Genomic DNA, 59,989 nt, shown 5'->3' with positions numbered 1-59,989 from the left:
GGCAAATGATAATTTTGAGCAAATTGATGCTACCTTGAGACCTGGCTATACCACATAATTTAAGGGCTCACACCGTCAAATGTCATCTCCGATTCACCTCTCATCATTTTCTAGATCATGGCAGATCCTTCAATTTCTTTTCTTCTCTTCATAGCTTGTTTCAATTCTCGGCAAATCCTCACAACATTATTTCAATCTTCCAATGTTGCTTATGTTGGTTGAGGATTGTTAGAAAACTTTCTAACAGCTGATAATTCTTGGCAGCCCTTAAAAACACTGTTAGTATCGCCACTTACCAATACTGAATCATGCCTTATCTTCTTTTATGGGAGAAAACGATGAACATGAATTCTCCTCTTATTTCTTCTTCGATTTCTTCTTCGAACGGTGCAGCAAATAAGCACCAATAAGGGAGTTTCTTCGCTCTGGTTGAAGCTTCAGTCTTTTTCATGTTTTTCAGTCTAGGCATGTATCTTCTCTCTACTTTTGCATTTTAATTACTGCACTGTTGAAGGACAAATCATAGATGATGTGAGACTACTATATTCCTTCTTGGATTTTCCCCTTTGCAGATCCACAAATAGATTCCTGCCCGAGAGAGCTCTGCTACGTTGAAATCTTTGACTGTGCCTCATATTTTTTCAGACCAGGGTCTGGCTCTATCAACCTACTAAGATGTTTTCTTGCCTTGCTGAACTGGAATTGAGCTTATAATCGAAGGTTAACTTCAAAGCAGACTAATGGCACCATTGCTACAGGAGGCTAAGTAGTCGTTCGGGTTCCATTAGCTATGTGGAGGCGAATGAACACTTAACAGTACAAGCTGGACAAGAACTATAGTTGTCATTAAGGTTAATACTGAAGCATTTGCTGCTGTTGTTCATGACTGAAAAGGAGAGGCAGCTTCAATTGTACGTGGACAAGCAGTTTCCCACAGAAGACTGTGCAGACATTCTCTTTCCATTGATGCTCAACACTTGTTCGAGCAGATTTGAGTCTAGCTATTTCACCTTTGATGCTCTCAACCTTAATTCATATGAGCCTCTATCTAAACACATTTCTTCACTTCCATCAATTCCTTTTTCTTCAAATCACGCGCAACACAGCTTGTGCGGGGGCACCTACCCTTTCAACCCGCGTAACATGTAGTAATCTATATGACGAACTTCACCCTATCGAGGGGTGACAATATGCGTCGTAACTCTATGTTATGATTGGGAAAACAAGAAATCTTTGATTTTTCCCAAAACTTCTACAATGAAATTTTTCTGAGGACGGCCATCTAGGTCACCCACAAGTCTTGAGTTTCCAGATGCTTCAAAGAAGGGTTTGCTTCGGATGCAACAACAATAACCACATAACACTTAAAAGACAGGCTCTATTCATTTACGTGGAGACAGGGCTAGTGTTTTCTATCTGGTCTCAAAAGGGTCTCATATCTGCCCATGACGTTCTTCGTAATAAAGATAGATATGGGTCCTGTTGCAAGGAATGCGTAAGGTCGTATACCACCATTTTCAAGCAGGCACTCAGATATTTGAGTGGGTGTTTCACGCATTTAAACCACTGACCAATTAGTCTTAGAGTTTAAATCGCTAATTCCCCACTTAACTTAAGGCTTAGTTGTTTTGTGTGTGCTTTTCAAAAATAAATACAGGTGATGCCATGAAACAAATTCTATAAATGCAGGGAAAAAAATATTAACAAAAAAGATAAAATGCAAAAAACTTAAACACATCAAATTACACAAAGCTTAGTCCAATAATGTTAGAAAAACAGTACCCTTCCCCAGTGGAGTCGCCTTTCCTGTCGCACCCCACAAAAAATCCTAAAAGTGCCTGGGCATCGACTCGCCGTAGCGATTTTCTCATTGCGTATGTTTGCCTTGAATTGTTCGTTGGAGTCGCCACCTAGTAAATTATTTCGGGCTAGCTTAGGAAACCGGATTGTTACTGGCTTGTCAGATGAATTCAGCGATGTAAGGACTGGTTGTGGTTTAGGGAAGGTATTAGCACCCCTAACGCACCCTACCTGAGGTAAGCTGCTTCGTGGCCTATTTGACGTGTTAAAGAAGTTTTAATAATTGTCTTTCATCGGAAATTAGAAATATCACTTACGCTATAAGTTAATAATTCTTAACCGTCGATCTCCGTTCAAATAATATTAAATTCTTCTTTAACTATATTTGCAATTTTATCATAAAAATATATACAAATAAAAAATAAAACAAAATACAAGGCACCACATACACTCTTCACTATTTTATTTTTGTTTCTTTCTTTTCTTTCTTTTCTTTTACATCCATATTACATAAATATAAATACAAAAAAAAATCAAAAACTAAACAAATTACATTAAACAATTCTAAAACTACAACACAGTCCCTAAATAGTCCAAGAAGTGCAGGGAGGGAAGTCCATTTAGAACCGCAAAATTAGGAACAGTGCTCGGAAGGCTGCTAGGCGCTGAACAGTTCTTTTGCATTGGACATATGCGCTCACGCGCATCACGCGCGGCGCATGGATTCACGCGCCGCCGCCGAGAACGCCGAAAAAAAAAAAAAAAAAAAAAAAAAAAAAAATAAAAAAAAAAGAAAAAAAAAAAAAAAAAAAAAAAAAAAAAAACGGTTGGCCGGGATTACTGCTTCCCCTCTTCCTTTTCCCTCCCCGCAGACAGTAAGAAAACCACATCATCTACAACAAAAACAAACGCACAAACAGTCGATTTTAAGCTTTTATTTCTTTGTTTTCGGATCTGATTTTTGTTCTTTCTTCTCCGATCTGCTGCTTCCTCTTCTTCTTCAGATCGTCTTCCCTGTACTGGCGACGACTGCTGGAGCGAGGCCGGAGCAGCGGGTGGGCGCCGTGGCTTGGGGATCAAAAAAAATCGAAAGGAGGAAGTATAGGAACTGCTGCGGTTGGCTTCGGTGGGCGCGGCTCCTGGGTTTCGTCTTACTTCTCTCTCTGCTTCGGGTGGCAGATCGGTGGCTTGCTGGTGGAGAGGCGGCACGGTGAGAGAAAGAAGGATAGTGAAGTTGTTGCTGGAGGCCGATTCTGTTACTCGGGTTCTGATCCGGTCTACGGCGGGCGCGTCTGGCCAGTTGCCTCCATGGTCGGGTCCGTTTGTTGACCCGGAGCAGGGAGGCCCTCCCGAAGGGTCGGCTGTAATCTGACAAGATATCTTTAGAATATATATAAGCGCACACATGGATCATATCTGGGAGGAGGATATGGCCGTCTTAGCTATTATCCGTGGGGATGAGGGAGGGAGATCAACGGTGGCCCTAGACTTCTAACCCAGACCACCGGTCTCGGTTAGGAAAGGAGCGGACCGAGAGAGAAGAAGAGGGGTTGTCCTGGCGGCCGGTTGAGAGAAAAAGAAAAATCAGAAGGTGGGGGGTGTTTGGCCGGGTTCTTTGTGAGGAAAAAAAAAATGGCCGGGGAGATATGGGTACGAGAGGCTTACAGGAGAACGATTGAGGGTCGGTTCGAGAAGGTCTGTGTGGGGAGCAAAAAAAAAATTCAATGTGGGGCGCACGGCGGCTGCGTGCAAGTTTCAGAGAAGAACACTAGGGAAAAAATTTTAAAACCAGGAGGGAGCGCCGCCGGCCCCCTTTTTTTTAGTGGCTAGAAAGAGTTGTTTTAGGGTTTTTGTATTTTTCTGAATGTGTCAAAATTGACATCCCCCTCCCCTTTTGTGTGAGTTAAAGACCAGTTATTTATAGCAAAACAAGCGTTGCCAAGTTTTTCAACTTGGTCCCTCAACTTCTTTTTTTTTTGTAAATTTTTGATTTTTTTCTTATTTTTTTGTATTTTTTGAAAACGAGCAATATCAACGTCGACTCAACGAGGAAAATCAATGTTTTTTTAAAAGACGCGTGAAAAGTCGAACGCGTTTTGAAAATCTTTTTAACAATTTAAATTCTTTTTTTTAGACGGCCGTTGAAAATGCTAAAATGACGAAAATATATTAAAAAACATATTTTTTGGATTTTCTTGTTTTTCTCAATTTTTTTGGATTTTTGAAAATATATCAAAACATGGCGTCAAAAATTGTGGTAGCAACAGTTATAATAGTTTTAACTTTGTTCACTTGTTAAGAACACGACCATGCTTTGGAGAAGAAAGTAAGCCCAACTTCCAAGTTAATAAAATACTTGCTCTAATCTAAAAGCTACTTCAATTTTAAGTGATCGTCCTAAATAAATAAGTTAATGAAGAAAGTATTGAGATGTGAACAGGAAATTAAAAGGTGGAACGTATCTTTAAAAATCCAATCCTAGTCTCTCGACAAAAGAAATTTCTTCCCAGGCTTTTTTTTAAAAAAAAAAAACAATTCTGTCCAAGCTTATTTAGCACAAAAAGAAAACGAATGAAAACATATGATGCAGCCTGGTAGGGCTCGACTTCTGTTCTTTTTCTCACACTAAAGACTGGAGAAACAAAAGTTGTTCCTTATATGCTTCTTTTTAATTTTACTTGCACTTTGAGCATGGAACAATCCAAATCTTTATATCTGCTAAAGGCATTTCACATGTTATTAGTATAATTGCTGTCTGCAAATTTTGAAACATGTATACATTCTTAACACTTATTCTACATTTTGAACTTCAACAATAAAGTCCAAAATGTAAGTACACATGAAATTGATTTATTCAGAGGGTTAGATGGTATATTTGGATTAGAAATGTTTTGGATATCTTTCAATCTGTTTGGAATTGTGATAGCGGACTGCCCGGTTAAAAAATACTTTTTATTTATAAATACATCAAAATAATATTTTTTTTTAGTTTTTTAAAATCAGCATATCAAAACAATTTTAAAAAATATATAAAAAAGTTTAGCAAAAAAAAAAAAAAATTGAATTTTGAAGGAATGCGGTTTCAATCACATTCCCAAACGTGCTCTTAACTTAATATTTTATACTTTGTGTTATGTAAGAATTTGGGCTTGTTTGATTTATTTATTTATTATTATTTTTATGTAAAAAAAACACTTTTGCGATTGTGTTTTTTTTTTGCTAGATTTCCATTAGTTTAATGTTCTCTCTAACTTTATTTAATTACACACGTTTATTTTTTTTAAAAAAAAAACCCTACTTTTTTGAACTGCGTAGAATCACTTGGGATTTCTTAATAATTATTATTCTATAATTATTTGTGCATCATGGAAAATGGTAATCAGCCATCATAAATGAGATAATATTAATTATAAGAAGTTAAGTTTCAATTTGCAAGCTGTATGCAGTATTTGATAAAGTGATCAAAAGTTGTAAATGTTTTTATCTTACAAATTATTTGATGTAAACAAAATCTCTTTTTGATCTTGAACATGTTTATCTATTTCATAAATATATTTTATTAAACTTTTTATGTTATCTAATTATTAACAAATATGTATTTGACGGTTGAGAAACTCATGCTTCATGCTTCAATTATTCATGTGTTTTGGTTTCATTTCTAGCATTTTATAGTGTTTGATATTATTGTAGTGGTTATTTTTTAAAATGTTTTTCATTTAAAAAGTATTAAAATTAATATTTTTTTATTTTTTAAATTTTTTTTTATTATTATTAGCACATTAAAAATGATTTTTAAAATATATAATTTTAAACAAAAAAATTATTTTTTTATCAAACAGTGTTTTGAGCTCCGTTTCCTAACACTTCCAAATTTATTATGTTGCTTTTCAGCTTTTAGATTTACGATTGGAACAATGATAGTGCTTGCAGAAAAATCGGGGTACATGCATGTCCTGGTGATCATGATTCATGAAGCAACCATAGGTAGTGTGGAATTTAGAATGCAGCAATAGATACCGATGGTTAAAAAAAAAAACACAGCCCAAATATTGTGCTTGGCTCATATGGCTGGAATTTCAGCCCTAAACTCCACCCATACCTGATGTTGGTTTGGTATGTCTAATCATACCTGGTATATCCTTTTATATATTTTTTTAGGTTATTATAAGCCATGCAAACAAATTTTTTATTTATATAATTTTTCTACAAACACCAGATTTTTGTGTATAAAGCAGGCATTATTAATATTTTTACACCGTTTATTATCAACATCTTCATCAATAACATGCATGATATAATAACAATATATCAACTTATTAAATAGACATGGTATCGCTAGCAAACCAGTTCTCTTCTCTTTGAGGGACATCTTCACAATCAAGTATCAGATCAATTTCTCCACCAATAAAAACAATTTCTCCCACTATGTTTTTACTCCATGTGATTTTTTTATTTTCATAGAGATGTTTCAACAGGCTCTGAACCACATAATGGTGTGATCCTTTACCATAACTATATCGTTAACAGCAATAGTAAACAAGAAGGCTAGTTCCGAATTGGTTTGTAGCTTAATTATGCATTGTGGAAAATTAATCAAGGTTAGATGCCTTATGGTTCTTAATTATACTCTCTAACAAATTAAAGTTCATATTTAGTACTCGAGAAAAATAATAAATTTAAATAACACCACACTTCCTAAAACTTAAAGATACATGCATCATACATTTGCTATTAGCATATATACTTGAATTCTGCATGAAATTTGATTGGACATAAACTATTTGAAATAATGTAAAACATAACATTAAATAATTTTTTTAAAAATAATTCTTTAATATAATATCAATCGATAATCTCAATAGCAAAATAGTTATAAGTTTGAATCCTAATACCTCTATTTTTTATAATTAAATTAGAAAAAATAAATATAAAATAATTAATGAATCTATATAAGTTTCAAGTTCAAATTTAAAAAAAATCACTTAAAAAAAGATATATTAGAGATGAATAATATAAAATCATTTCTAAGATTTAATAATATAAAAATTATTTCTAGAACTTAACTTAGTATATATAGAAAGGGTGGAGGATAAGAATTTAGCAATTGTGCAATTAAAGAGAAAGCCCATGTAGACGTGCTCTTTTATTTTTGTGCTAAATAAGATTGGTCAGATTAATTTAGTTTAAATTTTGCCTTTTTTCAATCAAAATTTGTCAGAGAAAAGTAAAAAGCGCCTTAGTAAAACAAAATGAAAGCAAGTTTCTTTGATTCCCTATTCAATGCAAATAGCATTAGTAAAATAATTAAGTAAATAAGACAATTATCATGTACAAAGCAGTAAAAAAAATATCTCAATTTAAAAAATTTAATTATTAATATTCATTCGCCTTTGTATATAAAAATTTAATATATATTATATTAAAAAATCATTTCAATTCCAGTTTAAATTGCCTAATTAAAATTTTAATTAATTATTTTATATTACTATTTAACATGTAACATGCAATTTTAATTCTCCAAACACACCCTTGGAACTGATTTTTTGTTTTTTTAATTTTCCGTAACAAGAAATGAGTAACGAAGCATTGACATTTTTGTTTATATTTTTACATAACAGCAAATGAGCAAGGAAGATAAGAAATGGTCCAATGCATTTATCTATCAAAACGACCATTGACCAGCTTTAGACGACAAAATTTGCTCCACCTCCAAGTAAAGCTAAAATACTTGTTCCAAAATTGCAGCTACTTCAATATCAAGCTATAGCTTTCTAGAGTCTTTTTTGTAATATTATATATAATCGTATCCTATTGTTCATTGCTGCGTTAATTAATGAAGTAGAAAAGTACTGTTAGCAATGTCCGACAGTACTGATAGCAATGATCCTGCTTCCTCTGAAAATTGTCAGTTGCTGATACAGATAATGAATGCTGAGGCAGAAAGGGACCACTTTCATTGATGACAACCAACGGAAAGGGCGACATTTCCCGAAGGTTCCATTAACGTTTCGTGATATTCAACAAAACAGCGATTGTTACCATCCATCGGTGGTCTCCATTGGTCCCTATCACCATGGGAAGGAAAAACTAAGGAAATGGAGAAGCTCAAGGTTACATACGCTCGTCAGTTCGCATTACATAATGAAAAACCCATTGAGCAAATATACAGAGAGGTGGAAGCAGTGGCAAGCAATGTAAAAGATTGCTATCCCGCAGAAAGACGCAGTGAAAAAATCTCAACGACGAGCAATTTGCCGTGACATGATGTTTCTTGATGGTTGCTTCATTGTCCAATTCCTCTTCTGCCTCTATTCAGCAGCCTTGAAAAATCTGGAGGATGAGTCGACACGATGCTGCTTTGGTAACGAAGGACTTGTTCTTACTCGAGAACCAACTCCCTTTTTGAAGTTCTCACCAAATTTGGATGAGTTTCAGATACCCGGGATCCAAAACTCAGATGAAAATTCTTACAGCTTTCTGCGATCAAGTTTCGTTGACTTTCCTGCTGGAACAGAGCTCAAGGAAAAGATAACAAAATTTTTTTGCGTGAATTGCCAAGATCATTAACGATAGGAAATTCCCAAGGTCCCGCACCTGATCAGCCTGCAGCCCATCTTCTTGAACTTTTACATATGCGATTTTGCTCTGGAACGAATGTACCAGAACACTCTGAGAAGAGTTCGTTCAAGAACGATTCTCAAATGAACTGGTATCGTTATCATCCCGCTGAGGAGCTTAGGTGACGCGGAACAATAAGTAAAAAGAATTAAAGCAAGAAAAGAAAGAAGCTTTAAAGAAGAAAGAAGCTAAAGAAGAGGAGGAGAGGGGTTGGAGATGTGCAAATCTGCATTTTTTTCATTTATTCAAAAGTCCCTTAACATTTAGAAAAGTAGGGTATTTATACTAAAACCCTAACTACAATAAGCAATTGGGCTTATAGCCCACTAAATAAAATACTTAACAATAATTAAATCAAGCCCAACAAAATAAAGACAAATTAATTAAAACTCAATCTAAAAGTTCATATAAATTAAGCCCAAAACATAAAATTTAAAGCCCGATCTCTTAATTTGTTTGGGCTATCCTCCATCGTCTATGATCATTCGCGTGCATAAATAATGTTTCCGGTTCAGGTCCCCATCAATTCTCCCGGGGTTGGAAGAACTCGACCCGTCGAGTAATAGGATCAAGGCAACTCCGATAATGCTCTCAAAGATAAGTATCAAGTTGCTTGTGATGTATCTCTGATAATCCAAGTATAGTCTGAATCTGGTTCGTCGAGTCCCATCTACTAGGATTTGCTGAAGTTCACCATTCCCTGGTAAAAGCAACTTGTTGCATTTCAAAGTAGCATTAATATGTTCCTTTTTGTGCCAAAGATTATGGATAATGAGGTAGGGGGGTATCAAAAGGAGCATCAGGGGTAGGCTGTATTTTATAAATACTGAGGTCTTTCATGTTTCAAAGTAGAGCTAATATCAAAGTTTAATTTCAAAATTTAATGACATAATTATTTGATGTAATCATTTGCAACACTTTGAATGGTCTAGCACTACTTACTTGCAATTTATGATCAGTTTCCAAAGGACACCGTTCAGGTCTAATCTGTATCATGAAATAATCTCCAACATTAAGTGCATCATGATATTTAAGAAAATTCAGCTTCGAAATTTGTATTGTTTCATTACTTGTTTTTGAATTTGTTTCATTGATCTCCAATGTGCAAATTTATGAACTCTACATTGTAATGACTCTGCTAACTTAGACATCCTATCATGAGGAGATATGGGAAGGTGTTCATCGGCTCCTCAAGTTTTGTAACTATGAACACTAAATGATGAGCGGTGTGGAATGAGACAAACATTGTTTTGAAACTTGTGTAGACATATGGTATGGACACAATCAAGTAAAACTAGGATTATCTTCATCTTCCTCATAAAGTGCATGTGGTAAGGGTCAAGAAACTCAACATGTTGCTCTAAACTTATGATGTGCTGAGACACCAAGCATGTGTGGGTGAGGAATCAGATAATTCAGGAGGACTAATATCATGAGACTCTTCTAAGACCATACTTATCTCTATAGGTGATTCCACTGAAGAGTTCTTTAAAATTTCCTCCACCATTAAAGCAGACTTATCAGACTCTTTCTTAACTTCATTCTCAAGCTCATTGGGACTCATTGTGTTGGGTCCCTCTTCTTGCACATCCTCGTCATCTAGGTCACCAAAATCCTCAAGATTAGGCTCATACACTTCAACACTACAATATTCCTCTTTACATAGATCCTTATATTTTTGGATGACTAAAGGTTTAGAGGTACAATCTAAAGAGATATGACCAAAACCTAGACAATTAGTACACTTGACCATAGAACTCACTTTAGACACTTCATTAACAACTCGTTTGCCTTTATCTTTCTTGTAAGGTTGTGAGTTACTAGGATTAGGTCTCTTCGTGGGGTGGCAGCAACTAACAAAGAATCACTAACTTCTGAATTGGCGACCTAATAGGGATACTATAAGAGTCCTGACGATTTTTCTACTGATTCTTTGTGACCAACTTGTAATTCTTTAGTTAAGGTATAAGCTTGGTCAAGGGTAGATACACCTTGAAATACAACTTCTCTTTCTAAGATCATCATTTAAGCCTCTACAAAATCTACGCAAAGTCATGGCTTCATTCTCTCTTATGGCACATCTAATCATGTAATTTCATTAAATTGCCGTTATATATTCATTGATAGACTTATTCCCTTGTCTTAGATTGTTCCATTGGTCTAAGAGTTTTATTTCTATAAGATTGGGTAGGTACTTTTCCTTGAAGTTTTTGTTTCATTTTGATCCAATCAGTTATAGGAGGTTTACCTCTCATCTCTAAACAATCCTCAGCATCTCTCCAATAAATTTTTGGCTTTATCAATGAGTTTCATCTTAGCAAATCTAACTCTCTTATTATCAGACAAATTATGCCACTCAAAGAATTAATCCATATCACGAATCCACATATCAAATATCCAAGGGTTCATGTACGACCGTTCAAAAGTGGGGCGCTTCTATTTTTTTTGTTAGGACTCAAGACTCGCTCATCAAAGTCATCATGTTTTAGAGTAAACCTAAATGATGGTCATATTGGTGTCGCTCAGAGTGATCTTGTCCATAATGATTATTTCTTGTGATATTTATTGGTCTTTGAGTACCTTATTTTGAAAACTCTCTTTGGGGCTCAATTTCTTGTAAACATGTTGATCACCTAAGTTTGCCGTTCCTTTGAAATGCATCCATCAGGGTATCACTAAAGGATGAGTCTACAGTAAGTGTAAACTTGAGCTTAGACACTAGGATGATCGTGACACAAATGCATGCAATACTAACTTATAAATGGAATTGAGATCACAAATGGTTCTTGCATGTAAAATCACAATACAAAAATAAAGCTATTTTTTTTTTTATCTTTTTTTTTTAAATGTGGAAATTAATCAAGAACAAATTACACTAATAAAATTGTAAGCATGTAATACTAGATTTTTTTTTTTGTAAATGATTAAACAAACACAATGTCACAAGCGAGAACTTATAATTATCAAATAGAACAAGCATATTAGCTATCACTAATGAAAGAGGTTGATGAACATAATTAACAATAAAAATGGTAGGTGAGATTTTTTTTTTTTGGCCACAAAAAGAAATATTAATGATAATTTCGAATACTAAATGCAAATACCAAAGAAGTAAAAATCAACAAACCAAAAAGTAGAGTAATTTACCGACCAAGATTCAAATTGTCGAATTCGATTGCGGATGGACCTCAGATGACATGGCAATTGGGGTTGACATTGCTGCTCATGCTGATGTGAGGCGGACAATGATGTGGCTGCTCAATGCCTGTTGTGGCGGGCTGACGTGGATTTAGAGGGCTAACGTGGTGGGTTGATTAATTTCCCCTCCAATGCCTTCTGTGCTGCAATGTTGAGTTTCCTTTGTCTCTGCAATTTCTCGGTTACTGTTGTGCTGGCGACGGGGACGTAACAGATTGACGGCGACGACTATTGCGGCCACTAGAGGTGGTGGTTGCCACTGGCCATTTTTTTACTGTTCCGTCTTTGTTGCCGAAGAATGAAGATCTCTTTTGTTGCTACAATTTCGCTCTATTGCTGGTGAGCTCAGATGCGGCAGACGACTGGTTGTGGTTGTTGTCACTAATGGGTCTGCTGTGGAGGCCTGTGGCGAGTTTACTGGTGGTGCGAGAATGGTGGCTGATGGGCAGAGTCGTCGATGGCGTGAAGAGAGGCCTGTTGTAGGAGGTGATGCGATTTTGTCTGATGTCGATGTTGTAGAGAGCTGTCGTGGTTTTTGGTTGGCTATTGGGGATGCCCCAATCTGCTCTCTCATGAGGATGGAAGTGTTGCCCTGCCGTGTGGCTGTTTTTTGATTGATTGAACAGTGTACAATGTTGATTGTCAAACCTGGTGTCAGCTGTTGCTGGTGGAGGCCATGTACAGTGCCAAAGCTGAACAGTGACAGAGTTCGGTGGCTGTTTTGCTGTGGAGAGAATGAAACAGTGCCTGATCTGGTTTTTTTTTTCTTCCCGGCGGCTGCGGTGTAGAGGTGTGATTTAGTACGTAGAGGAAATTGAACAGTAACTTTTTTTTTCGATTAACAATAACCTTTTTTTTTTTTTATATGTTTCGATGATAGATTAATCTTAGGGTTTAAACATAACACATGGATCGATTAATTTGTAAGAACAATTAAAAGCCGTGCTTCTGATACCAAATTTGACGCCGGAACAATAAGTTAAAAAGAATTAAAGCAAGAAAAAAAGAAGCTTTTAAAGAAGAAAGAAGCTAAAGAAGAGGAGGAGAGGGGTTGGAGATGTGCAAATCTGCATTTTTTTCATTCATTCAAAAGTCCCTTAACATTTAGAAAAGTAGGGTATTTATACTAAAACCCTAACTACAATAAGCAATTGGGCTTATAGCCCACTAAACAAAATACTTAACAATAATTAAATCAAGCCCAACAAAATAAAAACAAATTAATAAAACTCATCTAAAAGTTCATATAAATTAAGCCCAAAACATAAGTTAAAGCCCGATCTCTTAATTGTTTGGGCTATCCTTCATCGTCTATGATCATTCGCGTGCATAAATAATGTTTCCGGTTCAGTGTCCCATCATTAGGAATATTGGCATCCATTTTAAGCCAAGCAAGACTGGTCTTTTCACCGATGTCCAGTTCAAACGGAGATGGTTGATCACTCGAAGTCTCTATATTCCTCCATTAAGAATTAGATAACTCTTTCGTACCAAGTCCTTGCTTTTAAACTTGGTGGCCTATGAAGCATGCCATGTTGCATCCAATGAATCTCGGGTCACTTCTTACGTATGCTTCATGGATTCATTGATTGATACCCAAAGAGACGTGCAGGTGCTGCGATCGAAGGGCATACTCCTCAACACTCTAGGAAGTGATGAACAAGCCGCAGAACTCTTCAACCAGATAGCCAGCCATTTGAAACCCGATCCTTATGCTTACATTCAAGTTAAATCCAGCATTGAAAAGGAGCACAGGAAAGTCCTAAAGAAATGGGTAGCCATGTGGCTGCGAGTTTATTTTAATAGTCCATGGACCTTTTATTGCAATTTGTTGCTTGCCACTTTTACCATCATACTAACTGCCATTCAGACCTATTATAGCAGTATTCCCTCCTCAAGGATCGCGTGATAGCTCCAAGTGCAAACCCTGAGTTCCATGTGCTAAAGGTATCAGTTTCAAAGAATAATTTGTGTGTGCTTGTTAGATTCCTTGCAGTTTAGAGTGTGGATTGCTTTGTTCATCAAACTTGAATTGAGCTATTGTCTTTATTTGGTTATGAGATTATATTAGACTGTTTTACTCTTTGATAAATTTGTCTTGTATTTCCATTTCTATCATAATAAAATCAAACTTTCTTTTCATCGCTCATTCTCATGATGTTGTTGCTCATGTTGAATTCAAGGTACAGGAAAATATGAAATCAAACGTTAGATTATAATTGTAAAAGAAATTGGGATCAAAGTAGAAAAGAAATTAAGAATTTAAGGATAAAAATATAAGGAATGGAAGTTTGAAAGGTATACTCTTGAACTTTGTTTCTAACATTAGGTTGAAGCATCGCACAAAATGTTCTGAAACATCCCAAACTAACATAGAAACCAAGTTGTGAAAGAAAAAGGTTTGCCAGGAACATCAACTTCTTTGGGCAGCGATGAAGAAGTGCTCAACTCTTGAAACACGATAAACGAATAGGCAGTCCGAGGTCTGTAAGCAGTGAAAACTATGTCCTGAGTGATTCAGGCCTGTCGAGAAGAAATCTAGCAAACACCCATCAACTTTCCTTGCTGTAGTTGGTGCAACGCTGGTTGATTTTTTCTTGGGTTCCATTCAGACTTCCTATGCCTGTTAAAGTCTTGTAACCCTACAGAGAAGCCATTAATTTTGGCATAAGTCCTTTCTTGAGCCCAGCAAGCATTTGATTACATTTTCATCGTAGAATTAGAAAATGTTTGTGGTCAGAGTGTGTTTCATTCTGGCTCTGGGAACCAATCGTTGTATATCTGAAGATCGATCCGATTTTCTCAAAGTTGATGATGTTCTTTCCTGTTATTTATCAATGACAAATTAATGCAATTATATGTAACTGGGTTTATAATTTCAATCCATTAAACTTCCATAATCTTCCAAATCATCATCTCCATCGCAACCATATTTATTTTACATCCAAAATATGCCTAACAATTAACGTGGTGAACTGAACAAGGTTGCAGTCATAATTTCCACTTCACAATCATCCTTTATCCACAGTTAAAGATGTAACAGACAAGTTTTAAGGTAGCAATGCTACCTCCAGTAAAGAGATAGTTCAAGTTCAAGGAGGCATGGATTCCCTGCCATCATAAACTTATTAATAGAGACAATCCACTTGAGTTCAAATTTAACATATTATCCCTGCTTTTTTACATAGTTTAAAATAGCATTGATGCATCCCTTTCCATGCATTAGCGAAATTGTCTTGGAAGAAATGACCTGTGTGTTTCAGGCATTATTATTAACTGAAATTCAAAGCGCGAGTTTGTAAAAGGCTACTAAACCAATGAGAGGATGAATGGATGGTTATCAAAGTACAGTGTTCTGATCTGAATTAATTCTATACAAGGGAGGGCAAATCAATATAACATTTACATTTTACAGAATGTAAATTTTATTTTATTTTCTTGGGAATAGTTAGCAATAAGAGGGTCACGTCGGCTATCTAGTTAGCTGGACATAAAAAAGGGATGTTCTGACTTAATTAGTTAAACGCCCAATCCAAATAAGGAGGTCGCGTTACCGCCATAAGCAGGAGTCCCACTTAAACTATTGTGCTCTCAAAATTTTTTGGGGCTAAACAATTTCGACTCCCATGTTCAATATCGTGGATCGATGGAATCCTAAACTTATCTATGTAATATAAGAAACCACACGCAGCCCTCTGTCTAAAAGTTGTGGGTAAAAAAAAAAAAATTATAATATATAACAAAAAAAGTATGTTAGTTTCTTTACAATGTGTTATTAGTGTTATATAGGTTTATGCCAAACCATTCTCTTGAACAATTGGGTAAGAGATTTCCATGTAGGTCAAAAACTGGGATAAACAAATTACAAAAAACAAAAAACCAATAAGCTTTTACTCTCTTTTTTAATAATAATCAATTGATTTATTAAAAAAAACAGTTATTTAGATAATAGTGAATAAGCATTTACTCTAGTATGTAGATTCCAAAAGAAGCAAAATTGGAGTAACTTACTCGGTACAAAAAAGAAAAGACACATTTTTATGGAATATAAGAAGTACATATTAATAGCTAGCTTGCCTCTCTGTTTGCTCACTTTATTTTAAAGATTAAAGACATATAATAATTGAAGTATTCCTGCCAATCTTTGTCCCCTCCCACGCATTTCACAAGCTAGTCTGCAAAACTCAAATGATTACACTAACACACACACGAGATGGTTTTCCCCATGCTAAACGCAAATTTCATCTGCAAGATATATATACTATTTACCTGAATGATGATTTCATATTTCTGTTCTTAAGACCAATATTCCGAACGCTAATGTATATATTAAGTCTGTTTGAATCTTCAATTAAGTTTTAGTTGTGTCTGTTCATTAATTTGTTCTGTTTTCTCAAGTACAAAACATGAACTTAAAAGAAGTTAGAGAAAGTACAAAAAATGTAATTAAAGCATGTAAGTTGGATTTCCACATAAGCAATTCAATGAACTGTGGGGTAACTTGTTACATTATCATATCCATCATAAATATTATATATTTTTTATCGTGCTTCCAACATTCAAAAAATTATTAAAAGAAAAATAATTTATTTTATAGAAAAAATATTCTCTTTTTTGATAAACTCAAATAAAAAAAAAGTAACTCATTTTTTCAAAAAAAAAATTAGAAAAACAAAATTGCAAAATAAATTTAACATAAATGTCATGATGAAACATCCTCAATATGCCCTAATATTTGTCAATCATATTAAAGGTCATATGATTTAAATGATTTTTCGAAAAATTTAAAAAAATGATATGAATTTTAAAAATAATAAACATTACATAAAATTTAATATGATATATCAATTAGTGCATTTTAATTCAAATAAATAGAATTCGGAGCATTAGACACCTCTTATGAAGTCTTTCCCCTCTTCGTATACTCTTGTCAATACTATGTTAACTCATTAAACACAATTGAACTCTTATTTATATTTTTTCTGAGAAGAAAATTAGTCTCTCTGCTCAAAACATTAATGTGGTCCTTAAAAAAAAAAATTAAAAAAAAAAAAAAAACAATTACCTTCCAAATTTTTTTCTAAATGATCCACATGTCATTTCAGATTATTCATTGCTGATCGCATGTCATTTCAAAAACATAACCCAACTCTTTACTGACCATATTGTTATATCAAGATTAATCTATTACTGTAAATAAAAAGATTGAGATTGAATTATGTTTTATTTTAAGGAAAACAAAAAACTAAAATCTAATCGAATTGAAATAGAAAAGTTGACATTTATCAACAACCAAAAAATACAAGAAATTGCCTTTAACATTCCTTGATGCAGCCAGTCGCCCAGAATTTTTCAATTATTTAAAATATCTAGATTTATTTATTTTTATATTTTAAAAAATGTTTTTTAAAAAAATTAAATTAATTAAATTTTAAATTATTTTTTATATATATATTTTTAGATTATTTTGATTGCACTGATATTTAAAAATTATTTTTAAAAAATAAAAAAATATTATTTTAATATTTTTTAAAATAAAAAATATTTTAAAAAATAACTGTAATTACATTTCTAACTGTCCTCTAAATAAAGGCATGATGATTTGCCTTGAATAGTTTGTGAGATGGATTAAGCAAATATTTTTTTAGACAAGTGAAAAAACATTGAGAGTGGGTTGCGCTATAGATTAAAAGATATTTATAATTTTTTATTTTGATCAATCAATAAACTCAAATTTTAATAATAAAAGATTCTCGAGGGATAGTGTCAAAGCTACTTGCTCTAATCCATTCCATTATGGCAGGAAAGCACTAATAATATAACGTCCGTCCGCTCAAAAATGCTAACTTTATATTGGTTATGATAGTTTTAACTTTGTTCACTTGTTAAGGAACATGACCATGCTTTGGAGAAGAAAGTAAGCCCAACTTCCAAGTTAACATAAAATACTTGTTCTAATCTAAAAGCTACTTCAATTTAAGTGATCGTCCTAAATAAATATATATATTGATAGTAACTAAAATAAGTTAAAAAAGAAGAAAGTATTGAATGTGAACAGGAAATTAAAAGGTGGAACGTATCTTTAAGAATTCCAATCCTAGTCTCTTCTCTCGACAAAAGGAATTTGTCTTCCCAGGCTTTTTTTTTTTTTTTAAAAAAAAAAAAAAAAAAAAAAAACAATTCTGTACAAGCTTATTTAGCACAAAAAGAAAACGAATGAAAACATATGTTTGCAGCCTGGTAGGGCTCGACTTCTCTTCTTTTTGTCACACTTAAAGACTGGAGAAACAAAAGTTTGTTCCTTATATGTTCTTTAATTTTTTTCTTTGCACTTTGAGCATGGAACAATCCAAATCTTTATCTCTTGCTAAAGGCATTTCACATGTTATTAGTATAATTGCTGTCTGCAAATTTTTTGAAACATATATATATATATATATATATATATATATATATATATATATCTTAAAACTTTATCTACATTTTGAACTGCGTACAATTACTTGGTGTTTTCTTAATAATTATTATTCTAATAATCTTCATTGCAATAATATACATAACAACCCTGGCATGATATATATCAACCAATAAGCAGACATGGTATCGCTAGCAAACCAGTTCTTTCTCCTGAGGCGCATCTCCACAACCAAGGGATCAACAACCATGTTCTTCCACTATATATATTTGACTCTGTGTGATACACACACACACACTTGAATTCTGTATGAAATTGGTCAGACCTAAACTATGAAATAATGTTTAAAAAGTAACATAAAATGATTTTTTTAAATCTCACCTAATATTTTTAATTTTTTTTAAATTAAAATAATTTTTTAATATAACAGATCAGTTGATAATACAAAATAATCATAAGTTTTGAATTCCAATATATACCTTTAATTTTTATAATTAAATTAGAAAAAGTAAATATAAGAATAATGATTATGTGTGAATTTCAAATTCAAATAAAAAAAATCACTTAAAGAAAATATATTACAGAATAATATAAAATTATTTCTAAAACTTAGTAATATAAAAATTAATTTTTTTTCTAGAACTTTACCTCATATTTATAGAAAGTGTGTGTTAAAGAATTAATTAATTCAACTTAAAAGTTTTAAATTATTAGGTGGGATCTCAAGACATGATTTATATTATTTTTTAATACATCCTTTAAGTAAAAAAATTTAAGCTTGAAATTTATACAAACTTATATTATATCGTGATTAATTTTTATTAAATAAATAGGAATGATAAGATTCGAATTCGACTGCTTGATTATTAAAACTCTCACATTATGTTAAAAAATTAATTTAATTTAAAAATTTAAACTGAGATGTTAGATGAAGTTTTTAATATATGATTTATATTATGTTTTTTAAATAATATAGAGGATAAGAATTTTAGCAATTGTATAGTATGTATAGATAAAGTGTGAGGACAAAAAGTGACAACGTACAGCTTATCCTGATTTTAGTTTTCTATGCTGAACGAGAATTGCATGTTGAGAGATAAAAATGCTTTTGTTATATAAAGAGTGCAATAAAGAGAGAGCCCACTTTTATTTTTGTGCTAAATAAGATTGGTCAGAATTTAGTTAGATTTTGCCTTTTTAATTTTTTATCAAAATTTGTCGGAGAAAAGTACAAAGCGCCTTGATTGAAAATATAAGAAACAAAATGCAAGCCAGTTACTTGAGACAATGTACAAATAATTTAAAAGTTATTTTAATTTAAAAAATTTAAACCGTTAAATTTAAAACTTTTATACGCTTCATTGTTAAAAAAATAATATAATATTATATCAAAAAATCATTTCAATTTAAAATTTTAAAATTATTAATTAAAAATTTAATTAATTTATTTTATATTACTATTTAACATGGACATGCAATTTTAATTACTCCAAACACACGCTTGGAAATTAATTTTTTTGTTTTTTATTTTCCGTAACAACAAATGAGTAACGAAAACATTGGCATTTTTGTTTATATTTTCCATAACACCAAATGAGTAAGGAAGAAATAAAGAAATGGTCCCATGAAATTTTTGTCTAAAAAGTTCTTAAACGGAACCTAAAGCAAACAGTGCACATGGTCACTGTAGTTATTAAGGGACATACATAGATATAAAATATTATTTAAATTCTAGTGAAATTAAAAATAATTCTTTGACACGGTCATCAGTTTGTATTTATTTCCTCCATTCTTCTAAATAAATAAGTGAATTAAAAAAAAATAGACTTAAGGTGGTTCTCATGATATGATATATATATATATGCTAAATTTTTTAAGTTTTAAAAAACGTTCATTTCATAAAAGTGTGTTGGAAAAAAAATTAATAAAAAAAATCACTGCTGAATTAGCTCTTAAGATATTTATGGGTATAATTGGGTGCCTTGATTATTTCCCAACACCATATGTGGGTTACGTGCTATAGTACTGCTATGGAGGCTTTAATGGTGGGAAAAGTTTATATAGAATTCGAAAAAGTAACTATATATAAATACCTATGTCATTGACTAGTAAGATACATTCAATGAAGATAGTGAAAGCGAAAAAAAAAACATTTTTAATGAAGAAAGTATTGATAATTACTTAAAGAATAATATAAAATTTCTTCTTATTCGTGAAACTTATTATATGGAAAAAAGAAATGAGCCATTAAATTCTTCAAATGACTGTAAGTGAGTTATTCATGCGAGTTAGAGTTGATAGAAGGAAGTCGGCAGAGAAGAGGAGAGACGTTTTTGCCAAAGGTAAAACCAACGGCAGCTTTGTAATTATGTTTTTGTATGTTAGAGGTCGACAATATATGCATTTATCTTTCAAAACGACCATTGATAAGCTTTAGACGACAAAGTTTGCTCGACCTCCAAGTAAAGCTAAAATACTTGTTCCAAAATTGCAGCTACTTCAATATCAAGCTATAGCTTTTCTAGAGTCTTTGTTGTAATATTATATAATCGTATCCTATTGTTTATGTGCGTTAATTAATGAAGTAGAGAAGTACTGTTAGCAATGTCCGACAGTAGTTGTTAACAATGAATGCTTCCTCCTAAAACATGAGTGGCTGATAGAGATAATGAATGCTGACGCGGGAAAGACCACTCATGATGACAACCAACGGAAAGGGCCAGCTTTCCCAAGGGTTCCATCAACGTTTCGTCAAATTCAACAAAACAGCGATTGTTACGATCCATCGGTGGTCTCCATTGGTCCCTATCACCATGGGAATACAAAACTAAAGGAAATGGAGAAGCTCAAGGAGACATACGCTCGCGAGTTCGTCAAAGATAGTAAAAAACTCATTGCTGACATAGACAGTGAGGTGGAAGCAGTGCTAAGAATTGCAAAAAAATTATATCCAGAAGACGCAAGAGGAAACTTCAACGACGAGCAATTAGCCAAGATGATGTTTCTTGATGGCTGCTTCATTCTCCAATTCATGCACTGTCTGAATGGTGAAAATGAAGATTTGAAGATGTCAGAACAACAAATTTTTCTCGTGAAACGAGACTTGTTATTATTGGAGAACCAACTTCCTTTTGAAGTCTTGATTTCATTGGGGAAAAAGAGGTATGAGAATCCAAGTGATTTAAATAAAATCATCAATAATTTTCTCTCTCTTCATATCCGCTCGTCCAGTAAACCAATTCCAACATGGGTCCGGATAGCCTTAACTTCATTACGGCCGGTTATGATCCTAATCTTATTACCTTTATATTTTATAAGCGTTTCTTGTTATGTTTATTTATCGTATAGCTCGAAATATCAATATTTAAAAGCCTTCCTAAGCGAACGGAGTGTGTCTTTGGATTGGTCACCACCACCACCTAGAGAGGAGAAGTCAGGGACAAGAGATGATGAGGCTGATGATGAGCCTCAGCCTGCCCATCCACCACCAACTAGAAAGGAGAAGTCAGGGAAAAGAGATGATGAGCGTCAGCCTGCCCATCTTCTCGAACTTTTATATTACAAATCCATGTATCACTATTCCAAAAGCAACCATAAAAAGGCAGCGAAAGGAAGTCGGGGTCATTGCTTGTATTATTCTGCCAAGAGTCTTAAAAAGGTGGGAATCCTTTTTGGGGCGAGATGGACTGGTGCTGTCACCGATGTCAAATTCAAGTCATCAATTTTCTGGGGAACACTGAAAGTTCCTCCAATTATCATAGATGAGTCAGCCAAGTCCCTGCTCTTAAACTTGGTGGCCTATGAAACATCTGCTGCTCTTGATCAACTTTGGGTCAGTTCATACATATGCTTCATGGATTCTTTGATTGACGATGCTAAAGATGTGAAGGAGCTGCGGTCTAATGGCATAATTATCAATTATCTCGGAGCCGATCAGAAAGTCGCAAATCTCTTCAATGATATGGGAAGATCCATACACGATACTGCTGCTTATAATGATATCAAAATGGAAATTAATAAGCAGTGTGAGAGCACAGTGAAAAGATGGGTGTATGAGTGGAAGAGAACTTATTTTAGTAATCCCTGGACCATTATTACAGTTCTTGCTGCATCTTTCGGATTGGCACTTACTGCCACTCAGACCTATTATACAAGATACCCACCCAAGTAAATGATTACTGCAAATGCTTCATCTCTTCAATAATGCCGTGTACAATTTGATCTATTGGTGTTTGAGTCTATTTCCTCCAATAGATATTTGTTAGTTTTGAATTTCCTTGAGAGAAAATTAAATAAACTAGAGAGAGAAACTTTCTTGAATTTTCAATTTCAAATAAAATAGTTTTAACTTTGTAATATCTTCTTCCGCTTTTTCTTATTTTATTCGCATATTACAACTTCTAGTTACATTTCTTTTATCTTTTTTTTCTTTCTATTATCAATGATCAACTAATCCATTTATCAAAAGCGTCTTTTCCTATTAATTTTTTTTTTCTTATATCTTTTAAGTTTTAAAACATGTATATCAATATAACTATTATTTTATTATATTCATTTTATAATTCTCTAACACCACTATTAACATAACAACAACAAGTATAATGCGTTGATATTTTAAAAAAATTAAATTTAGTTTTGTTTTAAATTAATATTTTTTATATATATTTTTAAATTATTTTAATGTATTGATATTAAAAATTATTTTTAAAAAATAAAAATATTATTTTAATATTTTTCAAAATAAAAAGTATTTTTAAAAATAACTGCAATTATATTATTAAAGACTCTCTAAAAATGGTATGGTGATTTGCCTTGAATAGTTTGTGAGATGGACTAAGTAAATATTTTTTAGACAAGTGAAAAAAATACTACATTGAGAGTGGGTTGCGCTATACATAAAAAAATATTATAATTTTTTATTTGAATATCAATCAATAAAGTCAAATTTTAATAAAAGATTATCGAGGGATAGTGTCAAGCTACTTGTTCTAATCCATTCCATTATGGCAGGAAAGCACTAATAATATAACCTCCGTCCAAAATGCTAACTTTATATTGGTTATGATAGTTTTAACTTTGTTCTCTTGTTAAGAACACGACCATGCTTTGGAGAAGAAAGTAAGCCCAACTTCCAAGTTAATAAAATAATTGCTCTAATCTAAAAGCTACTTCAATTTTAAGTGATCGTCCCTAAATAATATATATATATATATATATATATATATATAGTAAATAAATAAGTTAAATAAAAAAGTATTGAGATGTGAACAGGAAAAGGGTGGAACGTCTCTTTAAATCCAATCCTTGTCTCTCGACAAAGGAATTTCTTCCCAAGCTTTTTTTTTTAAAAAAAAAGTTCTGTCCAAGCTTATTTAGCACAAAAAGAAAACGAATGAAAACATATGGTTGCAGCCTGGTAGGCCTCGACTTCTATTCTTTTTCTCACACTAAAGACTGGATAGAAACAAAAGTTTGTTCCTTATATGTTCTTTTAATTTTCTTGCACTTTGAGCATGGAACAATCCAAATCTTTATCTCTGCTAAAGGCATTTCACATGTTATTAGTATAATTGCTGACTGCAAATTTTGAAATATATATATATATATATATATATATATATATATATATAGAATAATAATTATTAAGAAATCCCAAGTAAGTGTACGCAGTTCAAAACGTAGATAAGTTTTAAGAATATATATATATATATTCTTAAAACTTATCTACGTTTTGAACTGCGTACACTTACTTGGGATTTCTTAATAATTATTATTCTATAATCTTCATCAATAATATACATCACAACCCTGGCATGATATATCAACCAATAAGCAGGCATGGTATCGCTAGCAAACCAGTTCTTAATTTCTCTTGAGGGCCATCTCCACAACCAAGGATCAACAACCAATTTCTCCACTATATTTAACTCCGTGTGATTTTTATTTTTATTTTCGTAGAGATATTCAACAGGCTCTGAACCTACGTAATGGTGTGATCCTTTACCATGACTATATCGTTAACACCAATAGTAAACAAGAAGGCTAGCTAGCTCCAAATTGGTTGTAGCAGTTAGGAAAGAAGAATCGTATGTAGCTTAATTATGCATGTGGAAATCAAGGTTAGATGCTTTTGGTTCTTTAATTAATTATACTGTCTAATAAAGTTAAAGTTCATATTTTTAATACTCGAGAAAAATAATAATTTAAATAACACACACTCCTAAAACTTAAAGATCCATCATACATTTAATATTAGCGCGCTCGCGCACCCCACTTGAAATGGTCAGGCCTAAACTATGAATTAATGTTAAAAAGTAACATAAAATGATATCTCATCTAATATTTCAATTTTTAAAATTAAAATAATTCTTTAATTTAACATCAGTTGATAATATAAAATAATTATAAGTTTGAATCCCAATATATAACTCTAATTTTTATAATTAAATTATAAAAAGTAAATATAAAAAATAATGATTCTATGTGAATCTCGAATTCAAATAAAAAATCACTTAAAAAAGTATATTATAGAATAATAAAATCATTTCTAAGACTTAGTAATATAAAATTATTTCTAAAACTTTACCTAATATATATATAAAGTGTGTTTTAAAGAATTAATCAATTCCACTTAAAAGTTTAAATTGTTAGGTGGGGTACATGTCTCAAGTCTTGATTTATATTATTCTTTAACACACTCTTTTAAGTGAAAAAATTTGAACTTGAAACTTATACAGACTTATATTACGTTGTGCTTAATTTTTATCAAATAAATAAAAATGATAAGATTCGAATCCGTGACCACTTGGTTATTAAGACTTTAATACTATGTTAAAAAATAAATTCAACCCAAAAATTTAAATTGAACTGTTAGATGAGGTCTTAAACTATAATTTATATTAATTTATAATAATATAGAGGATAATAATTTTGCAATTGTATAGTATGTATAGATATTTATAAAAAGAATTAATATAAAATCACAACTCAAGCTCTCTTAAGATATTTATGGGTATAATTGGGTGCCTTGATTATGTCCCAACACCATATGTGGGTTACGTGCTATAGTACTGCTATGGAGGCTTTAATGGTGAGAAAAGTTTATAGAATTCGGAAAGTAACTATATATAAATACCTATGTCATGACTAGTAAGATACATTCAATGAAGATAGTGAAAGCGAAAAAAAAAAAACATTTTTAATGAAGAAAGTATTGATAATTACTTAAAGAATAATATATAATTTCTTCTTATTCGTGAAACTTACTATATGGCAAAAAGAAATGAGCCATTAAATTCTTCAAATGACTGTAAGTGAGTTTTTCATGCGAGTTAGAGTTGCGACAATATATGCATTTATCTTTCAAAACGACCATTGATCAGCTTTAGACAACAAAGTTTGCTCGACCTCCAAGTAAAGCTAAAATACTTGTTCCAAAATTGCAGCTACTTCAATATCAAGCTATATATAGCTTTTCTAGAGTCTTTGTTGTAATATTATATAATCGTATCCTATTGTTCATGTTCGTTAATTAAGGAAGTAGAAAAGTACTGTTAGCAATGTCCGACAGTAGTGTTAACAATGATGCTTCCTCTAAACATGAGTGGCTGATAGAGATAATGAATGCTGACGCGGAAGAGACCACTCATGATGACAACCAACGGAAAGGGCCAGCTTTCCCAAGGGTTCCATCAACGTTTCGTGAAATTCAACAAAACAGCGATTGTTACGATCCATCGGTGGTCTCCATTGGTCCCTATCACCATGGGAATACAAAACTAAAGGAAACGGAGAAGCTCAAGGAGACATACGCTCGCGAGTTCGTCAAAGATAGTAAAAAACTCATTGCTGACATAGACAGTGAGGTGGAAGCAGTGCTAAGAATTGCAAAAAAATTCTATCCAGAAGACGCAAGAGGAAACTTCAACGACGAGCAATTAGCCAAGATGATGTTTCTTGATGGTTGCTTTATTGTCCAATTCCTCTTCTGCCTCTATCAGCAGCCTGAAAATCTGGAGATGAGTCGACACGATGCTGCTTTGGTAACGAAGGACTTGTTCTTACTCGAGAACCAACTCCCTTTTGAAGTCCTCACCAAATTGATGAGTTTCAGAAACCCGGATCCCAAAACTCAGATGAAAATTCTTACAGCTTTTTGCTATCAAGTTCGTGCCTTTCCTGCTGGAACAGAGCTCAAGGAAAAGATAACAAAATTTTTTCGTGAATTGCCAAGATCATTAACGATAGGAAATTCCCAAGGTCCCGCACCTGATCAGCCTGCAGCCCATCTTCTTGAACTTTTACATATGCGATTTTGCTCTGGAACGAATGTACCAGAACACTCTGAGAAGAGTTCGTTCAAGAACGATTCTCAAATGAACTGGTACCGTTATTATCCCGCTGAGGAGCTTAGGAATATTGGCATCCATTTCAAGCCAAGCAAGACTGATCTTTTCACCGATGTCCAGTTCAAACGGAGATGGTTGATCACTCGAAGTCTCTATATTCCTCCATTAAGAATAGATAACTCTACCAAGTCCTTGCTTTTAAACTTGGTGGCCTATGAAGCATGCCATGTTGCATCCAATGAATCTCGGGTCACTTCTTACGTATGCTTCATGGATTCATTGATTGATACCCCTAGAGACGTGCAGGTGCTGCGATCGAAGGGCATACTCCTCAACACTCTAGGAAGTGATGAACAAGCCGCAGAACTCTTCAACCAGATAGCCAGCCATTTGAAACCCGATCCTTATGCTTACATTCAGGTTAAGTCCAGCATTGAAAAGGAGCACAGGAAAGTCCTAAAGAAATGGGTAGCCATGTGGCTGCGAGTTTATTTTAATAGTCCATGGACCTTTATTGCATTTGTTGCTGCCACTTTTACCATCATACTAACTGCCATTCAGACCTATATAGCATTATTCCCTCTCAAGGATCGGTGATAGCTCCAAGTGCAAACCCTGAGTTCCATGTGCTAAAGGTATCAGTTTCAAGAATAATTTGTGTGTGCTCGTTAGATTCCTTGCAGTTAGAGTGTGGATTGCTTGTTCATCAAACTTGAATTCAGCTATTGTCTCATTTGGTAATGAGATTATATTAGACTGTTTTACTCTTGATAAATTTGTCTTGTATTCCATTTCTATCATAATAAAATCAAGACTTTCTTTTCATCGCTCATTCTCATGATGTTGTTGCTCATGTTGAATTCAAGGTACAAGAAAATATGAAATCAAACGTTAGATCAGAATTTTAAAAGAAATTGGGATCGAAGTAGAAAAGAAATTAAGAATTTAAGGATAAAAATATAAGGAATGGAAGTTTGAAAGGTATACTCTTGAACTTTGTTTATAACATTAGGTTTGTCGCACCCGACATCGCGGCGGTCCTAAAAATAATTCTCTTGAATTATGGAAAAAGAACAGATTTCTGGCATCCGGTTCTTTTAGGGGAAAAGGTCTCGTTTGAGGAGTCGCCACCTAGTATTATGGTCACTAGGAACCCTAACTGGTTAACAGAGATTCTATGACTCGGGATTGGTTACGTAAAAGGGAAGATATTATCACCCTTTATTATAGAATAGGATTCTAATATAGGATGTTGTAATCATTACAGTTACTCATGTATCTATCAGAATAGGATTCTACTATAGGATGTTGTAATCATTACAGTTACTGTAATAGGATTCTAATACCCCTTAAACGTTCTGCCTAAGGCAGACTGCATTGTTGGTTTTGTCTTAAATTGCTAAATACTCATGTATCTATCAGAATAGGATTCTACTATAGGATGTTGTAATCATTATAGTTACTGTAATAGGATTCTAATACCCCTTAAACGTTCTGCCTAAGGCAGACTGCATTGTTGGTTTTGTCTTAAATTGCTAAATATTTATTAATTTATGTTGTGATGATTTGTTTATAATATTCCTGACTCTAGCGCCAGCGAATATTCGAGCTCGAATAATTCCAACTCTGGCGTTGGTAAAAATTCGTAGCTACGAAAAATAAAATTAGATCAATATTTTTTTTCTTACTCTAGCGCTAGTGAATAAATAAATAAAAATAAATTTATTTTTACGCATGCACACTTTTTTTTTTTTTCTAGCTAAATAAAATAAAATACAACGAATAAAAATAATATAAATTTAAACCGGTATTTTTATTCCTAACTCTGGCGTCAGTGAATAAACCAATAAATTTACATTATTTTTATTCATGCATACACATTTTTTATTTTTTTTATTTTTTCTGTTTTTTATTTTATTATTTTATTTTTATTTTTTTGGGCTGGGCCCAGCTCAGCCAACATGGGCTGGGCTCGACCCAGCCCAGCCCAGCCTGGCCACTGGCCCAAGCTAGTGGCCCGGCTGGGCAAAAAAACTAAAAGCACACCATGCGAAGGTAATTAAATTACCTTCGCACAGTGTTCTTGCAACAATTCAATTTGAAAAGAAGATGCAAAAAGGAGATGAAGAAACGGGCGTACCTGCTTCTGGAAACCGAAGGTGCTTGCAGCGCTGGTGACGATCCTCGACTACTGCTTCCCTTTGTCTTCCTTATGTGCTCACTTGGCTGTGTTTTCCTTTTGTTTTCTCAGCAGCTTTTAAAACTACGAAGATGATGCCGGCCTGCTGTGAGTTTTCTTTGATTGATTTCGAGTCTTTCCTTTTTTTCTTTGAGATTGTGTTTGGGAAGAAAAACCTTTGATCTCTGCTTTCGAATTCCCCTACTCTGGACAAAGACTATGAGGGTAAGTAAGGGTCTTGGTGCTGCGGGTTGGTTGGACCCAAGCTTTCTCTAGTTCTCGCCCTTGTTTCCTCCTTGTGTTCTTCTCTCTGTTTTGTTCCCTGGTCTCTCTCTATCTACTCCCTGTCTATTCCTTTGTTTATTTTTCGTTTCTGTTCTCTGAGAAGAAACAAGGAAAACAACTTTTGTTCTGGTTCGTCCCCTGTCTTCGTTTTCTGCCGATCGTGGCTTTTTCCTCTTTTTTTTTCCTCCTCTCATGCGCATCCCTTCTCTGGTTTCTTATAGTCGGCGAATGGCATGCGTTTCCATTGGTAATGAAGACTCAAAACAATTTATTGCAGGAGCAGTGATGGCAGGGGCGCCCGTTTCTCTAGTTTGGTGAGCGGCAGAAAACGAACAGTTCCCCTGAAACGACGCCGTTTTCATGTTTAATGATTATTTGCGTTTTAGCCCTTGAAGTTTTAAAAGTTTTGTAATTAAGCCCCTGGTTTAAACCGTAATTTTCCCTGCATTTCGGCGCCTTTTTCAAGTTAATCCTTGGACTTTAATTTGCTTCAATCATGTCCCCAATTAACACCAAACTTTGCTATTTCTTCAATTAAGTCCCTGATTTCATTAATTTAATTAAATCCAAAGTCCAATTAAGTCTAAAACTTATCAATTCTCCAATTAAACCCTTAATTAAATTAATTCCAAGCTCAATTAAGTCTCAAAACTTATTAATTCTCCAATTAAATCCTTGATTGGATGAATTAAATTAATTCCAAGCTTAATTAAGTCTCAAAACTTATCAATTCTCCAATTAAATCCTTGATTGGATGAATTAAATTAATTTCAAGCTTAATTAGATTAATTCCAAAATTTAATTAAACCTCAAAACTTCCATTCATATTACCCTTAACCCAAAATTTAATTCATTCTTCGTTTATTTCATTTTACTTGTTTTTTTCATCATCATTATTATTTTTTTCATCAATCAATTTTTTTTATCCTTTTTAATAAATATAAAAAATAGTAATAAAAATAGTCAAAAATTGGGTTATGACAAGGTTGAAGCATCGACAAAATGTTCTAAACATCCAACTAACATAGAGACCATGTTGTAAAAGAAAAAGGTCTGCAGGAACATCAACTTCTTTGGCAGCGATGAAGAGGTGGCTCAACTCTTGAACACGATAGGCGGAACGCGTTTGTTAACGAGCAGCGCACCTCGTTAACAAACATAGACACGCCCGAACCCGGACCTGTACGGGGTGTCGAGAGATAAACGAATAGGCAGTCCGAGGTCTGTAAGCAGTGAAACTATGTCCGGAGTGATTCAGGGCCTGGAGAACTATTGCAAACACCCATCAACTTTCCTTGCTGTAGTTGGTGCAACGCTGGGATTTTTCTTGGGTTCCATTTCAGACTTCCTATGCTGTAAAGTCTCATAACCCTACAGAGAAGCCATAATTTTGGCATAGGTCCTTTCTTGAGTCCAGCAAGCATTTGATTACATTTTCATCGTTGAATTAGAAAATGTTTGTGGTCAGAGTGTGTTTCATTCGTGGTACCTGTCTGGCTCTGGGAACCAATCGTGTGTGTCTGAAGATCGATCGATTTCTCAAAGTGATGATGTTCTTTCCTGTTATTTATCAATGACAAATTAATGCAATTATATGTAACTGGGTTTATAATTTCAATCCATTAAACTTCCATAATCTCCGAATCATCATCTCCATCACAACCATATTTATTTTACATCCAAAATATGCCTAACAATAACGTGGTGAACTGAACAAGGTGCAGTCATAATTTCCACTTCACAATCATCCTTTCCACAGTAAAGATGTAACAGACAAGTTTTAGGTAGCAATGCTACCTCCCAGTAAAGAGATAGTTCAAGTTCAAGGAGGCATGGATTCCCTGCATCATAACTTATTAATAGAGACAATCACTTGAGTTCATTTAATATATTATCCCTGCTTTTCATAGTTTAAAATAGCATTGATGCATCCCTTTCCATGCATTAGCAGAATTGTCTTGAAGAAATGACCTGTGTTTCAGGCATTATTAACTGAAATTCAAGCGAGTTCTAAGTGAATGGATGGTTATCAAGTACAGATCTGAATAAATTCTATACAAGGGAGGGCATCAATAACATTTACATTTTATAGAATGTAATTTTATTTTATTTTCTTGGGATAGTTAGCAATAAGAGGGTCAGTGGCTATTAGTTAGCTGGACATAAAAAGGGACGTTCTGACTTAATTAGTTAACGCCACAATCCAAATAAGGAGTCGGTTACCGTCATAAGCAGAGCCCATTAACTATTGTTCTCTCAAATTTTTGGGGCTAAACAATTCGACTCCCCATGTTCAAATCGTGGATCTATGGAACCCTAAACCTTCTATGTAATTTAAGAAACCACGCAGGGTGTGGGTAAAAAAAAAATTATAATATATAAAAAAATATATAGTTAGTTTCTTACAATGTGTTATAGGTTATGCCAAAACATTCTCTTGAACAATTGGGAAGAGATTCCATGTAGGTCAAAAACTGGGATAACAAATTACAAAAACAAAAACCAATAAGCTTTTACTCTTTTTTTTAAATAATAATCAATTGATTTATTAAAAAAAAACGGTTATTTAGATAATAGAATAAGCATTTACTTTAGTATGTTGATTCCAAAAGAAGCAAAATTTGAGTAACTTGCTTGGTACAAAAAAGAGAAGACACATTTTTATGGGAAGACATATAGCTAGCTTGCTCTCTGTTGCTCACTTTATCTAAAGATTAAAGACATATAATGAAGTATTCCTGCCAATCTTTCTCCCTCCCACGCATTTCACAAGCTAGTCTGCGCGCAAAACACAAATGATACACACACACACAGAGATCGTTTTCCCCATGCAACGCAAATTTCATCTGCAAATATATATACTATTTACTGAAAAGTTGACATTTATCAACCACCAAAACTACAAGAATTGCCTTTAACATTTCTTGATGTCATATCAGATTAATCATTACTGTAAATAAAAAGATTGAGATTAAATTATGTTTATTTAAGGGAAAAAAACTAAAATCTAATCGAATTGAGATAGAAAAGTTGACATTTATCAACCACCAAAACTACAAGAATTGCCTTTAACATTTCTTGATGCAACCAGTCGCCCAGAATTTCTTAATTATTCAAAGTATCTAGATTTGTTTATTTTTATATTTTAAAAGTGTTTTTTAAAATACACGACCATGCTTTGGAGAAGAAAGTGAGCCCAGCTTCCAAGTTAATAAAATACTTGCTCTAATCTAAAAGCTACTTCAATTTTAAGTGATCGTCCTAAATAATATATATTGATAGTAAATAAATAAGTTAATGAAGAAAGTATTGAGATGTGAACAGGAAAAGGGTGGAACGTCTCTTTAAATCCAATCCTTGTCTCTCGACAAAGGAATTTCTTTCCAGGCTTTTTTAAAATTAAAAAAAAATCTGTCCAAGCTTACTTAGCACAAAAAGAAACGAATGAAAACATATGTTGCAGCCTAGTAGGGCTAGACTTCTATTCTTTTTCTCACACTAAAGACTGGAGAAACAAAAGTTTGTTCCTTATATGTTCTTTAATTTTGTTGCACTTTGAGCACGGAACAATCCAAATCTTTATCTCTGCTAAAGGCATTTCACATGTTATTAGAATAATTGCTGTCTGCAAATTTTGAAACATATATACATTCTTAACACTTATCTACAATTTGAACTTCAACCATAAAATCCAAAATGTAAGTACACATGAATGGATTTATTCAGAGGGTTAGATGGTATCCTTTTTTGGATTAGAAATGTTTTCCATATCTTTCAACTTGATACTTCGTACTTTGTGTTATGTTTGGGTTGTTTTATTTTTTATTTTTATTTTACTCTTTTCTCTTGTGTAAAAAGACACTTGTGTTTTTTTCTTTCTTTCTAGATTTCCATTAGTTTAATGGTTCTCTAACTTTATTTTTAATTACAAATGATTATTTTTTAAAAAAATAGTTCCATGATTGATCGCCATAATTTATAATTCTGGTCATTAAATTTGATTTAGGGACGACAATTGACAAGTCAGGATTTTAGGTAGAGTTGGTTTGAGTATCGGTTTTGAAATTTGTGGTTGTAATCTGAGCATGGTTTGATGGGTTCGGTTCTGTCTTTATTTTAGGTTGTTTGTGATTTAAAAAATATTTAAATTTGGATATTCTGCTCTGATATCATGTCAACAATGTCCTGATAGTTTAGAGATAATTATTTGTATCAATTCACTAAGTTATTTCTTTTTTGCATGGAACTTGTATATATACATGTACAATACCAATCATGTTTAATGATGGAAAACTAAAAATAAAAATATATCAATTTTTTTCTAAACTTGTTCCCTCTAGTTTTCCTTATTTGTAATATCTTAAATTAATCCTTGTCAACAAAATCCACATCATTTTTATTATGTCCATGATAATGGTTCAGATGAAAAAGTAAGTCCCAACTTACAAATTGTTAAAAAAAAGTAATATAAAATATATTTGAAGGTCTATTAAATAATAATCTAAAATTATTTTTAAAATCTTATTTGATAGTTTAAATTTTTAAATTAAAATAATTTTTTAATTTACTATTAAAGCTAATTGATAAAAGGCGCATATTTTGAATGGTTATAAAGAACAATACAGGAGGATTTTAACAGGAACTGAAACCTGGTCTTTGGTGAGTTCAAAACAAGCTTTCTTATCTGCGTTTCGGTATATTTTGTTCTCCTACTTGATAATGTTTTTCTAATGATTTTTTTCAGCTACTATCACTGTTGATTGAGCCTCCATCGCCACATAATAGCTTCTGCTACAACAATGGCTAATACACATCTAACTGATACAAGGATAGACTCGAGTTCACCTGCTTCACATATGGGAGGTGACGGTTGGAGACCAACAGACGGGGCTGAAAGTAATGAAATCAATCAACTGCAAGGGGAAAGGATCTCAGATGTTGCAATAGGTGAAATACAAGGAAGTGCTATAAAACACAAAGAAGAAGTTTCACTTCCTCTGTGGCTTAGCAAAATAATCGAAGAGAACACTGAGTCCGAAAACAATCGAACGGAAGAACCATGCATTCCTAAGGTTCCAGTTAACCTTAAGAAGATAAACGAAGAATGTTACAGTCCCTTGGCGGTCTCAATTGGTCCTTATCACTATTCAGATCGTGAGGCGAAGCTGAAACAAGTGGAGAGACTCAAGGTTCCAATGATGTTAAAGTTTGTCAACAATGGGGGAACAACGATAGAAGACTTCTACCTCGGGGTAAAAGAGGTGCTAAAAAATGCGAGGGGACGCTACTCTGAGAACTTAACAGAACACTTCAATGATGAGGAATTCAACAAGATGATGTTTATTGATGGCTGCTTCATTCTCCAATTCATGCACTGTCTGAATGGTGAAAATGAAGAGTTGAAGATTGATCAACAAATTTTTCACGTGAAACGAGACTTGTTATTATTGGAGAACCAACTTCCTTTTGCAGTCTTGCATTCATTGAGGACAAAGAGGTATGGGGATAATCTAAGTTATTCAAATAAAATCATCAATAATTTTATCTCTCTTCATATCCGCCCGTCCAGTAAACCAATTCCAAAATGGGTCCGGATAGCCTTAACTTCATTAGGGCTGGTTATGATCCCAATCATACTTCCTTTATATTTTATAATCGCTTGTTGTTGTGTTTGTTTATTGTATTGCTTGAGATATCAATGGTCAAAATCCTTACTAAGAGAACAAAGGGTGTCTTTGGATTGGTCACCACCACCACCTAGAGAGGAGAAGTCAGGGACAAGAGATGATGAGCCTCAGCCTGCCCATCCACCACCAACTAGAAAGGAGAAGTCAGGGAAAAGAGATGATGAGCGTCAGCCTGCCCATCTTGCCCATCTTCTCGAACTTTTATATTACAAATCCATGTATCACTATTCCAAAAGCAACCATAAAATGGCCGCGAAAGGAAGTCGGGGTCATTGCTTGTATTATTCTGCCGAGAGTCTTAAAAAGGTGGGAATCCTTTTCTGGCCGAGATGGACTGGTGCTCTCACCGATGTCAAATTCAAGTCATCAATTTTCTCGGGAACACTGAAAGTTCCTCCAATTATCATAGATGAGTCAACCAAGTCCCTGCTCTTAAACTTGGTGGCCTATGAAACATCTGCTGCTCTTGATCAACTTTGGGTCAGTTCATACATATGCTTCATGGATTCTTTGATTGACGATGCTAAAGATGTGAAGGAGCTGCGGTCTAATGCCATAATTATCAATTATCTCGGAGCCGACCAGAAAGTCGCAGATCTCTTCAATGAAATGGGAAGATCCATGACACATGATACTGCTGCTTATAATGAAATCAAAATGGAAATTAATAAGCAGTGTGAGAGCACAGTGAAAAGATGGGTGTATGAGTGGAAGGTAACTTATTTTAGTAATCCCTGGACCATTATTACAGTTCTTGCTGCATCTTTCGGATTGGCACTTACTGCCACTCAGACCTATTATACAAGATACCCTCCCATGTAAATGATTACTGCAAATGCTTCATCTCTTCAATATTTCCGTGTACAATTTGATCTATTGGTGTTTGAGTCTATTTCCTCCGATAGATATTTGTTAGTTTTGAATTTCCTTGAGAGAAAATTAAATAAACTAGACAGAGAAACTTTTCTTGAATTTTCAATTTCAAATAAAATAGTTTTAACTTTGTAATATCTTCTTCCGCTTTTTCTTATTTTATTCAGGCATATTACAACTTCTAGTTACATTTTCTTTTATCTTTTTTTCTTTCTATTATCAATGATCAAGTAATCCATTTATCAAAAGTGTCTTTTCCTATTAACTGTTTTTTTCTTATATCTTTTAAGTTTTAAACATCTATCATCAATATAACTATTATTTTATTATATTCATTTTATAATTCTCTAACACCACTATTAACATAACAACAACAAATATGGTATAACTACTGTCACTATCTTCATTATTATTGCTATAAAAATCATTATCATAAATACTATCATTATAGCTATAATTAATGTTACCATCATAACTATTATTATTATTAATACCATCATAAATATTATATATTTTTTTATCTTGCTTCCAACATTCAAAAATTATTAAATAAAAATAATTTATTTATAGAAAAATATTCTCTTTGATAAATTCAAATAAAGAAAGTAACTAATTTTAAAAAAAATTACAAAAAATAAATTGGAAAATAAATTTAACGTAAATGTCATGATGAAAACATTTTCAATATGCCCTAATATTTGTCAATCATATTAAAGGTCATATGATTTAAATGATTTGTAAAAATAAAAAATAATATGAATTTAAAAATAAAAATTATATAAAATTTAATATGATAAACCAATTAGCGCATTTTAATTCAAAGAAATAGAATTCGAAGCATTAGATACTCCTGATGAAGTCTTTCCCCTCTTCATATACTCTTGTCAATACTCTATTTAACTCATTAACACAATCGAAGTCTTATTTATATTTTTTTTCTTTGAAGAAAATTAGTCTCTCTACTCAAGCATGAATGGTGAACAATGATGCGCCTCAATTTTTTTAATGTGTTTTTTAAAAAAATTGCCTTCTAAATTTTTTTCTAACCACAAGTCATTTCAGATTATTCATTACTGACCTCATGTCATTTCAAAAACATAAACCCAACTTTTTACAGACCACATGTCATTTCAGATTAATCATTACTATAAACAAAAAGATTGAGATTAAATTATGTTTATTTAAAGGGAAAAAAAAAACTAAAATCTATTCAAACTGAGATAAAAAAGTTGATGTGATATTTGTCAAACACCAAAACTACAAGAATTACCTTTAACATTTCTTGATGCAGTCGACTCGCCCAGAATTATTATTCAATGCATTTAGAACTGTTTTTTATTATTATTTTAAATTAATAAATTTTTTAATATTTTAGATAATGCGTTGAAATTAAAAATTATTTTATAAAAAAATTAATATTTTTTTAAATAAAAAACATTTTAAAAAACAATCAAATTCTTAAATAACCCTAAATAAAGATATGTTGATTTGCCTTGAATGGTTGTGAGACGGATTAAGCAAATCCTTTCTTAGACAAGTGAAAAAAGATTAGATTGAGAGTGGGTTGCGCTATAAATTAAAAAATATTATAATTTTTTACTTGATTTATAAATAAACTTAAATTTTAATAGAAGATTCGTCAAAGAGAACTTCTTTGATGGTTTATTCAACACATGAATTTCATGAAATTAGGATGAAAAGAACTTGTTTTGCCAATTCTTCTTGGCTTTCCTGGATTTTCTATAAAAAGAAAATTGAGGGACCAATCAAGTCATTTAACTAAATCAAATTTTAGTTTATCCAAAAACAACAAGATAAAATTTCAGTAGAAGGACAGATTAATTAAGATTCAAGAACTTGGAGGATATAACATATACGAGTTTCTACATGATGCAATTACTTCATTGAATAATAGAAACGCTCGATAAATTTCTTCTCTTTCGTAATTAAATAGTTGCAAAACTTTCCTTAGGCTTAGAATCCATAATTCCATTATGGCAGGAAAGCACTAATAATATAACGTCCGTCCGTCCAAAATGCTAACTTTATATTGGTTATGATAGTTTTAACTTTGTTCACTTGTTAAGAACATGACCATGCTTTGGAGAAGAAAGTAAGCCCAACTTCCAAGTTAATAAAATACTTGCTCTAATCTAAAAGCTACTTCAATTTTAAGTGATCGTCCTAAATAATATATATATTGATAGTAAATAAATAAGTTAATGAAGAAAGTATTGAGATGTGAACAGGAAATTAAAAGGTGGAACGTATCTTTAAAAATCCAATCCTAGTCTCTCGACAAAAGGAATTTCTTCCCAGGCTTTTTTTTTTAAAAAAAAAAAAAAAACAATTCTGTACAAGCTTATTTAGCACAAAAAGAAAACGAATGAAAACATATGTTGCAGCCTGGTAGGGCTCGACTTCTATTCTTTTTCTCACACTAAAGACTGGAGAAACAAAAGTTTGTTCCTTATATGTTCTTTAATTTTCTTGCACTTTGAGCATGGGACAATCCAAATCTTTATCTCTGCTAAAGGCATTTCACATGTTATTAGTATAATTGCTGTCTGCAAATTTTCAAATATATATAACTTATCTACATTTTGAACTGCGTACTATTACTTGGGATTTCTTAATAATTATTATTCCATAATCTTCATCAATAATATACATAAAAACCCTGGCATGACATATCAACCAATAAGCCGACATGGTATCGCTAGCAAACCAGTTCTTCTCTTGAGGGCCATCTCCACAACAAAGGATCAACAACCAATTTCTCCACTATATATATTTAACTCCGTGTGATTTATATTTTTATTTTCATAGAGATGTTCAACAGGCTCTGAACTACATAATGGTGTGATCCTTTACCATGACTATATCGTTAACACCAATAGTAAACAAGAAGGCTAGCTAGCTCCAAATTGGTTGTAGCAGTTAGGAAAGAAGAATCGTATGTAGCTTAATTATACATGTGGAAATCAAGGTTAGATGTTTTGGTTCTTTAATTAATTATACTTTCTAATAAAGTTAAATTTCATATTTAGTACTTGAGAAAAATAATAATTTAAATAACAGACACTCCTAAAACTTAAATATCCATCATACGTTTAATATTAGCACGCGCGCACCCACTTGAATTGGTCAGGCCTAAACTATGAAATAATGTTAAAAAGTAACATAAAATGATTTTTTATATCTCATCTAATATTTTAATTTTTAAAATTAAAATATTTTTTTAATATAATATCAGTTGATAATATAAAATAATCATAAGTTTGAATCCCAACATATAACTCTAATTTTTATAATTAAATTATGAAGAGTAAATATAAGTAATAATGATTCTATGTGAATCTCGAATTCAAATAAAAAATCATTTAAAGAAGTATATTATAGAATAATAAAATCATTTCTAAGACTTAGTAATATAAAATTATTTCTAAAACTTTACCTAATATATATAAAAAGTGTGTGTTAAAGAATTATTCAATTAAACTTAAAAGTTTAAACTGTTAGGTGGGGTACATGTCTCATGACTTGATTTATATTATTCTCTAACAAACTCCTTTAAGTGAAAAAAATTTGAGCTTAAAACTTGAACAGATTTATATTACATTGTGCTTAATTTTTATCAAATAAATAGGAATGATAAGATTCGAATCCGTGACCACTTGGTTATTAAGACATTAATACTATGTTAAAAAATAAATTCAACTCAAAATTTTAAGTTGAGCTGTTAGATGAGGTCTTAAACTGTATTTTATAATAATATAAGGATAATAATTTTGCAATTGTATAGTATGTATAGATATTTATACAACTGAAGCTCTCTTAAGATATTTATGGGTATAATTGGGTGTCTTGATTATTTCCCAACACCATATGTGGGTTACTTGCTATAGTACTACTATGGAGGCTTTAATGGTGAGAAAAGTTTATAGAATTCGTGTTGATACACGATGTCGGGCGACGGCTCTGCTTTTTTGTTTATTTTAACAAAAAGATTTTTTTTTATTAGGGGAAATGAAGATTTTATTGGAGTCGCCATATAGTAATACGAGGGAACTAGAAATCCCAAATTAGACACTGGTCAAAGAGATTCGGGTACTGGGTTAGTTATGATTAAGGGAAGGTAGACACCACCCTTAAAACATCCTTTCAAGAGAAATGTTACCCTTACTTGTGTGTTTTTTATTTGATTCAAATGCTATTACCTTTTGAGCTTATTTACAATTTGTTTCTTTTAAAGATGGTTAACGTCGGTCCCTAAAAATAGGAGACACGTTAAAAATGACATCAATCCCTAAAAGTAGGAGACTCGTCTAAAATATCGACGTTTAACCCTAAAAAGGAGATTTACGTCTGAGTTACCAAAAAAAAAATTATGGATATAATCCATATTTGGTATTTAAATACCCTTGACATCAGTCCTTTTCTGTAAAAAGAGACGTGTCGACAAACAACGTTCGTAGGAGATGAGTAAAAAAAAATGGATGACATCCATTCCTAAAAATAGGTGGCTTGTCTAAAATATTGACGTTTAACCCTAAAAAGGAGAAGTACATCTGAGTTACCAAAAAGAAATTATGGACATAATCCATATTCGGTATTTAAACTTTTGACATCGGTTATTTTCTGTAAAAAGAGACGTGTCGACAAACAATATTCGTTTATAAAACAAAAATTATTATGATATCGTTGAGAAATGGGTATAACCATATTCGAGAATTGGGCTTTGGACCCATGAACAATAACATGATAGGGTGGGTGTTGGACTCGTGTCGTTATTCCTTTTATACTTGTTTTTTGGTTTTTTTTTGTTTTACAGCATGCAAAAAAATTTACAAATACTTGAATATAAAAATAAAATAAAAACTGCTAGGAATCTCAAAAAAATTACCTGAGTGCCCGTATAGGTAAAAAGACTGAAATACTGTTGAATTTCTCAGAAATTTACGAAATTGCCCCTGGTGGCACATGTGGCTCACACGCGGTTACTCTTGGCGGCGGTGAAATTTTCCAACCACATTTCTGGCTAATGAATGGTTGATTCTGGTAGATCTGAGGGAGAGGATTCTGATGATGGTGGTCTCGACGGTCGTTGATGGCTGAAGAGGGAGAATCGTCAGTTTGAAGCTTCAGTGGCCAACGAAGATCGCGGCCTTTTTCCGGCAAGATGACGCGGCAAAAACACTTAAAACAACTTGGGTTTTTCTTTATAGCAGGGTAGCAACCTTTCTGTGATGTTTCAGAGGCTTGAGACGGCCAGAGATGGGAGATCGGAAGAGAGAGAGAGAGTCGCCGGCGAGAGGAGAGAGAGACTCCGAGATTTTGCAACGATGTGAACGCGAGCATGGTGTACCAGTGCAGCTAAAGGCTGTGAGCCGTTGGATCTCGGATGAAATGATCATTCGGCTGTGATTGGCTTGATCTGCAGGTTGATCAGACGGTTCGGATGAGCTGAGCTGTGATCTGGTGTGGCGCGGTGCACCGAAATCTCGGTACACCGGGTGACGAGGCACGACGGAATCAAAGGACAGATTATTTCAAAGGCTAAGATGGATTCGGGTTTTAATCTAGTGTGGTAAGCCCTATTGTATCCTATTAAATGAAAGGTCCACAACTAACACTATTAGATCTATCAGCTAGGATATTTTTGGTATTTTTCAAATTGTTTTTTTTTTTAAAAAAACAATATCTTACTCTCGTGAAGAAAAACTAAAAAAATATTCAAATAGTAATCTATTTGTTTGCTGGAAAGTAGTTTCCTTTTAGAAAGTGAATTCTGGGGAAAGTGAATTCCAAGAAAGTATTTTCCGATGTTTGGTAGTGTAATGGAAAATAAGTTGGAAAACACTTTCCAATGTTTAGTTATGTCATGGAAAATGAACTAGAAAATAACTTATTAATATTTTATTTTTCTCAAGTTTATTAAAATAATAAGGAACAAATCTTACAAATTAAAAAGTTGAATGAGAATGAAATTGAAAAAAAAATATAATTTCATAAATTATCTCAAATAAAATAAATAATAATCAAAATAATAGAGATCAAATCTAAAAAATTAAAAAAAATGAAAGATGAAGAAATTAAAATAATAATAATCAACATTTCATAAATTATTTTCAAATAAAATAAGTAACAATCAAAAGAATGAGGACCAAATTTGATAGATAAAAATTTCAATAAAAAAATGATAAAGAAAAAACAAATAGCAATTATAAAAATAAGGACCAAAGTTAATATAAAAAATAAAATTTTAATAGATGAAATTGAAAAATAAATATTCAATATATATATATATATATAAACAATCAAAAGTTTGAGGATCAAATTTGATATAATCAGCAAATAATAACATTTCTAAATTTTTCACAACTTCCGGAAAGTGTTTTCCACCTAACTTTTTCAGGAAAACACTTTCCTGAAAGCCAAGCCAAATTTTTCTTTTACTAGAAAGTGTTTTCCATTGACCAACTTTTCTAATGACAAACAAACACAAGAAAGTTTGGAAAATGATTTCCTGAAAACCACTTTCCGGAAAACAAACACAGCTAAAGGGAAAACAATTTCCTGAAAACCAAGCCAAATTTTTCTTTGACTAAAATTGACTGGAAAGTGTTTTTCGTTGACCGAAAAGTGTTTTCCGTTGACCAACTTTTCTAATGACAAACAAACACAGGAAAATTTGGAAAATGGTTTCCCGAAAACTACTTTCCGGGAAAACAAACATGGCCAATGATCAGGGAACAATGAATTTATTTCGAAGGAAAATAATGCATCGTCGCAACTAACTCATCTACCCTAATAAATTTTTGTATTATTAATTTTGTTTATTAATTTTGTTTTATTGTATATAATAATAAATATTTATATGGGTAAAACAAAAAAACTTAAATCAGTATTAGAAAAAGCATGTTTCAACCTCCTAACACAAAAAAAATTTGATGGGTATCAACCCGGTGAACCGGGTTTTAACAGAACAATAATGGTTTTGACCTGGTGGACTTGGTTAAATTCAAAAATGATAGTTTGGATCGAAAATGACATTTTTGACCCGAAACATCATGAAAACTCATTTTTTACCCTGGTCGACATGGTTTGACCCGTATTGACCCTGTGGACTCGGTTTTGATAAAAAATAATGGTTTTGACCGAAAATGATGGTTTTAACCCGAAACGTCATGAAAACTCATTTTTTACCCTGGTCGACATGGTTTGACCTGTATTGACCCGGTGAAATCGGTTTTTATGAAAAAATGCGGTTGACTAGAGAAAAATATATTTTGAATTTTAAACTTTTTTCTTAATTTTTTTTGGATTTTTTATGAATAATAATAGAAATAAAATAACATTCAAGAAAAATCTTAGTGAATCAAAAATTGGATTACAACAATTCAGAAAGTAACTATATATAAATACCTATGTCATGACAAGAAGGCTCAAATATCTTTAAAAATAACTGTAATTACACTTTCAACCACCTTCTAAATAAAAACATGATGATTTGCCTTGAATAGTTTGTGAGATGGATTAAGCAAATATTTTTTTAGACAAGTGAAAAAACATTGAGAGTGGGTTGCGCTATAGATTAAAAGATATTATAATTTTTTATTTTATCAATCAATAAACTCAAATTTTAATAAAAGATTCTCGAGGGATAGTGTCAAAGCTACTTGCTCTAATCCATTCCATTATGGCAGGAAAGCACTAATAATATAACGTCCGTCCAAAATGCTAACTAAATATATATATAACAGGAAAGCACTAATAATATAACGTCCGTCCGTCCAAAATGCTAACTTTATATTGGTTATGAATTGGCCGATTCCGGTTGCCAGTATCGGACTATGAGCGTCGTGTGAACCGCTCAAACGTTACGTGCTGAAGATAGTGCGGCCATATATCTTCCGGGATGTATATCGGTTTGAAATCCCTCCAAACCGCAACATCGTTCCAGCCTTAGAACCCCTTATCCCTCGTAGTTTGTTTTGCCTTTTTTTGGGTTTCATATCAAAAATCATGCAACCTACTTCACGCAACCAAAAATTACATTTCGAAACATAATTTTTTTTGTAAAAAAAAAGTTGTATTGTTTTCGATGTTACCTAGTTGCCGCGTGATTTTCTCATACCCTCCTCACAATAGTGTTATGTTCCTCGTTCCAGCAGAATCGATTCTGTATATAAAGAAATAATTTTTTAAAATTTTAATAATTTATTTACAATTATATTAAGAATTTATTAGAAATAAGCTGAAAATTATATATTAACACGAACCTGAAATCTGGAAAACCATGCATTGATTTGAGGCATCCATTCAGGATGCCTGGATATCTGACTCCATTGAAACAATGGAATCTCCATCGACGATTTAAACGCTAATGATATTACTCGGACGGCCTCAATGTTTGTGAACCTGAAAAGAAATGAAATTAATTAAATAGTGATTACTTCATAAATTATGTTTTAAATTTTTTTTTTTTTTTAAAAAAACTAAAAACCTTAACAAACTTACATTGAAAGATCGTCCTTCCACTATGCCTCGTACTTGCAGGTAAATTGATTCTGCTGCGAAGGCACACCGCTTCTGCACTGTGAAACAGTGCTGGAAAAGGCAGCATCGGTTGACATCGCAGGTGCTGTAGGTGCCTCTTTTTAAGAGGCACCTAAGGAAATATCATCATCGCTGCTAGACGAACTTGATGCGATCAGACATGAAGCTTTGATTTTCATTATGCGCATCTAACCAATTTTATATAAATAATTATATAATTAAATTCAAATGTTAAAAAAAATTCGCAGCACCTCCCCTATACTGGATACTACCTAAATCCACAAACCTGCAAATATTAACAATAGCCACAACCAGTTCACCCGATCTATACTAATTATTCCAACATATTCAATTGCTAATCCTAAGGTAAATTCAACATTAACAATTACAATTCAACAAATTATTCAATAATTATGCCAATACAACAAAACAATAAATTCAAAATAAATAGAAACAATTAAACACAAATCATGCAATAATAGAGTAAAATAAATAATTCTTCCAACATATTCAATTACTAATTCTAAGGTAAATTCAACATTAACAATATTAATTCAACAAATTATTAAATAATTATGCCAATACAACAATAAAATATATTCAATAAATTAAAAAAGAATTATAGCCTAACAATTAAAATCAATGGAAACAATTAAACACAAATCATGCAATAATATAAAAAAAATACTAATTATTCCAACATATCCAATTACTAATTTTAAGGTAAATTCAACATTAACAATTATAATTCAACAAATTATTCAATAATTATGTCAATACAACAATAAAATATATTCAATAAATTAAAAAAAAAATTATAAACTAACAATTAAAACCAATGGAAATAATTAAACATAAATCATGCAATAATAGAGTAAAATTACTAATTATTCCAACATATGCAATTACTAATTCTAAGGTAAATTCAACATTAACAACAAATATTCAACAAATTAACTAATAACAATTATGCCAATACAACAATAAAAAATATTCAATAATTTTTTTTAAAAAAAAACTATAGACTTTAGGGAAGAAATATGCATACCTTAATAATGTGTTGAAACAAAAACTTTATCTACATTACAAAAAAATACAACAAAACAAAAAACATAAAAAGCATAAAAATAACTATAAATAAAATAAAATAAAATGAAATGAAATATAAAAAAAACACATACCTTTTAATGTGATGAAGATTCACAACCAAGCTTGTTAGAGATTCAACAAAGCTTGAAGATTTGAGAGGAAAAAAATCAAAATTCTAAGGTGAGAAACGGAGGACAAGAAAAAATGAACTGAAGAGGCAGCCGCAAGAACTTATAGGGCAGTTTTACCGACGGATTCACCGACGGAAATAAAAAATTATAATTATTTAAATTAAATCCATCGGTAACGTGCTAAAACTCCATCGGTAATTTTTGAATTTCGCACCGAAATTTTTAATTACCCTCCATATTTTTCACGTTCTGTCGATGATTCCGTCGGTAAGTTAACATGGTTAGAGGTGCATTCAATTCACACCTTTTGGAATTCGCACATTCCGTCGGTATTTTTGTCGGTAAAATTTGCCCACCGACAAATTACCGATAGAAGTATTCCGTCGGTATCGGCGTCGATAAAGCCGTCGGTATTGACGTCGGTGATTGTGGTATTTTGTTGTAATTATTTTCGAACTCTCTGTGAAATATCGACGGACGGTGGTCCGTCGGTATTGACGTCGGTGAATGTGGCATTTTGCTGTAATTATTTTCAAACTCTCTGTGAGATGCCGACGAACGTTGGTCCGTCGGTATTGTTGTCGGTGATTGTGGCATTTTTTTTAATTATTTTCGAACTCTCTGTGAGATGACAACGAACAGTAGTCCGTTGATATGGACGTCGGTGAATGTTCAATGTACAAGAGATGTTGTGTTTGTATTTTCTATTTACCTTCATGCAAAAACTTCAATGATAAACTGTCCATCGCACAAAACAATAGCAACAATGCTTAAACAATAAATATATATTTCGTGTTACAAAATATATCATCCATAATGTAAATTACATGAAGAAAAGGGCTTTACACAGGGCTTTGTTTTGATAGTTAGTCAGAATTTTCTTCTTCTTCGTCATCAATTGAATAGTCATCACCTTCATCGCAATCTTCAATATGTATATCATCTTCTTCATCGACATTTGCTTGTCCGCTAGAGCTCAATACAACGTTCAACTCCTCTACATCAACATCAACAAGACTATCATCGGAAACATGAAAATTTGAGTTTTCTTCCAATTCAATCGAAGGAGCAACTCGATATGGTTCAACCAACTCACTAACTTGAAAGACTTCATCCCGCACACTTGTGTCTTCGTTCTCATCCTGAACAACCTCGACACGACCCCGTGGTTTCATTTTTAAAATGGACAACCAATCAACTCTCGATCGATCCTTTCTAAATAAAGGGGTGTATGTGTAATAAACTTGTTGACATTGCTTTACGAAAACAAAGACATCGTTTATGTTGCGGAGTCTAGCTTTTGAGTTGATTTCGACCAGACCATGGTGCGGATCAACTCTGATTCCTCTGTCCGTCATGTCATACCAATAGCATTTGAATAAAAACACTTTATTCTGCTCGCTATGATATTGTAGTTCGACGACCTCTTCTAATCTACCATAGTAGTCAACTTCTAACTCACTACTTGTGGATCCTTTAACATAAACACCGCAGTTGTATGTCTTTCTTCCTTGCCCGTATTCTTAGTATGGAAAACATATCCATCGACAAAATACCCATTGTAGCACTTAACTTTTCTTTCAGGTCCGAGGCTTAATGAAGACAATGACTTAGACGCACTCCTTCCCATTTGATAAACCTTGTATATATGTAATGTACATCAATAAACGATAAATGAACGAGAATCTCGTAATGACATGCATATGTATAGTAATTTTGCAAGTTAGAATGGGTTTATGATAGTGCTTACATGTGTTCTGAACCATGTGGCAAATTGTTCATCTTGTAATTGAAAGATCTGGGATTCGGTCAGCTGTGAGTTATTGGAGAGCAAATATTGTTGATGTTGCCTGCAAGTGATAATGAGTGTATGATATCACAATATATAATTAGTAGTATATTACTGACAAAGTTTAATTAGTATTACACATATATAAACTTACTGAATAAATGGTCTCAACTCATCACAGTTAAATAGAATATAGTTGTGTGCTTGTTTGAATTCTATTTCTGACAAATATCTTTCTCTTACGGCATTTTTATGTGTGGGTCGTACAGTATTGGAGAATATTGACAAGTTCTCATTGGAAGGCACTTCACCGCCATCATCATGTCGTGGAATGCGATTGATTCTTGTTCTCAAATGAGGTTCGAAATAGTACGAGATAAATGTTGAGATCTCTTCAACAATATAGGCCTCAGATATCGAAGCCTCAACATGCGCCTTGTTCTTAACCTTTTTCTTGAGATTAAACAAGTACCTGCATTGAATTACAATTCAAGTATTTCCAATTAAGAAAAACATATAAAATACTTTTAAATATGAATTCCATTGCAACTGTAATATCTAACCATTCGAATGGGTACATCCATCTATACTGGACCGGTCCTCCAGCTTTTGCCTCGAATGGTAGATGTATAAGGAGATGCTCCATTGAGTCAAAAAATGAAGGAGGGAATATCATCTTAAGTTTGCATAGTGTCTCGATGATATTCATTTGAAGCCTCTCAATGTGCTCAACATTCAACTTGCTGGAGCATATATCTCTGAAGAAATGACTGATCTCCGTCAGTGCATCCCATATTCCCTTTGGCAAAAAATCACGAAAAGCTAATGGGATGAGTGTTTGCATAAACACGTGGCAATCATGACTCTTCATTCCATACAATCTGCAGTCCTCTATGTTAACAAGCCTTGATATGTTCAATGCATGTCCATCCGGAAAACGCAGACTCTTAAGCCATTTGTAGACTAGCAATTGTGCGTTTTTATCTAACACGAAGCTTGCCCTTGGTTTTGCAACCCGTGACTCCTCATAAACCAACTCCATATTTTTACGGTTACAGTATAAATCTATATCCAATCTAGCCTTGATGTTGTCCTTTGTCTTCCCCTTCACATCGATGAAGGTGTTGAAAATATTCTCAAACACGTTCTTTTCGATGTGCATGACGTCAAGGTTATGGCGGAGAAGATTGGTCTTCCAATTAGGAAGCTCCCAAAAGATACTTCACTTTACCCAATTATGGGTCAAACCAAAACCAGGAAACTTTTGCTTACCTGATTGAAGGCCAAACACAATGTCATCGTACTCTGATACAACATGATGCAATTCTTCACCAGAAAGACGCGGGGATGCAACATCTTTTTCAACTCTGCCAACAAAGAAATCTTTTTTGTTCTTTCTGAACTTGTGATTAAGTGGCAAGAAGCGACAGTGACAGTAAAAAAAAAAAAACTTTACCTCCGTTTGCTAACGTGAATGCCTTGTTGTTTTCCATGCAGTATGGACATGCGAGTTTCCCATGCGTGCTCTAACCAAAAAGCAATCCATAAGCTGGAAAATCATTGATAGTTCACATCAAAGCCGCCCTCATAAGGAAATTTTGTTTCCTCGATATATCATAAATCAGAGCTCCGGAGGACCACAACTGCACTAGCTCATCAATCAATGATCGAAGACAAACATCTATATTCCACCCCGGGCTGCTTGGACCGGGTATAACAGTAGATAAAAACATGAACTCCAACCTCATACACATTCCCGGTGGCAAGTTTATAAACTGTGAGTATGACCGGCCAACAAGAATAGGGAGCAGCAAATGACCCAAATGGGTTGAATCCGTCTGTACACAACCCAAGATGGACATTCCTTGATTCAGCTGAAAAGTAAGGATGCACACTGTTAAAGCATTTCCACGCTTAGCTGTCAGAAGGATGCACCATCACACCATCAACCGCATCATATGTTTGGTGCCATGTCATGTGCTCAGCAGTCCTTGGTGACATGAATAACCTTTACAGTCTAGGTGTGATCGGGAAATATCTAAGTTTTTTATATGCCACTAAAGTCTTTCCCCTGCCAGTTCTGGGTTTGTAACGGGAATGCCTGCATGTCATGCACTTGGTCATCTCAGAATTTTCAAGGTAGTATAACATGCAGAAGTTAGGGCACATGTCAATTTTCTGGTATCCTAAATCGAGGGGTTTCATCATGGACTTCCCAGCATAGAAGTTCTCTTTCAGCTTGTTCCCTTCAGGTAAAATGCTTCTTGCCCAACAATAATTTTGTCATACCCGGCCTCACTCAACCCTGGATCTGACTTGATGGTGAACACCTGTGCCACGACCAACAATTTATTATGGTTTGTGCAGCCATCCCATAATGGTTCGTCAAAATCTTTCAACAAATCAAAAAACCTAGCTGCTTTTGCATTAGGTTCTTCTTCTACGATTAGACATTGACTGACATTACCTTGATTCATTCTCATTGCATCCATAACTATATTTTTGTAAGGATTAGTGTTGTCATTTACCGCTTCATACATGTTGCTAGCACTAGAAGTTGACCCAACCATCGTTTCTCCCATTTTCCTATTACTAACAAATACCTCTCCATGTGCATACCAATATTGGTAATCCTCCATAAACCCTTTGTGTAGAAGATGCATCATTACAACATCTGGATTTAGGTCCATTTTATATGGATGGAAAGGTAAGACATAAGCCTACAACTTTCATGAGGAACCCAAGATTTAAAAAGGCTGTTTTGAAGTCCAAATTGTAGGAACAACGAAGAAGTCCGAAGCTGTCCTGCAGGCCAGACACTGTTCAGTGTTCAGCCCATATCTTGAGTTCTAGAAGTCCAAATGACCTCATCTTTTTTTTTTGGAAAGCTGAGAAAATTTCCTAGAACATTCCTGAGGATTCTATGCAAATTATGATGTTAGAAATGACGTCTTGTTCAGACAAGAAGATAAGGATTGTCACCAAGTCAAGATGTGGCCACCCACTCATCAATTAGTCAACAAATCAATAGTTTCAAATTTTGGGCTATAAAAGGAGGAATTTGCCATGTATTTAGGCATCTTGGTTTCCAGATCAAGATCATGCTCTTGCTTTCTCTCTTTGTATTGCTTATGTTTTGCTTTCATTAATATCAAGTTTATGCACTTCATTTCCTTTTCTTTACTTAGTTAACTTCTTTCTCATTTATGTTCTTGTCTTGTTCATTCATGTTTCTTTCTTTTATTATGTTTAGCTAAGTTAATTATGTCAAGGTGAAAAGGGTACACTAATGGTGTAAAAATAAGTATAATATAAACTTAACATGGACCTTAACGTTGGATACTTACATGTTTTATATTTGTTATCTTGTTCACTTTTAATACTCTGCTTGTTAAATGGTTAATCTAGATTTATGTTGTATAACACTTGGTACAACAAATACTTGGCACTTTCATAGCCCATACTGTATGGTATAACCGACACCTGAGCTATGAAAGGAACTTAATTTGTTGTTAACATAAGTTATAATCATGAATGTCTACCAACATTTACAAGTATTAGCTTTATTCGAATAAGATAACTAATGTAATCATGTTAAAAATTTATAATCTGATTGGAACCTGCTTTATGTGTGGTTTCCAATTGAGTAATAAGAGTTTATACTATACTTGTTTGAAGTACCATTAGTGGATCCTCTAACCTTGACATTTGTTTTTATCGTTGTTTAATCCTTACATTAATCTTTCATCTCAAAGTTCTCATTAATTTCTTCCTCCTCTTCTTTTACTATTAGTATTAGTATTACTACTACTACTTCTATTATTATTATTATTATTATTATTATTATTCTTGTTATATTTTAAGTATGCTCTGTGTTTGATCAAGGATCCTGACATTGTTGGTCTTGCCTTGTTCATTTGCATCAGAAATCTGTTTATATTATATAATATATCTCTTTGATCTTTTCATAAATTCAGTATATAGGCTGGAAAACTTGTGACCCGATCTTTTAGATCATTCTCAGGTATAACAGCGACACGTACTGAGTATTATTATTATTATTATTATTATTATTATTATTACTATTAATATTGTTATTACTATTACTATTATTGTTATTTATTGTTGTTGTTATATTGTTATTTATAATTTATACAGTTAACCTCTCTGTGGTTCGACACTCTTGCACTTGGGAAAAAACATTAAGCTTTTGGTCGTGTTAAGTTTTTTGGCGCCGTTGCCGGGGAGGTAAATTCTTGTATAAATTATAATAATTATTTTATTTTCTCTTTTCACTTTTCATTTTTTCTAACTCTTGTTTCTTTTGTTTTGTTTTGTTTTGTTTCTTTTTCTTCTCTTTTCTTTTTTTCATTCATTCTCCTCTTACACATGCATGAGAGTTTGGTCACGTACATTAAGTGGTCGACTTTGTAGGGTATCCTCATCATTTTCAGAAAATATGGCCGAAGAAGATAATCAATCGCTTCATAATGAGAATAATAAGAATAACCGTATGAGAACACTTAGAGACCACATGAATCCTACAAGAACAAGTGCACCCTCATGCATAGTTTTCCCTCCTGATGCATCTCATTTTAGTTTTAAGCCAGGCATTATTCAACTTTTACCTTCGTTTCATGGTTTAGACCTAGAAAATCCATACTTGCATTTAAGGGAATTTGAGGAGGTCTGTAATACCTATAATGACTCAAATTGTAGCATGAACATCATTAGATTAAAGCTTTTTCCTTTTTCATTAAAAGATAAAGCTAAAACATGGCTATAAAATTTGAGACCAGGATCTATTCGTGCTTGGGATGAAATGCAACAATAATTTTTAAAAAAGTTTTTTCCGTCTCACAGAACAAACTCTTTTAAAAGACAAATCATCACTTTCACTCAAAAGCCAGGAGAAACATTTTACCAATGTTGGGATAGGTATCAAGATTTGCTTAATACTTACCCACATCATGGTTTTGAAACATGGAGATTGGTTTCACATTTTTATGAAGGTTTAACACCTAGAGATAGGCAAATGGTTGAATTGATGTGCAATGGAACTTTTGAAGATAAAGACCCTAATGAAGCAATGGAGTACCTAAACTTGCTAGCCGAAAATGCTCAAAATTAGGACACTATAGGTACTTATGAGGCACCAAGTAAAACTCAACCTCATACATCTAGTGGAGGTATGCACAACCTTAGGGAAGATCATGATCTTCAAGCTAAGTTTGCATCTTTAGCTAGAAAAGTCGAAGCACTTGAATTGAAAAAGAGTGGTCAATTAAAATCTGTGAAACCAATGAACACTCAACAAATGGTTGTCCAACTTTGCCTTCTTTTAGGGAATGCCTCCATGAACAAGCCCATGCTTTAAACAGTTTCCAAAGGCCCAATCATAACCCATACTCACAAACGTATAACCCTGGTTGGAGAAATCACCCAAATTTCAGTTGGAAGAGTGGTAGCAACAATGCACAAACTTCACAACCACCGTTTCAAGCACACCATAATTTCCAAAATTCTCATGGATATGCACCTCCTTAAGCTCCACCTCCTAGAAGAAATCTTGAGGAAACATTGCATGCATTCATTGAAAAGCAAGAGGTAATCAACACTCAACTTGCTCAAGGCATGACAGATTTTAAAGATGCTCTTGCAAAATTAACATCTGCTCTCAGTTTCTAAGAGAAAGGTAAGTTTCCATCTCAACCACAGCAAAATCCAAAAGGGCAATACAATGCAAATGCAAGTGGTTCTGGAAGCCAACACATGGATCAAGTCAAAACAGTCATCACTCTTCGTAGTGGTAAGGTTATTAAAAAACCCATTCTTGAACCTTGTGAGAAAGATGATGAGTCTATCTCTGAGGGTAAGGAAGGGGTTGAACTTAAACATTGCAAAGAAAAGGCTGATTCCCAGCCAGCACTTCCATTTCCTCATGCCATGACCAAACAAAGGAAAGTCAATCACAACTCTGAAATCTTTGAAACTTTCAAACAGGTAATGATCAATATACCTTTGTTGGATGCTATTAAACAGGTACCTTCCTATGCTAAATTTTTGAAAGATCTATGCACTATGAAGAGAAAATTGACTGTGAAAAAGAAAGTCTTTTTAGCCGAACAAGTAAGTGTCATTCTTCAGAACAATAATGCTTTGAAATATAAAGACCTTGGTTGTCCTACAATTTCTTGCTTTATTGGAGAACATAAAATTGAAAGAGCCTTACTTGATCTTAGAGCTAGTGTGAATTTACTCCCATATTCAGTTTTTCAAAGTCTCAATCTAGGTGAGTTAAAACCAACTTCTGTAACTCTTTTACTTGCCGATACATCTGTAAAAGTGCCTAGAGGAATAATTGAAGATGTGTTAGTATAAGTTGATAAATTCATTTATCCTATGGATTTTATTGTCTTTGATACGCAACCTATTGAAGCATGTAATTCATTTCCTATTATTTTAGGACGTCCGTTTCTTACAACTTCTAATGCATTGATTAATTGTAGGAATGGACTCATGAAGTTATCTTTTGGAAACATGACATTGGAGATGAATATTTTCAACATTTGTAAGCAGCCTGGAGATGATAATGATTTACAAGAAGTAGATCATATTGAAGAATTAGTTCATGATCAACTTGAATCTACTTTGAGTAAAATTGAGTTGGATGAATATGAAGATTTTCAAATGATTTATTCTCAAGAAGAAATCACGGATGAAAAGGGCACCAAAAATATTAATGCCGATCTTTTATCAAGGTGACAACAGATTTGACATCTGACATCCCACCAATCGATGATTACTCTCCTGACGAATCCTTATTTTCTCTTAGTTCAATGCCTTGGTTTGCTAAAAATATCAATTTTCTTCCTTTAGGAGATTTGCCAGCTCACTAGAGTACTGGAGACAAAGGAAAGTTTTTGAACGAAGTGAAGAACTTTTATTGGGATGACCCTAACTTATTCAAATATTATCTTGATCAAAAATTTCAAAGATGCTTTCCTAACAATGAGGTAAGTAGTGCCATTAAACTCTGTCATTCTGAAGCATGTGGGATTCATTTCTCATTAAAAAAGATGACTGCAAAAATCTTACAAAATGGATTTTATTGGCCCACCATGTTCAAGGACACACATGCATTCTGCAAAACTTGTGAAAATTGTCCAAAAGTTGATACTGATCAAAAAGTTTTGCTTTATAATTCTTGACTCCATTTATTTCCTGAAAAACTAAGATCAAGATGGAGCGGTCCATTTATTTTGAAACATGTGTATCCTTGTGGGGCCCTTAATATTGAGAATCCAAATAATGACAATGTTTTGAAGGTCAATGGACATCGTTTGAAAGCTTACTTTGATGAGTTTCCTAGTGAAAATGAATCCATTGGTTTGAATGATCTTATTGATAAAGGTTGATTATTTTGTTTTTCTCACATTTGTTTTTGTTTTTTTTCCTTTTTGGTGTGACTTTTGTTTTGCTAGTCTCTCACCCCGGTCAAATGGCGGATAACGGTACTCCGTGACTTAAGTCGGTTCTTTTAGTTTCCCAAATAACTGATATCTGTATATATTTGTACAATTCTTAGCTCTTTCTACCTTCTTTGAATCTCTTCTCTAATTCTCTTTTGAAAATGGACACCACTCTTGAAAAATTGAAAAGGTATTTTCCCGCTCTGCCTCCAAATGCGATTACAAAAGTTTACCGTGCTAGGTGTGCAAGATTAAGGTTGTTAATGAATCATGGAATTCCTGAAGATATTCGCTGGCTAATTGAAGCAAAGGTCCGCTTATCAGGTGAGTCCTCTAATTCTTTTCATTTCACACATGCCTGAAATAGATAAAAAGCACTTTTTGCAAAGAAACGTTGTTGCAAAACGACTGAAAGTCTGTCATAGATGTGCCAGATGGACTTGTAATGCGACATGCCGTTCTTTAGGAATGGTATCTGTAAACCGTGAAGATAAAATACAATTCATTAAGGATGGCCTGAGTAAGGGGTCTTTAGATAATCTTTTGTTGACCTTTGAGACGCATCCTAGTGGAGATGTGCATCATGTAATTCATGATTTATGGCCATAAGTCCATAAAGAACATGATCGACTTAGTCTTGGGAATTCTGACTAAAAAGACCCCTGTTTGCCAGTTTTTAAGAAAACTGGATGGGAAGCCTATCCTCGACCCATAGAGGGCGTTTAAGTCGTTCTTGGATGTAAAACCAAGGGAAGATGTGAGCCACAATCACAACTACCTGTACATACATGCTTTGTCAAAACAAATAAATAAAGAGAGAGAGAGTGTGTGAGACAACAGCTGGCCTACATATAGGTGGTATGATTGCATTTTCAATTTCTCATCTATAAATTCTTCTCTTCCTTCCCTTCATTTCTACTCAACCCATACATTCATCAAATATAGAAGTGTGTAGAAATGGCAGGTTCCCTCAAGTCATCACATAAGAAATTATTTGTGTTTTCGGTGAGATCTAGTCTGGGAAAGAAAAAGAAGTTTTTTTAGAAATCAACAAATCATCTTGGTCGGGTACTAGCTAAGAGAAAGATTCATTTAGTGTATGGGGAGGGCAGCCTTAGGTTAATGGTAGGTGTTTTCAATGGCTGCATTTTTAGGAGCAGTCAAGTTTTGGGGGGTTGTCCCAAAAGCTTTAACAAATGGGGGACATCATTGGAAAAACAATTGGAGAGGAACTACAGTCCCAACAATGTCTGACCGACTGAATACCATGTTGTAACCATGCTGATGGACCTTCATTTGCCTTACCAGGTGGTCTGGGCACATTGGAAGAGATCTTTTATATTTCATCTTGTGTGCCCAACTGCACATTCACCACCTAAACCTATAGGTTTGTTAAAATGTTAATGGTTTTATGATAAGTTGCTGTCTTCCAATTGTATCAAGCTGTGGAACAGGAATTTCTAACATCTTCGGCACGACAAATCATAATAATCTGCTGCTACTGCTAAACAATATAAATGAGCACTATTGACCAACTACAATCTTTCATCCCTGTCATTGATCCCGTGCATGAGTCGCTTAGATTGGTCAACTAAGGAAAGTCGTAAAAAGCTTAGATTAGATTTGAGCCTTCATTTGTGAAACATTGTGTCTTGTGGTTTTATTAATAGCATATTATTTTTTGTTTTGTTACTTCTTATGTTTGTTTAAGTGTGTTTCAGGTTTGTCATTATTCGATGTTTCAAGGGTGATGTTTCTATAATCTATCTTTCTACTTAGAAATTGAGGACAATGTCTGTTTTGCGGTTGGGGGGGGGAGGGTATGTAGTTTAAACAAAAAACTAAGCTTGCTAATTGTTTTTGCTATATTAAAACCATTTTGACAAAATTGTTATTAGGATGGTAGAGTATGGAGTCAGTTTTATTAACTCTTGAGACGCATCTTAGTAAGTATCCTTATTAGGTGGCAGAGTAAAGGAGGAAATTTTTTGACTCTAAGAGACGTATCTTTAGTAAGTTCATTACCAGGTCTATAATAATACTTCTTGAATATATTCAGGTTTTACAAACTCTCGCATTGTTTAATCACTTGAATCTGCTCATATACTCATTTAACAAGTTATTATTAAACTTCATTTCACACACACACTTAACATATGATTGTGGGTTGCCATTGGATTTTACATTTATTTAATGTTCTTTGTTGAAGGGTATCAACTAAGGGTAAGGGATAGTATATAATTTGCAAAAAAAATCAAATTGATTGATAATATTGAGTGATAATAAAACGTAGATAAGTTTGGGTTTCGTAGTCTCGCTACTAAGCAATTAGGCCCGTAAGGGGTGTTTTAACATAATACACTAAATCAACTGACTTGGAGCTATTGGCCTAAAGCTTGTTACATGGGTTAAGGAGAAAGCTTAAGGAATTAACATTGCACTTTCTTCGAATCAGTATCTGACAAACCGTGTTGTTTAAGCCTCGTAAGGGGTGTCTCAACACTAATGCCTAAGGACCCAACTGGTCTGGGAAGTCATTAGCCTAAAACTCGTTACATGGGTAAAGATACATTTGTGTTTTTAGTTGTATGTGTATATAATATTGAAAAAAAGTAATAATAATATATAATCCTAAACCGAAGAAGTTCACCTTAAAAACATTTGACATACTATTGTTTTCTTACAAAAAAGAACCCCCTCATCTATGTTTTCAATATATTGAGTACATAAAAAAAGGTTTATTAATATCTTGTTCTTAAGAAGTATGAAGCAGGATATAAATTTAAATGAGAGTTTGTTTATTCGGATCGATTAATGGAAGTTGGAATTGATGAATGCTTGCTTTGTGGAACTTGGCAAATTGTTTATCTATTTTAACGCTTTAGGTTACTAGGGCTAGTAATAAGCTGGTTAGGGGGTGGTGACTTAGTACTCTGAAAAGTGCAGTGTTTATCAGGTTTTATATATCATCTTTGGCACTTGAAAGTATCAATAATCATTCACTAAAGCATTTTTAGTAATAAAACAAGTTTTTGATACTATAAAGAATACTTAATTTATGGTAGAAGTTGCTCATTCTTAAAATTCAGGCTTATCACATAAATAAAGGGATTGATGATGAGTTTTAGTAATTGAAAGTGAAAGGACAAAGAGATGTGCCAAACTTAGAAAAGAGATGCTGGTGAGTCAACCAGAAATTGCTCGGTAATTGGGATCATATCTGGAGCTTAGAATCTCGGATTTAGGTGCTAATTTTATTGGGATGGAAGGTAAGAACATAGGCCTACAACTTTCCATGGGGGAAACCCAAGATTTAAAGGGCAGTTTTGAAGGTCAAATTTGTAGGAACAATGAAGAAGTCTGAAGTTGTCCTGGCACACAGACACTATTTTAGTGTTCATCCATATCTTGAGTTCTAGAAAGCTCCAAATGACCTCATCTTTTTTTTTTTTTGAAAGCTGAGAAAATTTCCTAGAACATTACGAACGGAATTCTATGCAATTATGATGTTAGAAACTGACTCTTGTTCAGGACAAGAAGATAAGGATTGGTCACAAGTCAAGATGTGGCCACCCACTTCATCAATTTAGTCAACAAATAATAGTTATAAAGAAAGAAATTTTGGGCTATAAATAGAAGGAATTTGCAATCGTATTGTAGGCATCTTGGTTTCCAGATTAAGATCATGCTCTTGCTTTCTTCTTTGTATTGCTTATGTTTTGCTTTCATAATAAAGTTTATGGGCAACTTCATTTCTTTTCCTTTACTTAGGTTAACTTTTTCTCATTTAATGTTCTTGTCTTGTTCATTTCTGATTCTTTCTTTATTATGTTTAGCTAAGTTATTATGTCAAGGTGAAAGGGTAACTATGGTGTAAAAATAAGTTAAATAATACTCAACTTAACATGGACGTTAATGTTGGTTTGTAAATGTTTGCTACTCATTTGACCTATGTTTTGATAATTTTTTTCAAAAAAAAAAACAAGTAATAAGGGTTTGCATGTGGCGATAAGGATAGGAGGCAATCAGGGGCTAATATTAAGGGAGAATATGTAAGGAATAATTCCAAATTATATAATTACCTAAATATAAAATAATCATAGATATATGATTTGAATCGTGCTGGGTTAGGAAAATAATCACTGCAATATAAATAAACATAGACATTGGATTTGTTTGTGCTGGTTTTATAGAAGACAATCTCTGCAATAAGATTATTAAATATTTTCTTAAATATGCACGCGTTCAGAGATTTTCTAATTAAAAACGGAACATTCCGCTATATACAAAAAAAGGGGGGAGAAATTGATCGGAGAGAAAATTTATCAAGGGGGTAATTGTTGTGAGAACACGCGTAGAAAATAAGCAAAAAATAACCCTAAAGCCACAAAAAACTTAAAAAACCAAACACGGCCGCTCCCCCGGGTTTGAATTTTTTTTCTTCCACACCCGGACTCCAGCCCTCTTCTTCCGGAAGCAATCTTGCCTTCACCCACTCTCCCAAAACTAGAGAAAACGCAAAGGAGGCGGCCGCACGCCCCCTTTCTGGTCATTGTTTTTTTTATCTTCATCCCCCGGATATCTTTTCTCTCCTATCTCCCAGCAGCTTGCCTTCTTCTTCACCCGTAGGAGCCAGCAGCGCGTCCACACCGAAGATCTAGAGCGACAGATCTTCCCTCAGTAAGACCGATCGGTCCGCTGCTCTTCGTCCCTCTGCTCTTTCAACCGCCTCCAGGTTCCCATCTCTCCAGCTTCTAAACCGACCGGCCAGCAGCAGCCCAATCTCCAGCCGACGCCCACAAAGTGCGGGTCCACCCTCACCGTCAGCCACCAGAAAGAGGAGAACTGATTATCAAGATACAAAAATTGTAAAAAATGATCGTGGTTTGAACAGATCTAAAAAATGAAAAATAATTAGAACCAACTGTGTTGTTGAATTTGGTTGGTTTTACAGGTCCGCGCTGCTGCCGGTGAAAAAGGAAGAGGTAGGAGGAAGCCGTTTCGGATCTCCCCTATCTGCTATGTTTTTTGCGGCGGTGCGTGAGCCACGAGCCCAGTGGCGGGTGGCACGTGGGAAAACGCCGCACTGTTCCGAGCCCTGAAACCTTCCGCCACTGTTTCGGCAGAATCCCAGAAGATGTTCCCACAATTCTTGAGTTTTTTTGGTTTTATTTGGTAATAATTAAATTGGTATTTGAATTTTTGAAATTTGTTATTTTGTTTTACATGTAAAAAAGATGTATAAGAAAAATAATTATAAAAAAATGTGTGTGGTGTGTTTGTATTTTTTATTTATGTTATTTGAATTATTAAAAATCAATAAAAGACAAAAAAGGAATTAAGTTTCTAATTTGGAATATGGTGAACGTATCTGAAGGACAAATAAAATTATGTTGTATTTCTGCGGGAGAAATATAAGAAAATGTTTTCTATATATATTTGGGATTTTAATATCTGATTTATTAAGCCTTAGAACTTTGATTAATATGTGTTTTTTTTGGAAATTTATTGCAATTAATTATGCTGTATTTTGCAAGAAAATA

At 33.3% G+C, this 59,989-nt stretch overlaps 2 protein-coding genes across 2 annotated transcripts; both read left to right on the top strand.

Moving 5' to 3' along the window:
* The first annotated feature begins 20,699 nt into the window (after positions 1–20,699).
* On the top strand, positions 20,700–22,202 carry LOC118028933 (UPF0481 protein At3g47200). The gene is made up of 2 exons (XM_035032684.1): positions 20,700–21,193; positions 21,380–22,202. Exons 1-2 carry the CDS (start codon positions 20,700–20,702, stop codon positions 22,200–22,202), a joined length of 1,317 nt encoding a protein of 438 aa, XP_034888575.1.
* A 3,388-nt stretch (positions 22,203–25,590) lies between these two features.
* Positions 25,591–26,976, top strand: LOC118028934 (UPF0481 protein At3g47200-like). Its single transcript, XM_035032685.1, has one exon. It carries the CDS (start codon positions 25,591–25,593, stop codon positions 26,974–26,976), a length of 1,386 nt encoding a protein of 461 aa, XP_034888576.1.
* The last annotated feature ends 33,013 nt before the right edge of the window (positions 26,977–59,989 follow it).

The sequence above is a fragment of the Populus alba genome, chromosome 15 (assembly GCF_005239225.2).
Source record: "Populus alba chromosome 15, ASM523922v2, whole genome shotgun sequence".
Taxonomy (NCBI): domain Eukaryota; kingdom Viridiplantae; phylum Streptophyta; class Magnoliopsida; order Malpighiales; family Salicaceae; genus Populus; species Populus alba.
This window is presented reverse-complemented; position numbering and strand designations above follow the sequence as displayed.

What these genes read in the sequence shown, in the direction of transcription:
- LOC118028934 (XM_035032685.1), top strand. Translation starts at nt 25,591, where the DNA reads ATGTCCGACAGTAGTGTTAACAATGATGCTTCCTCTAAACATGAGTGG.
- LOC118028933 (XM_035032684.1), top strand. Translation starts at nt 20,700, where the DNA reads ATGAATGCTGACGCGGGAAAGACCACTCATGATGACAACCAACGGAAA. An exon ending in ATTTCATTGGGGAAAAAGAG is followed by an intron (nt 21,194 to 21,379) that starts GTATGAGAATCC and finishes TTTATCGTATAG; the next exon opens with CTCGAAATATCAATATTTAA.